This window comes from Cebus imitator, unplaced genomic scaffold, assembly GCF_001604975.1.
Source record: "Cebus imitator isolate Cc_AM_T3 unplaced genomic scaffold, Cebus_imitator-1.0 Scaffold238, whole genome shotgun sequence".
Lineage (NCBI taxonomy): Eukaryota > Metazoa > Chordata > Mammalia > Primates > Cebidae > Cebus > Cebus imitator.
Genome location: NW_016107553.1, coordinates 3,185,734 through 3,257,822, shown reverse-complemented (window position 1 = coordinate 3,257,822; position 72,089 = coordinate 3,185,734). Strand labels below are relative to the sequence as shown.

General features: G+C 41.1%; 1 non-coding gene and 1 pseudogene across 1 annotated transcript; both read left to right on the top strand.

Moving 5' to 3' along the window:
• The first annotated feature begins 9,460 nt into the window (after positions 1-9,460).
• Positions 9,461-9,601, top strand: LOC119466899. Its single transcript, XR_005195406.1, has one exon. It is a non-coding gene; the product is annotated as a U4 spliceosomal RNA (small nuclear RNA).
• A 32,307-nt stretch (positions 9,602-41,908) lies between these two features.
• On the top strand, positions 41,909-50,261 carry LOC108282326 (annotated as a pseudogene).
• Positions 50,262-72,089: the final 21,828 nt, after the last annotated feature.

The window sequence follows — 72,089 nt, the reverse complement described above, 5'->3', positions numbered from 1 at the left end:
ATCCAGTGGGGTAGCCAAATCTTAAAGTTCTGAAATGACCTCCTTTGACTTCACGTCTCGCATCCAGGTCACGCTGATGCAAGAGATGGGCTCCATGACCCTGGGCAGTTCTGCTCCTATAGCTTTGTACGATACATCCCCCTTCCTGGCTGCTTTTATGAGCTAGCACTGAGTGTCTGTAGCTTTTCCAGGCTCATGGAGTAAGCTGTCAGTGGATCTACCATTCTGGGGTCTGGAGGACAGTGGCCCTCTTCTCATAGTTCCACCAGGCAGTGCCCCAGTGGGGACTCTGTATGGGTGCTCCAACCCCATATTTCCCTTCTGCACTTCCCTAGCAAAGGGTATCCATGAGGGCTCTACCCATGTAGTGCACCGCTGCCTGGACATCCAGGTGTTTCCATTCAACCTCTGAAATCTAGGCAGAGGTTTTCAAACCTCAATTCTTATCTTTTGTACACCCACAGGACCAACTCCACATGAAAGCTGCCAAGGGTTGGGGCTTGCATTCTTTGAGGCCATGGCCCCAGCTGTACCTTGGCCCCTTTTAGCCATGGCTGGAGCCGCTGGGACACATAGCACCAAGACCCTAGACTGCACACAGCATGGGGGGGGCCTGGGCCCAACCCACAAAACCATTTTTTTTGACTAGGCCTCCAGGCCTGTGATGGAGGGGCTGCCATGAAGGTCTCTGACATGCCCTGGATACATTTTCCCCCTTGTGTTGGCAATTAGCATTTGGCTCCTTGTTACTTATGCAAATTTCTGTAGCCAGCTTGGATTTCTCCCTAGAAAATGGGATTTTCTTTTTTACTGCATCATCAGGCTACAATTTTTCCAAACTTTTATGTTCTGTCACCTCTTGAATGCTTTGCTGCTTAGAAATTTCTTCTGCCAGATAACCTAGGTTATCTCTCTTAAGTTCAAAGTTCCACAGATCTCTAGGGCCTGGGCAAAATGCCACCAGTCTCTTTGCATAGCAAGAGCAACCTTTACTCCAGTTCCCAACAAGTTCCTCATCTCTATCTGAGACCACTTTAGCCTGGACTTTATTGTCCCTCTTACTGTCAGCATTTTGGTCAAGCCATTCAAAAAGTTCCTAGGAAGTTCTAAACTTTCCCACATCTTCCTGTCTTCCTAGCTCTCCAAGTCTCTAGGAAATTCCAAACATTCCCAAATTTTTCAGTCTTCTTCTGAGCCATCTAAACTGTTCCAACCTCTGCTCATTACTCAGTTCCAAAGTTGCTTCTACATTTTTGGGTATCTTCACAGAAGCTCCCCACTTTCTGCAGCACCAATTTATTGTATTAGTCTGTTCTCACGCTGCTAATAAAGACACACCAGAGACTAGGTAATTTATAAAGAAAAAGAGATTTAATGCACTCACTGCAGCAGGCAAGAGAGCTTGTGCAGGGGAACTCCCCTTTATAAAACCATCAGCTCTCATGAGACTTATTTACCATCATGAGACAGCAAGAGAAATCTCACCCCCATGATTCATTTACCTCCCACCTGGTTCCTCCCACAACACATGGGGATTACAGGAGATACAATTCAAGATAGAGATTTGCGTGGCGACACAGCCAAACCATATCACCAAGAGAAGATTAACAAAACTTCTTCAAAGGCTTATGGATAATGGAATGAAAGCTCAGCCTCAAAGGTAATTTCAACTTTTGGCAAAGCAGCTACCTGCAACACACCTACCAGAGCCATTCTCAATACCAGGTCCAGCTCCATATAAGAGTGCAGCACACGTATGCCACCAGAAAGTTTGGGCCCAGCTATCAAATGGCTTTGAGAGAGAAAAGTCTCTGTTCCTCTGGTTTCAGGCTGGCTTCCCAGAGAGGCAGAAACTATGACTGCTGCCCAGCATTCATTCCCCTGCTTTCTTAGTAAGAGCACCCTGATTTACTTAGGATGGCAAAGTGCCCAGATAAAAGCCTTCATTTCTCAGTTCCTCAGGCAGCTGTGAAAGTGTTTGGGGGAATGTCAGAAAAGCGACCTAAAGGGAGAGTCAGTGAGGAGGTCTTACTCCAATACACAGACACTCACACATGCTATTTATTTTTCCTCTTTCACTTTTCTTCCTTCTAGGCTTCAATGTGGGTATGATGGCTGGAGCTCCAGCAGCCATCCTGTGACCCTGAGAATAAGCCATTCATTGAGGCTAATGAAGCAGAAAGAAGGAATTCTGAGTCTTTGGGACCTAAGGATCTACCCTAATAGCGCTGAATGCCTACTTCTAGACTTCCTTATGTATTTCAGCCACTGCTATTTAAAGTTTACCCGAATCATTATACAATTAGTTTTTCTTAGAATGATTGGTAATTTTTTTCTTCCATAAGAAACAATACCAACCCCTACCACTAGGGGGTGGCCTTGCCCTGTAGGCCTTAACATGACAATTACATCACTGCATGTGAGAGTCCAACATCAGGGCATTTTGTGTATTTCAGTCTCAAATAACAGTGTGCATGTGACAGCAATGGTTCCGTCAGCTAAGCTGTGCCAAACTCCATCCAGTTCCTCTAGCATGAGATTTGGATCTCACACTTTTCTTTCCTTTTCTATATCCAATTCTTCAGCTCCTGTAAGCAAGCCCCAGGATGAAAAAAAGTATGCAGAGAAGCAGCTCTGACTCTAGGAAACACTTATATTTCCAAACAGAACAATGAGCTTCTAGTCTGAACAACATCCCCTTTAATGGTAACTTGACACTTTCTTCTTTGTTTTTCCAGCAAGAAGCAATGAGGTAGCTACTTGCTTTACATTTGTGAAAAGATATCTGGCTAGTGGTTCTGATAAAGAGAGATTCTACCCTGACAGAATTATCAATATCTCTACTTCCTACAAGGTGGAAAATCACTTGCAGCATTTAAGTTACTGGTTTTCCAGTTTACACTGATCAAAATTCCAAAAATCTCTAGGCAGAGAGTTTTAGTCATTAGTAATCTGAAGTGAAGGAAATAATTTATTTAATTCTTGCACAGGCTAAAAGCAAGTTGCTGTCTCAAAATGAAAATACAGTGCTACTTCTATAAATACCCACTCACAACTAACCAACAAAGGAGTTTGTGGTGTGAGAAATGGAACTTTAGATAGTTTCAGATTGCATTGCTTCGGTATCATCTGTGCTCTCCTTGTCTACTTTTATTTACATTGTGATACTGTATAGTTAAGAGTTGGGCAGAGGGAGCAAAGGGGTTCATGGAAAGCTAGTAATTCTGCATTTTTCCTCAATTTTCTTACTGGACTGCCATATTAGATAAGAACAAAAATGTGCCTATAGAATAGTCTAACCAAAGAACTTGATAAATAATCACTTCTTTTTCCTCCATTTCCTTAAACACCATGCAGAAAGTTTTCATATGTAATAAAACCAGTGATCTCTGGGTAATCTCAATGTAAGAGAAAGAACCAAAATGAATCACTCACAAGGATAGAAACAGGCATCCCTTGAGAGTAGGGTTTAAGAAATAAAAATACAGGGCACTCTGTAATTTCAATTTTCTGCAAAATTTGGGACGTGCTTATATGAGAAATCATTGGATATTTATTCAAAATTTAAATGTAATGGTATGTCCTAGATTTTATCTGGCAACCCTACTTGGGGGTAAAGAATCTGTTCCTTCCTTGTGGGGGATGGAAAGAACAGTACATAATGAGCAGATTCTGAAATATATCAAGGGGACTGCCACCAGGAAAGTCACTGATTAAAAACAAAACACCCACAAACCACTAAACCCTGTGCACAGGTTCCTCCAAGAGCCTAGGTCTTCTTGTTTTTTATCTTTTGTATCTTTACAGAGTCTAGTTGCCCTCCTGTTCTAGGTCTATGGACAGCTCAGTGAGGGGTGCTTACCAACTCAACAGTCAATGGCCACTGAGGAAGAGGTGGCTATGCAAGCCTCAGATTTCTGGAATCGTGTGTTCTGTACTTTCAGACATGAATCTGAATGGCCTGGGATGCCAGGAGTCCTCTCCTTAGAGAGGCAAGGCAACAGCAAGGCAATCAGTTGTTACCCCCATGTCTAGCCTCCCCTATTGTTTTTCAGAGGGAATTTTGTCCTAACTATGGGATAAGAAAAGGGTTTGGTTTTAGCTAGAGTTAATCCTCTGGGAATGCTCCCTCTACCACATCTGCCAAGGATCTATTTTCCAAAGGTACTGCTTGGTCACTCAGAATCCACTGGGTGCAGACATGCAAAGATGTGCAACTTCTCCTCTGCACCCAAGGAGGTTGCAGATGGGCAGTGCTCCATTTTTCTGCCTTTTCACTATCCACATTAGGCTTTGTAGCCATGAACATGTGAAAGCATGGTACAGTAAGTCAACGTCAGAAGGGGGTTACAGGTAAGCACTCCCACCTTCATTCTAATTCTCTTCTAACATGGACCATGCCATTCAGTAAGGCTAGAGGTCTCACTAACTTCTGACTTTCTTGAGTTTCACCGGATGGGTGCCTGAAAACTTAGACTTCTCTCCTCAATGAGGTCCTGTCCTGATTCTCTCCCACTCCTGACTGGGCTTACTCTGAGGCACCTCCTCAAGCACCTTAAGTCATCTAAATTTTTGTACCCCTCTCCCCCTTTTTTTGGAGATAGGCTCTCACTCTGTTGCCCAGGCTGGAGTGGAGTGACACAATCACAGCTCATTGCAGCCTCAATCTCCCAGGCTCAAACAATGCTCCTGCCCCAGCCTCCCACATTGCCACCATGCTGAGCCAATTTTTTTTTTATGTTTTAGTAAAGCCAAGGTCTCACTACATTGCCCAGGCTGAACTCTAATTCCTTATCCTCCTACCTCAGCCTCTCAAAGTGCTGGGATTACAGGCATGAGCCACCGCACCCAGACTCCCCATTCTTACCTACATGGAGAAGTCTCATTCTTTGGATTCATCCTTCTTCCCTCTGCAAGGCCTCAAGTTTGCTTTCAGTCTGAAATAGCACTGCTGGATGATCAGAAATGCCCATTGCTACCCAAATCTTTTTGTTTTGTTTTTTAATCCATCACCACGGATAGATGTGACTCCTTTGGGCCACAATTCCATTTAATTTCAAGCTGCAGGCATAGCAGCCTTTTAATCATGAACCTGCTAAATTAGGCACATGGACTGTCTCAGGGAAAGTGTGGTCTGAATCCACATGGAGAGACACCTGTTTTCTCCCTGGCAAGACAACTAAGCTCCCGGTTCCACTTGGGGCAACCCATTAACAAATGCTCCCTAGAAAGGCCAGGAAGAATTCATTTAACTCAAACTGGTTTAATTTAGGTTCAGTGGGTCCGCTCCTGTGGGAAAGGGAAAGGGAGTGAGGACTGATTGGCAGTTCTTCTCACTTCACAGCTCAATAACAAATGTTTATGGAGGCTTTAATTCCCTTAAGAGTAGCCTCGGAGATGTTGGCGCTCTCTAAATTATGATGTTGCTTTTACAGCTGGGTTATTGTAAGATTAGTGTAAGTATGGTCACTTACACTTCATCTTACTATTTATTCCTCACCTTATTCTCTGTGGGAGCTCGTAGGGTCCCATTCTCCCACCTTCTGTTTCTCATCATTCCTTCTGTGGCTCCTCGTCTCTAAACCCTGTGTTCTTCACGTACCACCAGCTCCTCCCATGGATCTGGTTTTCTTGGACTTCCTGATCTTGGTACACTTTCCTTTCAGCCTAGAATAGTCTTCTCTTGCCCTCCTGCATCTGACCTACTTCACCTTCCAGACTCTGAGGAGATGTTACTTGTCTATTTAGACCATCCAGACCCCGAGGGCAGGGCTTCTCAAACTTTAGTATGAATAAGAATCACCTAGAGAGCTTTTTCAAATATAAATTCCCTCTCCTCATCTCTGTCCCCTTCACCAAATTCTGATTTAGTAGGACTGGGATGGGGCCCAAGAATTTGCATTTAAACGAGCTCCCAGGTAATCCCAGTAGTGTTGGTCTACAGGCCACACTTTGGGTACCTCTGCCCCAGACTGAATTAAGTCTCCCAGCTCTGTGATCCTGGGGTTCCCTGTACTATTCTACCAAACGATGTTATTGTTAATATTCCTTTAGCATCTTTCCTCCCTCATAGGCTGAAAACACAGTGAAAGCAGTCCGTGTCCACTTTATTTGCTGCTGAATCTCCATCAATTAACACAACACCTATCACACAGGATGTGCTTAATAAATCTAGGATTTCTAAGAAGGAGGTAGAAGAAAGGGGAATCTTTCCATGCTGAGAATCTTCATGTAAACATGTGGCTTTGAAGTTAGTTCTCAAAAAGGAATCCAGAATGTATTGATGGTGGCCTTTGGAAGAAGGATATAGACAACCCCAGTGGTAATTTTCAATGTCATTATTTCTGTTATCTTTACAGGGTGAGGTTGGGGGAATCGATGAGGCAATATTTTCAGTCATATCTGATAAAATAGCTTTGTAAATATCCACTCAACCAGAATGATGACTATATCCGAGAAATTAGCCAGGGGAATTCACTCCCTTTCCATTCCAGGCGTTCCTTGCAGGGAAGTCATGGCTGTAGAATAATACATGGAAAGATTGTAGGCTCTGGAGTTAGACCCAGAAGACCAGCTCTACCATATCCCAGCTCTGGGACTCTGGCTAGGTTAACTTAACTGTTCTAAGCCTCAGTTTCCACATTTGTGAATGATAATAAATGGTACCCATGGACAGGCATTAGGGTGTAATAGTTTAGAGCACAGACTGCCTATGTTTGAATCCTGACTCCTCCACTTACCAGCTGCATGACTTTGGAAAAGTTATTTAACTGTCATATGCCTCAATTTCTTCTTCTATAATCATGTCTTCAAAAATGATTGTATTAAATTGAATTGTTTTAAACTGCTATTTCGTAGGTCAAAAACAGTCAAATGTCGGTAATTTCAAATGATTCAAACTAATACCTACCTCACAGGCTTATAAAGAGAAGGAAGTGCATGAGTCAAGTTTAAGTCAACAGGCTTAAAATGATGACTGTTACATATTAAGCACCACACAGGAGTCAGCTCTTACTGCATAGCTGAGTTTGTTGAAAAATCAAATCAATACAATAATGTGATAAACACTTAGCATAGGAGGATTGTAAACATTCCATAAAAGGCTACTTGGTCTTTTTTGTACTTATTATAACCCCTTCTTAAGAATAGTTGACTTTAAAATTACTAATGTTTTCAAAAGGTTGTTTGTGCACTGCCCTCAAGTCCGCCAGCCCCTGAGCACATGCAAACTTATTACCATGAATTTCAGAAGGAGAGTGGGTGAAGCTATGAAAAGAGTAGGGACAGCTCAGGACAATAGACCTTGGAGAGACTGAAGCCCAGGACAGGGGCACTCTACTGTTAGCCTCCCCAAATATTAGGTTGAAACCTGTAAAACTCACTTACATAGTGCAAAATGGAAAAATGTTCACAATTTCATGTGATTAAACATACTAGATTCCCCTAGCCAACCTGCCTCCCCAAATATTAGGTGGAAACCTATAAAACTCACTTACATAGTGCAAAATGGAAAAATGTTCACAATTTCATGTGATTAAACATACTAGATTTCCCTAGCCAACCTGCCTCCCCAAATATTAGGTGGAAACCTATAAAACTCACTTACATAGTGCAAAATGGAAAAATGTTCACAATTTCATGTAATTAAACATACTAGATTCCCCTAGCCAACCTGGTTTTCTTTTTATATTCTTGACAGTATCAGTTAATGCCATGTCTCTTTTTTTTCTTTATATTTTAACATTTTTGGCATTGAGATATATCTTACAATCACCTGTGTCTTTAATATGGCTGAATTGCTTTCCCTTTCTCTTCTGAGCAACTAGGTTCTGGTAATCTCACTTTTTCCCCTCTTTGTCTAGTCACCTTAGGGTGGTAGCTGCTTTACCTCAGCCTTGAAGGAAATAACTTGTCCCAACAATTATTAATAACCAGTTGCCTCAAATTCCGACTTTGCTCTTCCAGCCTTCCAACATCTGTGGAAACAATTCCCTGTATTAAATCCTTTCTTTTGAGTCATCTAGCAAGGTTTCTATTTCTTGACTATGCTGACTATTGCATATATTAATTTTAAAAGAACCTCTTCAAATGGTAAATGAGTTAAGCATTCACATAGTCATGTGAATTGTATATATCAGATTTCTTTCTCTTTATCATGATATTTTACTCATCAGACATTTATTGAACATCAGTTTATGCCACAGCCTATGCACCTCTCATTGGTAAAAAGGTGAAAAAGACAATTTTTGTCCCAGAGGAGCTTAGAGTGGAGGTAGAGCTGGGACTACAGCAGAGACAGAGGTCACAGCATGATAAATGCCATGGGAGCACATGGGAGCACATGCCTAGTGTACACCAGCCCAAGGCAAATGAGCTCAGGGAGGCCTCCTTCAAGCGGTCTGTCCTGCATGCACAGCCATGGAGGAGAAGCAAAAGGGAGGAAAGATCTTTTAGGCAGAGCAACGAGCAAATGCTAAGGCTCAGACTTAGAGAGTACGGTTTCTTTTAGGGCACTGAAGTGTTTCACTATAGTTGGAGAAGAGTTGGAGAATGACAACAACTAATGCTGGAGAGATAGGTAAAGGAACAGATCATGAAGGATAGTGTACACCATGTTGAGGAGCTATGTAAGACTATGTTTTTATACTGAGCTCAGTGGAAAACCATTGAAATTATTGGATTGATCAAGTTTACAGTTAGGAAGATACTGCTCACTGAAAAAGGAGGATAACATACTCTCTAGAAGCTACCAAATGACTGACTGCCTAGGTGCAGGGGTTAAGGCAGCAGCTCCCAACCTTTCTGTCACCAGAGACTAGTTTCATGGAAGACAATTTTTACATGGACTTGGATGATTTTGGGATGATTCACGCACATTACATTTATTGTGCACTTTATTTCTATTATTACTACATTGTTATATATAATGAAATAATTAGACAACTCACCACAATGCAGAATCAGTGGAAGCCCTGAGCTTGTTTTCCTGCAACTAAATGGTCACATTTGAGGGTGATGGGAGACAGTGACAAATCATCAGGCATTGCATTCTCATAAGGTAGTATGCAACCTAGATCCTTCTACAGTAGGGTTTGCACGCCTGTGAGAAGCTAATGCTGGCTTCCATCTGAGAGTAGGTGAAGCTCAGAAGGTGTGAGCAATGAGGAGCAGCTGTAAACACAGATGAAGCTAACCCTCCACTCACCTCCTGCTGTGTGGCTCAGTTCCTAACAGGTCACAAACCAGTACTTGTCTGTGGCCTGGGGGTTGGGGACCCCTGAGTTAAGGTGTTAATGGCTTCTTCTTTCATTCCCTAAACATTTAGTGAACACTCATTATATATTAGACATTGCGACTGATCCTTATAAATAAGCTTCATACCCTCCAAGAGCATACAGTCTAATGAGGGAGAAAAACATCTTAAGTAATTATGAGAAGTATTACAGAAATACAGATGAAGAGCTTTGCACAGTGGCAGTATTGTAGCCAATGAGGTTTATCTGAGGTGTGATTATTGCTCATTGAAAACTTTTCCCAATACCCCGCCATGATGACTTGAAATATAGTTGGCATTGGCAATTTTTGACAGTCTCTACGGAGACTGAATCATAAAAAAAAAAAAAAAAAGAAAAGAAAAGAAACACAGATGAGGGAGGCACCAAGTAGGAGAATACGGAAGATTCCACAGAGGACATGACATTGCTTAGATGTTGAAGGGCATGCAAGATAAAAGGGCAGAAATACAGTATTTCAATTAAAGGGAGCACCATTTGCAGTAGCACGTGGACATTGTGTTCTTGGTGGTCTCAGGGATTAGAGAAGAGTCTGATGTAGCTGGGCCACAAGGTTTACAAACTGGTCTAAAAATAAGGTCCTAGGGCCCAATTGTAAAAGAGTTTGTGAGTCTTTTTGGCATGAGGCATCTCCTCCAGGTAAAAGGGAATCACCAAAGGTTGTCAAGAGAGATGGGGGTTGATGAGATAAGATTCACATTCATGCTTTAAAAAATTATGTCAGAAATAGAACTGAAGAATAGAGACTGGCAACATGGAGATTCATTATGAGGCTGAGGCATAGTTTGAGTGGAAGCTGACTAGAACTTGAACTAAGAGAGAGGCAATTGGGATGAAGAGGAGCAAACCAATCCTGGGTCAATATATTCCATCCTAGTAAACATTTTTTTGAAAATGTTTTTGAAAAGGAGCTTAGAAAATATGCTTTTATTCATCTTTCTCCAAACTTTGTTAGAGTCTGTTTAACTGTGTTTTTAAAATTTATGCCCCAGTGGAGCAGACTTTTCTCATCCCAAATTATTTTGGAAAGTATAGACTGCATTGCTAAGGAAAATGCTGAAAGGGAAGTGTGAGGACATGGTGCAAAATGCAAATAAATACTCTATGGTATGCAGGGAAAGAGCTTTTCAAAGAAGGAAGGGCAGAAGCCTGGGGTAGAGAAGTGGAAAAGACCTGAGTTGGAAAGGGATGTGACACCTAGGAGGATTTTTCTTTCTTCTTGTAATTGAAGGGAGAGATGGAGGAAAATTCTGCAAACAAAGGCTTAGAGGTTCCCAATGGCAAACACCTCCAGGAGCCAGCAGCCGGTAACACATAAATAAAGCAGGCTTGGTTTAAGAACATGGAAGTGATCCCAGAAATTTGGGAGGCCAACACAGGAGGATGATTTGGGCCCAGTATTTTGAGACTAGCTTGAGCAACATGGTGAAACCCTGTCTCTACAAAAAATACAAAAACTAACCAGGTGTGGTGGCACATGTCTGTGGTCCCAGATGCTTGGGAGGTGGAAATGGGAAGATCAATAGAGCCTGGGAGGTCAAGGCGGCAGTGAGCTGTGTTCACACCACTGCACTCCAGCCTGGGTGACAGAGTGAGACCCTGTCTCAAAAAACAACAAAAGATCCCCATAAAACAGGCTGGGCATGATGGCTCACACCTGTAATCCCAACACTTTGGGTGGCCGAGGCAGTCGAATCACCTGAAGTCAGGAGTTTGAGACCAGCCTGGACAACATGGCAAAAACCTATTTCTACTAAAAATACAAAAATTAGTCAGGCGTGGTGGTGGGCCCCTGTAATCACAGTTACTCAAGAGGCTGAGGTAGAAGAATCGCTTGAACCTGGGAGATGGAGAGTGCAATGAGCCAAGATAATCCTAGTGTACTCCAGCCTGGCAACAGAGTGAGACTTGGTCTCAAAAAATAAAAAAACCCACAAAACAAAACATGAAGGAGGCTGGGTGGCAGTGGCTCATAACTGTAATCCTAATACTTTGGGAGGCTGAGATGAGAGGATCACTTGAGCTCAAGAGTTTGATATCAGCCTAAACAATATAGTGAGACCACATCTCTATTTTTTAAAAACTTTAAAAAAAAAGAAATATAAGGAAGTGCATGGTTTATAAACGGGGCAGATACCCACAAGCTCCAGCCAACTGTTGTCCTGTGGAAATGCAATGTTTCCTGATCTTGTGATTTTTCAAGAGAAGCCAGAAATCTAGGTATTCATGTAAAATCATCCACTGTCCTTAAATGTGGGCAACTAATTCAAATGTTTTCTAAACAGCATGCTGGCCAAATAAAACATATGTGGCTGCATTTGGCCCTTCGGTGGCCAATTTGTAACCTCTGGTCTAGAAGGAATGGTAGGTTATTTGAATAAATCCCACTAGCCATGGTGGATATGCAGCCTACTTGTGCTAGAATGTAAACAAGTCATGGGAAGATACCATTTCCCAGAAAAGCAAATCCTATTAAATCCACTGGCTATGCTTGGAAAGACAATACAGAATGTACTGATATGTAAGTTTAGTTTTGCTTTGTCACAAAAATTTTTATGAAGCTGAGCTAGAAGGAAGGAAATGGATCTTCTCGGAAGTGGTTTCTAATGTATATCTTTAAGAAGTCAGGGTTGAGGAGAGTGGCACTTTGGAAAAGATCATGGTCTAAAGTCTCATTCAGGAACTAGCACTGGAAATTAAAGTCAATTTTTTCAACCTGTATCACAGACCGTATATAAAGAGTTCCCATGAATCAACAATAAGACAATATCCAAAGGAACATGAACAAAGAATAGGCACAATTCTCAGAAAAGGAAATATAAGTTTTTACATATAAAAATGCTTGACTTCACTTAGCATGTGAGCAATCCAATTTATAAACAATGTTTATCATGTATAATATTATAAAAAAAGTTAACAAGAACTTCATATATATACCATATAGGCAAAGGTGTTGGGAAGTTGGCACTATCATACATTGGTGGTGAAATTTTAAATTGGCATGACTATTAAGGAGTGCAAATTGGCAGGATTCATTAAAATAAAAAATATGTATATGCCTTGACCTAGATATTTCTAAATCTAACAACTATCTACCCTCATTCACACTTGTGAAAGGACATCTATATACACACAAGTGTATATAATATTCATTATAGCATCATTTATAATAGCAAATGATTTGAAATAATCTAACTGTCCAATAATATGGAAATAAAATAAATGACAATAGACCCAAACAATGGCATCCACTGAAGTAATCAAAACAAGAAGCAGCTCCACATCAACTGAAAAGAACGACTCTCCTATATATATATTAAGAGAAAGGTAAGAAGTGTAAATTATGTAACACCATTTGGTATTGCATAAACATATACTTAGATATGCACAGTGTATCTCTAGAAGGCTTAAAAGCATCTTTTAGAAAGGGATGTCTCTGGGTAGGGCTGAGTCGTGGGAGACAGATCCGGGAAAAAAAGCTTTTGCTCTATACTCTTCCATATATGTATCCACAATAAAATGTAGATAATATATTATGTATTGTATAATGCAGTAATATGTATAATGTATATAATTTATTGTTATGTCTATACTTACATTAACCCATTAAAAATTTTTTTTAGATGGAGTCTCGCTCTGTCACCCAGGCTGGAGTGCAGTGGTGTGAGTTTGGCTCACTGCAACCTCTGCCTCCTGGGTTCAAGTGATTCTCCTGCCTCAGCCTCCCGAGTAGCTGGGATTACAGGCACCTGCCACCATGCCTGGCTAATTTTTGCATTTTTAGTAGAGACGGGGTTTCAGCAGGTTGGCCATGCTGGTTGAACTCCTGACCTCAGGTGATCCACTCACCTCAGCCTCCCAAACCATTAAAATTTTTAAGAAAAAAAGTTACATTAACGTTTTAAAAAGTCACTAACTTATTATCAAGCCTCCCTGAAATCTCCTTTTACTTTTGGATTCCAAGGTCAAATTTTGCGTTCAAACTTTTACTTTTACTTTTGAATTCCAAGGTCAAGCTTTTGAGTTACTAGTAAGTCTGCCAAAACTTTAGCCATTGAACTAATTGCTGTTATTTTTCTTTTGCTACCTCACATTCAGATTCAAACCACCATTACTTTTTCTATCCAACATGTTGGTAAAAGCACACCCAAATCTACAAATGTGAAAAAAAAAAATGAGACCTAGAAGTACAATTCATCTGTAGAAAAGTTCTGAGTCAGTTCATTTTCAGGGGGTCCAGACAACTCCTGAGCTTTTCTCTGAATGATTCCTCTAAGTCAAATAAAATGATAAGGTAGGCCTTTAAATGATGACAAGCCAACCTGGGTCTGGTGGGCTGGGAGTGGAAAATTCTGTGAAGTTTTTATGTTCCCACTGTATACAAGCACAGGTTACCTTTCTCAAGCAGGCATGGAAGCATATAGAGAACCTAGAAATTCCATTAGTTTCAGAGTCTAGTGCCAATAAATTTGATAAGAAATGGGAGCAAGGTTATTTATTTGTTTTACAGCAATCTAAAGACTACACAGTAAGAAACTCTTAGAATATTTTAGATCAGTAATTGACTAAAACATTCGTGATTATTCACCAAATCCCCATATATTCCCTGAGCACCTTCTAAGTACTAAGCCACTGGGCTAGGCGCATGGTAGGACTAAAATGATGGGTAAGGAGTTTCTAATCTAATTCCATGCTTTCCAAAGACTTCTCTGAGGAGCACTAAAATCTGAGGAATACTAATAATTTTACAAAGTAAAAATATTTTCTTGGTAATTAAGAATCAGAAAATAATTAAGCTAAATTTTAATTGGCACAGGACTTTTTAGATATTTTACTATGCTCATGCATAATGTGAACCTTCTAGAGAGGGGCATGGATGCAGCCTTTCCTGAAGCATACCCCAAAGAATTCTAAAATTATTTGAACACAATTAACGTTTTGTTTGGGGCAGCTGCAGCAACTAATGTCTATGTAATGTACATTGGGAAAACATTAACCTTAAATGCCAAGACAAATGTAAATACATGTTTGAAAAGTCAAATAGAAAAACAAAACTATCATAAAGCAAACTGGAGTTAACTGCCCAAATGCTTGACATGGATGTAATAAACAGCTCGAGTTTAAAGGATAGTAGTGGTCTAGAGTTATAGAAGCTGGATAGAGCAGAAAGAACTGGGTCTATGCCTGAAAAACAGGAAAGTATCCTTCAAGGGGGAGAAGCAGCTGAAAAGTGATGTAGCTATTTGGAGGATGAAGGGACCAGCCAGCCAGAGCAGAGGGCTCATTATATGGGAAGGACAGGGAATTAAGCCTAGATAGGACCGGATTGAAACAGGCCACGGCTGTCAGGTTAGGAAGTCTGAACCTTACTTAGCATGCAAGAGGGAGCCTTTAAAAGCCTCTAAGCAAGACACTGAAATGTTCAAAGTGGTTTTCTAAGAAAATCACCCTGGTGCTAATTTGAAGAAAGGAATGGGAGTAGGAGGGTGAGTGGAGTGGAAAGAGATGAAGGGAGCTGAGTGTTGACTGTGAGATGAAGGTCTAGAATAGGGTTAGTGCACAGATTAAGAAGGGTATTTTAATGAAGAACTAACAGAAAGTGAAGACTGGATGTCAGAACTGTATAAATGGGTCATGGGGTTTGGCTTCTGGATGATAAAGTACCATTTTTATAGGGAAGATAGTTTTTGGGATATCAATTTGCATCTTGCTCTGAGTTTTCCTCCCCATCTCCATACCCCTATTTCCACAAAAGCAGGCAGGCCTATTTCTTTGTTTGAAGAGCTGTCAGCTCTACCTGTCTTTTTTAAAAAGCTGAAACTCACCAAGGGATGGTGTTGGATATTCCAGAATGATGACCAGTAATAGCTGAAAAGGAGTTTTTTCAAGGTCAGGGGAAGAGAAGGCAGCAGAGTGGATTTGAAGAGACTAGGGAGAGAGTCCTCTGAGATGCGTACACCCAGCTCAGCTCCCAGCTGCCCTCCAGGAAGATGGCTAAATTCAGAGAGCAGGGCTGCAAGGTGCCCCTGGAGAAGCCAGAAGATAGTTCCTCTCAGGGGAAGGAGTTGAAGATTCCCATGTCTCACATTTAAGTGTGTCAAGATGAGGAGCAATAGGAATGCTAACTGCTATGTGAATATAATTCACTTTGGAGAGGCATTTAGCTCTAGCTAGTAAAACTGAAGATTCCTAGAGAACATCTAGGTATATACTCACACATAGGCCCAAGGAAAAAGGTGTAAAAATATAGAAGGGCAACATTGTTTGTAAGACTGGAACATTGGAAACAGCTTGAAAATCAAAGAGTAGGATGTTTAAATACATTGTGTATATTCACGAAATGGACTGCTAAACAAATGAACTAGAGCAACATGGATACATTTCAAAAAACAGTGTTGAGTGTCAAGAAAAAGTTTTGGGAGGAAGTTACCATTTATGTAAAGATTTCCAATACACAAATCATAAGCAAGTATACTATGTATTATCTATGGGCATACAAACAAAGCAAAAGGGGAAAACCCTCATGAGATCCTCAATCATTAAAGTCAGGATAATGCTTGCATTTGGAGTAAGGGAAATAAGAAGGGAAATTGGATTAGGAAGGGATCATAGGAGCTTCAGGTATATCTAATGATTTAAATCTAAAGGAACTATAGAAAAATGTTAAGATCTGTCAAAACTTAGTAGTGGGTACATGGATGTTTGTTACAATATCCTTTTTTCATCTACGTTTTAAAAATATTTTACAAAAGTATTTTAAAATTATTTTAACAGCTCTATTTAGGTATATGAGAAGAAACCATCATGTTGATAAAGATAATAAACATATCTATCACTCCCAAAGTTTTCTTCATGTCCCTTTTGAGGAGATCTGGTATTTGGTACTTGCTCATCCCTGTAATCCCAGTACTTCAGGAGGCCAAGGAGGGCAGATCACTTGAGGTGAGGAGTTCGAGACCAGCCTGGCCAACATGATAAAACACTGTCTTTACTAAAAATATAAAAATTAGCCAGTGTGATGACATGAGCCTATAGTCCCAGCTACTTGGGAGGCTGAGACTGGAGAATCGCTTGAACCCAGGAGGTGGAAGCTGTAGTGAGCTAAGATTGCACTACTATACTCCACCCTGGGTGACAGAGTGAGACTCCATCTCAAAAGAAAAAAAAAAAAGGATGGGGCTTTTTCCTTATGAAAAATGAATTGAGCTTACTGCCAGCTTGGGAGAAAGGGATTGCAGAGTCAGATTTATATTAATTTAAAGAAAAATAAGTATTGTGATGTTTCTTGCTTCGTTGAGTTTATGACTGAACATTTATATTTGCTACAAACAGCTAGAGAAATTGGGTGGAAGAGTTTAAAAGTAACAGTGGAAACATGGAGTGGGCAATTAAACATGAGGGCTAGAGCTGCAAAAGGAGGTCAGCACCTAGAGGTTGAGGCTTTGGTGGACATCTGCCTGGTTCAAATAGTTAAGGCCACGTGAATAGATGAGATCTCCAAAAGAATGAGAGTTGACAAAGAACAGCCTTGGATGTAGGTCCCTGCCTTGGCATGTGCAATTGAGATAGGTAAGATCTAGCCGTGGTAGGCAGGTGGTGAAGTAGTATACACCAATGGTCAGGAAGCCAAAGGAAGAAAAAGTAAGGCTAATAGCATTACATACCTTAGAGAGGAAAAGCAAGCTGAGGCTGAGGAGCCATTATGTCTAGTGACTGAGAGATGGCTGATGTCCTAAAAAGTGTAATGTCAGTAAAATTGTGAAAACAGAATTCCACTTCAGATACTTAAAGAGAGAGTGGAGATGAAGACACGTCTGAGTAAATATAGATCATTTTAAGAGTTTTGCTGTGAAAAGCTGGACAAAGCAGGAATGGTGTGTGTGGGGGGGTGGGGGGACCACGAGGAATAAGTGGAAGCATTTGCTGATGGAAAAAACCTAGGATGTATGTTTAATAATGACCATCTTCCCCATCCTCAAATATTGCTATTGTAAAATATTTGCTATAATTCTAAAGCTTTATTTTTAGAGAGTTAATTCAAATTCACCCACCTGGGATAAAAAGAAATAAAATATACATTTAAAATGTGTCATAAGCAATGAATGTTGCTTTCAAACCCTTAATACAAGTGGAGAAATTACAAAAACCTTGCTACTCAGAGTGCAGTCCTGGCACCAACAGCATGAGCATCACCCGGGAGCTTGCTAGAATGAAAAGAGCACAATCTCAGATCCCATCCCACATCCATTAAACTAGAATGTACCTTCCTCAGCGATTTGTCTGCACATTCAAGTTTGAGAAGGACAGCTGTCGAAAACATTCAGGAATTGTGACATGACTGATACTTCGAGAAGCTCTCTAGGGATCAGACAGCAGAGGGGCAAAACCAGTCTGTCTGGAAGAAATCATCAGTTGATTAGTGAAACACCAATCAGGAATTCATCAGGAAGGGTTTGAAAGAGAACAGGAACCTGGTAGCTAGGGAAACTGAGTAAGAGGCTGAATCCAAGAACCAAGCATAATCTTAGAAAAGCAAGATAGGCCAGACTTCAACTTTCAGGAGCACAGTCTTTACTGGAAATTCTTTATCCCACTTGGCGATTGCAGGAAACAGTCACTTCCAGCAAGGTAAGGGGTGGTAGGAATGTGGTTGACAGGGGGTACCTCTGGGACTTTGCAGGCAGGAACCTCCCTCTGTGGCAGATGGGCACTGCAGTTATCTCAGGCCAGGTTGGCATCCATGCTAGTAGGCCTGGGGTACCAGTGCCTACCCCTCTTCCTTCTTCACTCAGCATCACTGTGCCATATGATCAAGCCTTCAAAATCTGCCTTAGCTGTATTTCTCCATCCTCTTTGCTTTTAAAGGTTGAATGTCATCAGGATTTCACTGAAACTCTCATTTAAGGGACTGACTCTTGCCCTCCCACCTCCAAGTCCTCAAGGGACCTGATAATGAAGGTCCAGGGTGGGACCTAGAAAATACATTTGTAATAAGCACCATAATGTGATTTTGCTGCAGATGTTTCCAGACTAGATTTGCAGAAGCAGCCTTCCTTCTGCTTCACTCCTTTCTGCTCAGGGTCTTACCAATTGAGAGGTGAGGTGGTAAGGATATGGAGGCTCTCAGAAACTTGCTGGATCCTTTGTAATATCTACTCCGTCTCTAACTTCTTTGCAATGTCAGTTTTCCAGACTGTGTTCTTCTTCCCCACTCCTTCATCACTCTTTCGCTCTGCCCTCACTGCCTTCCAGTGACCTTCAGACAGGTAGAGTCTACCTATCCACAAATATTCAGCCCTCACCAACTCTCACCCACTCTAAATTCCTCCAACGTGGTCTCTTTCTTGCTATCTACAGTTCCACTTTTGGAATTCTCCTCTGGATTCCAGCCAGCTTGTATTCTTCTCTTCTACGGTTTCTCCAGGTCTCCAATTACCTCTTTGAGGGCATATTAAAAAGCCTCTTTATACTCCTCCTCCTTGACCTCACAGCTGCATCTGCCACTGCCAATCACCCTCTTCTCTGAGCACCGTAGAACTGCTGGGGTAGGCATGTTCAAGGCTGCATCACACTTTGCCTTTTGATGGAATCAATGAGCCTGGCTCCTCTACTGTAGATGGATCTCAGGATTTAGCAGATATTCCTTCCCACTGCCTCAGGTGCTTCCTTTAATCCTCTGAAAATTGGAAAACCGATGAGGAAGCCTAAAAGCTGAACTGTCTTCGAAATTGATTGTATTAGGATTGCTCAAAGATCTGATCTTACAGTCAGGTCTGGCTACATGGTTTGCAAGGGCCAGTGCAAAAAGAAGTGTGGACCCTTTGTTTAACGAGTCTTAAGAAATGTCAAGATGATGGTAGCAGAACCTAAGCCAAGCACAGGGCTTTTTTTTTTTTTTTTTTTTTTTTTGGCAGAGGCTGTGTGACTGCATAGATCACATGCTCAGGAAGCTGGCCCTGCTGATGGTTGACCAGCTTGTTAGCTTGGTGATGCTCAGGACTAGATAAGTCAGTGAGAACATGGTTAAAATTCAGATAAACTCATAGCTCACATTCCCAAGGTACTGGCTAGTTTTCCCAGGGCAACGCCCTCCATGGTCACAGTCTTCACTTCTCACCTCTATAGGCTCTAACATGGGCCTCAGCATTGCCTGAAGGAAAAGGAATCTTGGGAATGACCCAGCGCAGCTACTTACCAAAAGGATGGGGGAAGAAACAGCCCAACAGGGCAGGTCAGAAGCATCATCATTGTCGTTTTAATAACTGGAGTACAGAATAGTATAAAACTTAATCCTCAATGCTGTGCTGTGACTCTTCCCCATTTCCAGCCCCTAAACCCCACAAGACCAGACTGGAGATAGAAACGGGAATAAGCAGCAACAAGCCTCCCTGCTTTCTTTGGGGCAGAGCCAAAAAGAGATAAAGAAAGTGTTGTATTAGGCAGCAGTAAACAGGCAAGGGACAAGTAGGCCTTTAATAAAACAGACCTTTATTGGGGCTAAAATGGCCCAGGGCTGACCCCACCCTAAATCCTGGCAGTGTCCAACGACAGGAATTCAGAGGAACAAAAACGCTGGCATTGCCTGCTGCATCCCATGCATACATAACAGACAGCACTGCAGAGTCTCGCAAGCAAGGAATACATAAATGCCATTATCCAGTCTTTCAGCCAAAACTTATTTTTTAGTCTGGACAACTATGCTATTCTGCTTTCCCTGCCTCAAATTTCTGTCCTGTGACTCACAGGGAGGGCTTCAGGGAAATGAAATATCCTGAAGACCTAAAATAGGTCCCTCTCCTTCTCTCTAATATCAGGATGAGTTTCCTAAGGCATTTGTTTCTTCCTTAATTAACCAGGCATGAATGATAATATTGCCTGGGTTGAAGAACTCATCTCTGTCATTGGTAAATATAAATAATGAGCCCTGTTCATAGAAAAGCGTGCCAGAATTTCATTGATTAACATCCCGTGCCACAGCCTCTCTTTGAAATTAAAAACACTTTCAATGACACTGAAGAGAAAAGACATTGCACAAAAAAATATTTCTAAGACAAGGTTGTCATTAAAGCATGCCAGAAATAGAACTGTTTTTATTTAACCATCCTCACTCCTCCCTGCCCCCTCCCTTGCTGGCTGTGATGCGGCATGCAGTTAAATCACAAGGATTACAGAAAGTAATTTCATCCATTTGAATTTTAGAAGCTTCAGAAGCAGATCTGTGGATAATGCTTAGTTAATGTGTCTCTTTGCCCCCATGGCAAGTGATAATTAAGGAAGTGATATGAGCAGATTTAAAATCCAGCTGTTTAGTAATTTACAGAATTTTTTGATATCTTAAAGGCACATCAGATTCTGCCCCCCTGCCACGATCTTAGTTCTGACCCACGTTGTTCTCCCAACACAGCCTCTTAATTGGTCTTCTTGCCTCCAGCTTTATGCCCCTATTTCATGGGGACCCCACTGCTGGGCAGAATATGAACACTGGTCATTGAAGGGCCAGAATCACTGCAGACTTGTCTGTAAGTACAGTGGGTTATTTGGTTTGGTTTGGCTCTTTAGATTTGCAAAGCCTTTAAATGAGGTTAGTGAGCTTGCTACACAGCCTCCTCAGCATTCCCTCTGCAATCTCTTATACAAGATCTTCCACCATGTGATCCCTGCCACTTATGCACCTTGATGTGTCACAGTTATTTTGCCTCGGTGGCTTCTGGTCCCTTCTGCCAGCCTTGGCTACCTGTGCTTTTGGCAAGAAGTGCTCTACAGCCCACCACAACACCTGGCCTGTCCCAGCTCTGCTTGAAATCCAGTGAAAAGAACACAATTATCTCAATAGGTGCAGGAAAGGCCTTCAATAAAATTCAACACTGCTTCATGCTAAAAACTCTCGATAAATTGCGTATTGATGTATCTCAAAAGAATAAGAACTATTTATGACAAACCCACAGTCAATATCATACTAAACAGGCAGAAGCTGGAAGCATTCCCTTTGAAAACCAGCACAAGACAAGGATGGCCTCTCTCACCACTTCTATTCAACACAGTATTGTAAGTGCTGGCCAGGGCAATCAGGCAAGAGAAAGAAATAAAGTGTATTTAAATAGAAAGAGAGGAAGTCAAATTGTCTCTGTTTGCAGATGACATGATTGTATATTTAGAAAACCCCATAGTCTCAGTCCAAAATCTCCTTAAGCTGATAAGCAACTTTAGCAAAGCTATAGGATACAAAATCAATGTGTAAAAATCATAAACATTCCTATATACCAATAATAGACAGAACCAAATCACTAGTGAAGTCCCATTCACAATTGCTACAAAGAGAACAAAATACCTAGAAATACAAGTTACAAGGGATATGAAGGACCTGTTCAAGAACTACAAACCACTGCCCAAGGAAATAAAAGCAAACACAAACAAATGGAAAAACATTCCATGCTCATGGATAGGAAGAATCAGTATCCTGAAAATGGCCATACTGCGGCCCAAAGTAATTTATAGATTCAGTGCCATCCCCATCAAGCTACCATTGGCTTTCTTCACAGAATTAGAAAAAAACTAATTTAAATTTCATTTAGAACCAAAACCAAGCTCGTATAGCTAGGACAATCCTAAGCAAAAAGAACAAATCTGGAGGCATCATCCTACCTGACTTCAAACTACACTATAAGGCTACAGTAACCAAAACCAGTATGGTATTGGTACCAAAACAGATATATAGATCAATGGAAAAGAATAGAGGCCTCGGAAATAATGCCATACATGTACAACCATCTGATCTTTGACAAACCTTACAAAAACAAGCAATGGGGAAAGGATTCTCTATTTAATAAATGCTGTTGGGAAAACTGGCTAGCCATATGCAGAAAACTAAAACTGGATCCCTTCCTTACTCCTTATACAAAAATTAACCCAAGATGGATTAAAGACTTAAACATAAAACCTAAAACCATAAAAACCCTAGAAGAAAACCTAGACAATACCACTCAGGACATAGGCATGGGCAAAAACTTCAAGACTAAAACACCAAAAGCAATGGCAACAAAAGCCAAAATTGACAAATGGGATCTAATTAAACTAAAGAGCTTCTGCAAGGCAAAAGAAACTATCATCAGAGTGAACAGGCAACCTACAGAATGGAAGAAAAATTTTGCAATCTATCCATCTGACAAAGGACTAATATCCAGAATCTACAAAGAACTTAAACAAATTTACAAGAAAAAAGCAAACAACTCCATCAAAAAGTGAGCAAAGGATATGAATAGACACTTCTTAAACGAAGACATTTGTGCAGCCAACAAACATGAAAAAAAGCTCATCATCACTGGTCGCTAGAGAAATGCAAATCAAAACCACATTGAGACACCATCTCACGCCAGTTAGAATAGCGATCATTAAAAAGTCAAGAAACAACAGATGCTGGAGAGGCTGTGGAGAAATAGGAATGCTTTTACACTGTTGGTGAGAGTGTAAAATAGTTGTGGAAGACAGTGTGGTGATTTCTTAAAGATCTAGTTCTGGAAATACCATTTGACCTAGCAATCCCATTACTGGGTATATACCCAAAGGATTTTAAATCATTCTACTATAAAGACACATGCACATGTATGTTTATTGCAGCACTATTAAAAATAGCTTGGACTTGGAACCAACCCAAATGCCCATCAATGATAGACTGGATAAAGAAAATGTGGCACATATACACCATGGAATATTATGCAGCCATAAAAGGGATGAGTTTATGTCCTTTGCAGGGACATGAATGAAGCTGGAAACCATCATTCTCAGCAAACTAACACAAGAACAGTAAACCAAATACCACATTCTCACTCATAAGTGGGAGTTGAACAATGAAAACACATGGACACAGGAAAGGAAACATCACACCTTGGGGCCTATCAGGGGGTGGGAAGTTAGAAGAGAGATAGCATTAGGAGAAATACCTAATGTAGATGACAGGTTGATGGGTGCAGCAAGCCACCATGGCACGTTTATACCTATGTAACAAACCTGCACGATTTGCACATGTATCCCAGAACTTAAAGTATAATTTTTTTAAAAAATGAAATTTAGCTCATCTTTTGAGGTCAAGTTGAATAGTTACCTTCTCCATGAAGTGTCTGTTTTGTAGTCAATCTCGTGTGTCAGAGAAAGCAAGGACTCTGACATCAGGCAGACCTGAGTTTGAATCCTACCTCTTTCATTTATCAGGTCCAAGAGCTTAGCAATTTTCTTAGTATCTTTGAAGCTCCACCTACTTACTGATTTGTAAAATGTGAATGATTTATACTGCAGGTACCCATCATTATCATTATGTGCTTTGCTTCTTTTTTTTTTTTAATTCGTTACCCAGGCTGGAGTGCAGTGAGTGATCTTGGCTGCAACCTCCGCCTCCCTGGTTCAAGCAATTCTCCTGCCTCAGCCTCCCGAGTAGCTGAGACTACAGGTACCTACCACTACACCTGGCTATTCTGCCTCAGCCTCCTGAGTAGCTGAGACTGCAGGTGCCCACCACCACATCTGGCTATTCTCCTGCCTCAGCCTCCCAAGTATCTGGGACTACAGGTGCCCACCACCACACCTGGCTAGTAGAGACAGGTTTCATCATGTTTATCAGGCCAGTCTTGAACTCCTGGTCTCAAGTAATCCACCCGCCTTAGCCTCCCAAAGTGCTGGAATTGCAGGTGCGCTTTGCTTCTTTTACAAAACATTGTATAGCACTTTCTACGTCTGTCTTTTCATAAGATATCTGTGCATCTGTCTTTCTCCTCCACTGAATCACAGCACTGAGTTGTCATCTGTTACATCATTGCATTTCCACAGTGCCCTGCATGGACCTCGAAACTTGGCAATCAGTGGACATTCATTAAGTATGTGTTTGCTCAAATTGTCTGCTTTGCTTTAATGAAACTGACAGTCATTTGTTTAGCTAATAACCCGTGGGAGAGACAGGCATAAAAACTTTGTCAATTCATACCTGTACTTCTTTTCATTCCTCATTTTTAGATTTTAATTCACATGATTTAGATTTTAACCCCCCAAATTATAATATAGTGGTATATAACATTACTTGTATGTATATATGTACATATATACATTTAATCTATATGTACTATGCATATATATATTTAAATTTTATTATAGTTATATAGTGTTTCCTATTAGCCAGGAAGAAATCTAAGTGCTTCACATATATTTCATATGTAATTCTCACAACCAACCTGGGAGATAGATACCACCCTGATCCCCACTTTACAGATGAAGAAACTGAGGCTTGGAGGGATGAAGGTTAAGCGATTTGACTAAAGTCTTGCAGCTGGCACATGGTGAGCCTGGAGCCACACCTAGGATGTCTGGCTCCAGAGAACAAGATTCTTACTACTGAGTAATGCCTCTGACATACTATCACCAGATAAATCAGAAAGCAAAAAGTAAATGGAAATGATCTAATTGATTACTGTTTCACACACAAAAAATAACCTAGTTCAACTGATGTTCTGCTTAGCTAGATCACCAAGTGCCCATATGTGAGTTTGTGTAAGAATGAAAATGACTGACAGAGGTTTTGCCCACCCAGATGCTCCTGTAGCCCCTGGCAGGTAGCGCTGGATCTCCTGAAGGCCCCTTCTCACCTCTCCTGTAGATTTAGCTGTAACTTGTCAAGAAAAGCAGGTGTAGGACCAAAGGCGCGCAGCAGCAGGGAGACACTCTAGCCAGAGATTCAAATCCCTACAGAAGCAGAAGTCGTCGGGAGCAGAGGAAAAGGATGTCTGCCACAAATTCCTAGCTCAGTCAGTGATAGCCAAGCTGTCTTGGTCCTGAAAATGACTCAAAAGTCAGGGCTGAAAATTTTTGGAGGATTCACAGAGTTGATAGCAGCGGCCTTAGACTTGAAGAGTACACAGCCATTCTATGGCTGTGAAAACCATCCATGCTCATTCTTGTGCTCCAGGAGCTGCAGTCATACCCACTGGCAGTATATTGCTACTTCTGTTCCAGACTCAAAGACCATAGGATGCCATTTCCATATAGTAATGATGGTAATGCTTCTCAAATGAATGTACAAATAACTGGTAGTCTTGTTTAAAATAGACTAGGTAGATTCTGACCTAGTAGGTTTGGAGTTGCTTGAGATTCTGCATTTTTAAAAATAGAGATGGGGTCTTGCTATGTTTCCCAGGCTGGTCATAAACTCCTGGCTTCCAGGATCTTCCTACCTCAGACTTTCAAAGTGTTGGGATTACTGGCATGAGCCTGGCCAGATTCTGCATTTCCAACAAGCTCCTGGGTGATATTGATGGTGCTGGTCCAGGGATTACACTCTGAGTTGCAAAAGCCCACGGATACTAGCCTGTAATGGGTTGGGCGCATTGTAAATCTTTAAAAAGAGTCTGTAATACAGACCATTTCCAGGAGTTATTTGCCCAAGGAACCCATTTTAGTAGAACATCTATTAAAATCTCTATTAATTAATTAAGATTAAGATTTAATTTTGAGTAACATAAAATTCAGAATTGCTGACATTTTCCTTTTACACATAAAAGAAATCTAGATAGTCTAGGGTGAGCCATGACCCCAGACAGCCTCAGGAACCCTGTCTCCTTCTGTTGCATTGTTCTACCCTTCACAGCTTGTAGCTTCCACATCCACGTCCAAGATGGCTGCTCCAGTTTCAGCCATCACAAACACATAACACCGGCACGAACAAGGAAGGACAGCAGAAGGACAAATGCACTCTCCAGTGACATTCCAAGGAGTTGCACACACTACCTATGGCTTTCATATCATTGTCCAGAACCTCATCATATGGCAAAAGTGCAAGAAAGGCTGGCCAATGTGGTCTGCATTCTGAGTACCATGTCCACATCTAAAAATCGAGGGCATTAGTACCGAGAAAGGGAGGGAAATGTTAATTCCCATTACACAGTCTCTTAAAGAACTAGTAAAAATAGGGAAAGAAGTGATGCTCTGGTCTGACCCCTTCATCTTGCATAACTGGTTGGCAAATATCCAGCATAAGCATCTGAGTCTCTTGGCTGCGATTCCACAACTTGCTCAAATACTCTGTGGTTCCTCTTCAGATGACATCCTTCCTATCCCTGGTGGCAGAGAAGAGACCCTAGGAAGTCCCTATCTTGGCTGCTTGAAAGCTGCAGCCTGTTGGGAGCACCTGATTGGTAGACTACTCTGCCTAGCTCCTATTGGGCTCAGAGAATACACTAGTGTCACAAAAGAGAGGCAAGAGCACTGGAGAATAAAACCATAGTCTATTATTTTGCCATTGGACGCATCTGTACAGGCATCAAAAAATTAAATTATTGATGTGATTTTATAGTGAACCCAGTTTTGTGACAGCATTTCTGTGAGTTTCTCAATGCTTCATCATTCCTTCACTGTCTTCGAATATCAGTGACCTGCCGTGGGAGGAAGGGAGGTTCATTCTCCAGCACTGAATCATCGTGCAAAGTCCGTTATGTCTTAGTGCTGAGATTGCTTACGAAATGAGAAAGGAATAGAATGGGATCTGGGAAAAAGCAGATTTAACATTTACTGACTGCCTCCTATGTGCCAGTCACTAGGCTTGGGGTTCATATCCTTATCTTTTCATGCTAATTACAATTTATGACACAGTCTGGTAATGACCAAGCTGGGAGTTGAACCAGGTATCTATGCCTCTAACATCCATCTCTTGTTATCAAAACGGAAAGCAGGAGCAACCTTCTGTGCAGTTCACTTTCTTTGTCCCCATGATCTAGCCTTCCCCCTACCAAAGTCTTTCACACATTGACTTTGTGTTCATCTTCTCCCAGTAATTAGTAAATTATAACCCCCGCATCTCAAATTCTTGACATTCATTTGCTGTTTCCCAGTAATTCATTCCATTTGGTATTTGCTTTGAAAAAGGATCCAAAGTGCTGGCTAATGCAGCACGCACTCCCTTGCCTGGATGCGGCCCTCCACCTCATTTATCACATTGAGCCACTGGTCTAAGTCTGACAGGCAATTCAGGCTTTCTGAATGCAATTCAGGCATTGATTTTAATCTATAAAGCTTTCGCGTCTGGGTCCTGGCTGCCATGGAAATGAAATAGCTTCTTGGATACTTTTCCACATGCTGCTGCTAACTATTCTGATATGCAGGGTTTCGAGAGACATTTCTGTATTTCTGTACAAATGTCCAATATGAACAGTCTCCTAACTTTAACCATCATTGTTAAATAGAAGGGAAATCCCAAACAAGGACAAATACATGGAGCACACCTACACTCACTGCTCTAGGCATTGAATTTATTGATAATAATATCTGACTAAAAGCAAATTTTAAAATACAGACCATGAGGTAGCAAACACATTTGGTTTTCAAACAGGAAATCTCAAAGCCCAGGAGGACGTTGGGTACCAGGAAACCAGTGGAGAAGCATGGTGTTTAGACTTTGGTGTGTAATCTGATTTTCTCACCCACGCAGGGGAAGTTGGTGGCAAGGAAATTGTAAGATGTATGCTTTGTCAGGGTGGGGACAGGAAGAGAAAACTTAGTGCTTACACTAAAAGTATGGTGGCATGAAATGAGCTATCATTTCAAGCCATGGAAAGACATGGGGAAACTTAAATGCGCATGACTAAGTGAAAGAAGCCAATCCAATAAGGGTCCATACTGCACGATTCCAACTGAACACTATTCTGGAGAAGGCAAAACTATGGAGACAATGAAAACATCAGTGGAGGCCAGGGGTTAGCAGGAGAGAGGGTCGAACAGGTGGACCAGAGAGGATTTTGAGGACAGTGAAACTCTTCTGTATGATGTTACAATGGTGAATACATGTTGTATATTTGTCCAAACCCATGGAATGGACAACACCAAGAATGAACACAAATATGGACTGTGAAGTTTGGATGATAATGATGTGCTGATGCACCAGATGCACCACTCTGGTGGGGGATGCTGGCCATGGGGGAGGTTGTGCCTCTATTGGGGAAGGGAAAGAAGTCTCTGTACCTTCCTCTCAATTTTGCTGTGAACCTAAAACTGCTCTAAAAAAAAAAGTCTTGAAAAAAAACTGGAAAAAGCAAAAGTGCAGTGGCAGGCAGTGTGCCCAGGGAATATGACACCACCTTTGTTCCAGTCGGCTCTAGAGGATGGGAAATGGGGGAGGATGACGGGAACTGTAAAGGGGATTTAGATGCTTCCACCACAGTTCTGCTTTCATTCATTTCCCCGGAAGGTTCTGGCTGGCTGCCCTCACTGCTCACGTGGCTTTCATTCCAAAACGCAATTCTCTGCTTCAGCTTTTTAAATTCAGATGACATTGGCGTTAGCAAAGAATGTGACAAAGCAGTTGATATGTTGACATACATCCCTAAAAGGATACAGCTTTAATTTAAAAAAAAAAAAAATAAAGAATGGGTCCAAAAGACAGAAACTTAAGTAAAAGTAGAAATAGAAAAGGATGACTCTGAGGCATTTTCAAGTAGCAAATGACAGTTGAATCCACTCCTGGAGCTTCATTTTGCCATGGAGGAAGGCTGTTAGACCATGACTTATCATAAAGAGAGCTGGGAGAAACATAGATTTAATTGTGTTCCTGAAACAGAACTTCATATAAAATGTTCAGTGGCACATGTAACGTAGGAGGCAGATGCCAGTCTCTGCTCTCACGAGCAGTGAAGCATAAACTCAACTACAGTTTTTCAGGAGCTTCCCCCTGTCCTTTTCCAATCATCCAGTTCTGTTTAGAAAGTTAAAATTCTTCCAACACTAAGAACTACAAGTTAAATATCGTAAGTGTACTTTTTAGGGCCTGGTTTCAGCAATGCCCAGCCAGGCCAGGAGATGAAGCTGCCATCAGCAGGCATTAGGTCAATGCACATGGACTTTTTTTTTCCAAACTACAAACTGTGGCTTTTTGTGTGATATCAAAACAACTGTATGACTAAGTCAGTTCCATCAAGAATCCCTCATGGCAGTTGCTTGGAATGTAAACAGAGACTGACCACTTTTTTACTTTTCAAATGTGAATTGGGTGGCCTTAGATGTGTTATCTAGGAGTGACCAGTGGGCAGGAAAGGTAAGCACCTTTACCTTTGGACAGTTCCAAGCAACGCAGCCAATATCCTTGGCTCTTAGGGGGCTTTGGTGCTATCATCCCTGCCACAGGTTCTCCTTAAGCTCAAGTCCTCCGTATTGCCCGTGCTCATCAGCACTTTATAAGACCGAGTTTGTAACAAGTCCCATTCAATCCCACCATCATGGATTGCTCACAAGCATCCTGGGATATATCCAGCGGTGATGAGGCATTGTTCCGGCCCTTCAGGGGCTCCAGGCAATACTGTTCTCTCAAGCCAACTGCCTTATTATCAGGAATGGCAAAAGAGCCAATATGATATTGGGGCTCATACCTATTTCCTCCTAGGAAAAAACTCTGTGCTTCAATTCCTATCCAGATTCTTGGATGTAACAGACATCAACGGAAGCTCATAGTGATTTTTCCTTCTGAGAGCAGCAAGGACTCAGGGATATGGAACTCCAGGGCTGTGTCTATTTTACACGACCCTCTTCCTTGTGTGTCTGACAGATCCAGAGGAGAATGAACCCAGGGGGAATTGATCAGGACCCCACCTCCCTATCCACAATCAATCACCCCAGGAGTAGGTAACAATGTTAGCTATTTGCCTACAACTAGCAATTACCCTTAAAAATGGTGGGAAACAGGCCGGGCGCGGTGGCTCAAGCCTGTAATCCCAGCACTTTGGGAGGCCGAGGAGGGTGGATCATGAGGTCAAGAGATCGAGACCATCCTGGTCAACATGGTGAAGCCCCGTCTCTACTAAAAATACAAAAAATTAGCTGGGCATGGTGGTGTGTGCCTGTAATCCCAGCTACTCAGGAGGCTGAGGCAGGAGAATTGCCTGAACCCAGGAGGCGGAGGTTGTGGTGAGCCGAGATCGCGCCATTGCACTCCAGCCTGGGTGCACTCCAGCCTCCGTCTCAAAAAAAAAAAAAAAAAAAATGGTGGGAAACTTAAATTGGGGCACCTGACCTGGGGAGGCCAGAGTCATTGAATTATTTCTACAGAGCTGGAACTAAAAGAAGAGAAGTATCTCCCCTCTGGAAGTAGAAGTCATAGGACATTAGACTTTAGCCCTGTGAGCAATCCTGTTCCCTGATGGGTTGAATGCTGGCCCCACTTCAAGGCAGTGATGCCCCTTCTGTTCAGAGAGAAGTAGAGATGAGAGACAGAGACAGAGCCCTGGGGACGTTTGATCACTGGGTCAGAGTTGTACCTTCCCAGCTTTGCTGGTAGTTATATGAGGCACCCCCTTATTCCTCCAATAAATTCTCTTTTTGCCTGAGCTAATTAGCATTGGGTTTCTCTAACTTGCAGGCAAAGCGACACATTGGCAAATTCCCTGACAGCTGGCCTGTCCCATAATTAGATGACCCTTCCTGTGTTTTTTGGCTCAAATCATCCGTGTGTCCCTATTTACTAAAGGCTGCCCCTGGGTCACAGCCTGGTGCATGAACCACCCAGGTGCTCAAGATTTCTTGAGGACACCACTCCCTTGTGACACTCGGCTCACCTTGGAATTCTTCTCAACTCTGGGCCACATTCTTATCTTCTCCCTGTGATTACAATTCTGGATCTTGGCTCAATATCTTTCCTTCCTTCTATTACATCCTTTCTCTGTGGTTGTTTGGAATTTCTGGCAGATGATGGTGCAAAATTGGCAGATTTTCCCCTTCTTCCATCCAGGACTGTGAACTTCCATGTCTCCAAGAATTTTAAGCAGTAGCCTTTCTTCCTTCTTCCCCTTTTCTCTTTTAGCATTAGACCTGAAGACATGGACAATTAAAGCTTATCTCCCCTTTCTAAAAATCTGAGATAGTCCTGCTTTAAGGCCTTATTTTGAAACATTTAACGTTGATTTCAATAGACATTAAAGGATCTTATTTCTAAAAACTATATATAGAGGCCCTTGACATTCTCAGATTTAATTCTCATCATCTCCCCATGTAACAGATATATTTTAGGCTACAGAGCATTTGAATTTCTTTTTGGCCAGGCTTAGTGGGTCATGCCTGTGATCCCAATATATTGAGAGGCTAAGGTGGGAGGATTCTCTGAAGCCAGTAGATGGAGACCAGCCTGGGCAACATAGCATGACCCTGTATCTACAAAAATAAAAAAAAAATCAATAGCCAGGTGTGGTGATACATACCTGTAGTCCCAGCTACTTGGGAGGCTGAGACAGGAGGATTGCTCAAGCCCAGGAGTTCTAAGTTGCAGTGAACTATGATCATGCCATCACACTCCAGACTGAGTGAGAGAGAGAGACCCTGTATTTAAAATTAAAAAAATGAAAGAAAGAATTTCTTTCTTGTGGTGGTAGATAAAAACCACTATCTTGTGTAGAAAGTGAAGAGTGCTGATATTCTCTCTTCCAGCCTTGCTTGCTACTAAAGCCTAAGCACCTAAAGAAGGCTTGGCCCATCAGATGCACACATCTGGGGCTTAGAATCAGAAGCTAATTAGGCAAAGTAAAAGGGATCATGGTTTATCCATCTGTTAGTGGCAGCAAAAGTGGCAATAACATCCAGTTTGTGGGGCAGTCATGGCCACAGTGCCCACCGTGGTGGACCAGTGGGGTCCGATGCCCACCGGCAGAGGCAGCAGTGTCTGAATGGGAGAACTGTGACACTGATCTTGGCTGTGGTCTGGCTGCCCAGGCCTACCTGTCACTGTCTAAACCTGGTTCTCCAGCCTCCGCCCAAGGATTCTGTATGTCTCCAAGGTCCTTTCAACATATCACTTTTTTATTTAAGTTGCTCATAGTAAGAAATGTTGAACAGTACACCCTCATAGGGTTCACTATAGGCCGTCATTTATTTTTTCTTTGTGGTGCAAATTTGAAATATGTAGTCTGGAAGGCTGTTATGTGGGAGCTGGTCACTTCACTAGTGAGCGATCCAGCGGATCCTAGGTTCTGTGACTCAATACAACTTTAGTTTCTCCTTGTGAAATTATAAAAGACGTGTTTCTTTTTGGGGTGTGGGTATGAAGCATAGCTGTCCAATTGAAGCTGTAGGAGAGGTACAGAGAATGGGAGACATAGTTCTTACCTAGAAAATAATTTTATAATGACTTAAGTTCTGTGTATAAGATACTGTCAAAGATGTGATGGGATCATTTCCAGTTTTATGGGGGAAACTGTATTCTGTAGTAATCGTGTGACTCTTTGCTTTATCAACTAAACCATGATGACATTGACAGTTAAAGAGGATGCTATATTAATGGCTTTATTTATTTATCTATTTATTATTCTATTAGAAACACTGAGATAACAGACATAATAATGATCACCCTAAGGGGTAGAGTGGAGATTGGAGATTCTAGATGGTCTTGGAGTCTCTTGGGTATAGAGATACCTATGGTGGTCCCTGCCCCACAGCACTCTCTCCATGTTCCTCAATCACATTCTAATTCTTTCTCTTTGGGACAAGTGCTGGAGACTGACAAGTGCCAGCCTGCCTCCCCCTTGCCCACACTTCCCTATTTGTGCAACTGGCAATCCTGTCTACATTTGCACACATTCCTACAGACATGATTTCCATAGCAACAGTAGGACTCTATAAAAAAAGCACCTGAGCGATACTTAAAGATAAATCACCCTATTTAGGAGTCCTCCACTCTGGGGAATCACAGGCTACTGCCACTTAGAATTTCTTAGCTCCTTTTCACATATAGACATATGTACATTTCTAATCCCAATTCACTATCTTTAAGTTTAATCAATTATAAACATTTTAACCTCTTTTTTAGGCCAGAAGATAAAGAGAGATGCTTGTTGGGCAACAATGGCCCAGAGGTGTTTTAATGAACTAAGAAGGCAGGAGGAAAAGAAGTCTCATGTTAGGAGTGCCTACTATGCACCAGGCACTTTTACCTAAATTATCTCCTTTTCATAGAAACCCAGGCAGAACAAGGACACCTCTGCAGTGCAGGCTGAGCTCATGCTAAATTGGCAAATTTTATGTACAACATCCCACTCCCATATCTCATCACCAAGGAAGCCAGAGAAAAAGAGGATCTGCAAGGGGAAAAGGGGTAGGAATGGGAGGGGTGGGTGGCAGGACTGCCAGTTGGGGAGGTGGAAACACGGGGCTCAGGCTGGAGGTTCTGTTTCCAAATCATTTGTCTCATCAGAGCAGTGGGGAAGGAAGTGGGAATGAATGGTATTGATTTATTTTGTTATTTGAAGAGAATCATGCCCTGAAAGTAAAGGATATTAAATAATTGAACCTTATGTCCTTGAACCTTCCTGTCAGCCTCAGTGAAGTCTCTCCTTCTTCTTCTCCTTTTTTTTTTTTTTTTTTTTCCCGAGACATAGTTTCACTCTTGTTGCCGAGGCTGGAGTACAGTGGTGCAATCTTGGCTCACTGCAACCTCCACCTCCTAGGTTCAAGCGATTTGCCTGCCTCAGCCTCCGGAGTAGCTGAGATTACACGCTAAGCTAATTTTGCATTTTTAGTAGAGACGGGGGTTTTACCATGTTGATCAGGCTGGCCTCGAACTCCCGACCTCAGCCTCCTGAGTGCTGGGATTACAAGCATGAGCCACCATCTCCTCATTTTTTAATTTAAAGGCATCTCTACACAATGCTATGATTTAAAACACACACACACACACACACACACACACACACACACACACACACACGTACGTAATTGTTAGCTCCCTACAAGAATCTTTCTATTTTCACGAGACCATTTCAGGCTATTTTATTTGGTTGGTTTTTGTGCTTAGGAGGAGATACGAAAACGGTTTGTCTCACCTGTACTTGAAAATTCAATTCATTCATTTGTCATTCATTCATTCACTTAAGAAGTATTCTCTAGTCTCCTTTTGGGCCCATTCACGGGGCTTCGGGCTGAGACATACACACAGTCATGGGCCTTACTCTCCTAAGCTTGTTATCTAATTCAAAGAAAGAAATTAACTAACTAGTTCATTATACAATTATGTAGTTACAAACTGTGATAAGGATAATGAAAAAAGTACATGACAATATTAGAAGTGTAAGGGGTGGCCCTTGTTCCCATCTTGTTCCACCATTAACATCTATCCATTTGAAAAATGCACATGAAAAATGCATGCGTCATCCAACTCATAGCATAAATGAGTTGGATCATATTGTTTTTCTCCAAATGCGTTCATGAGATCAGTGTGCTGAGGAAGTGGGGGGATTTATGGAATCAATGAAGAGTAAAGGAATAATCTAAGAACATAGGACATTGTTCGGTGGGCAAACCTGGTTAGGAGTTCCAAAAACCGTCATTGCAGCAAGAAAGCACCAGGTGCCAGAGAAGGAGGGAGAGGGATGCAGAATGAGAGGCTGAGAGCACAAGGAAATAGGTCTGTCTTATGGAGGACCTTATCCAACACTGCACACACCTAAACGAAGGGCGGATATAAGGTACAGGGACTGAAGATCTTACCCAACGCTGCATACACCTAGACAAAGGGTAAATATAAGGTATAGGGAATGAGGATCTTATCCAACACTGCACACACCTAGACGAAGGGTGAATATGAGGCACTGGGAATGAGGATCTTACCCAACGCTGCACACACCTAGACGAAGGGTAAATATAAGGTATAGGGAATGAGGATCTTATCCAACACTGCACACACCTAGACGAAGGGTGAATATAAGGTATGGGGAATGAGGATCTTACCCAATGCTGCACACAACTAGACAGAGGGTGAATATAAGATGTAGGGAATGAGGGTCTTACCCAACGCTGCACACACCTAGACGAAGGGTGAATATAAGGTATAGGGAACGAGGATCTTACCCAACACTGCACACACCTAGATGAAGGGTGAATATGAGGTACTGGGAATGAGGATCTTACCCAATGCTGCACACACCTACACAAAGGGCGAATATAAGGTATAGGGAATGACCTTTAATTCATTTGTCAGTAGTACCCAAGCTACTCAAAGCTAATTTTCCATAACTTCATGATTAATAACAGACACAAATGTTTGTCATTTTCTCTGAAACCAAGTGGCATCTTTTTATTAGAGACTTTCCAGATGACTGTGTTTGATGCTGCCAACTCTCCCAGATGGAGAGGGTTCCCTCACCTGTACCAAATCTGTACCTCTTTCCAGCTGTTTCCTGTCAAGCTTGCATTCCTGAATGAGATAACACTGGAAATGGCTGAGTTAAATGAACATTTGTTATTTCCAGTTATGACTTAATCCCTGATTATGATTTATATCTGGTTTTATCCTTAATCCCTTTCTGCTCATTTACCTTAGTGAATCAGATCAAATCATTTATAAACTCAATAAATTTATCCCATTTTCCTTTATTTTAGCCAGAGGCCTAAGCCAGAACTAACTTAAGTATGAGAAGCCAGTCCCTGGGGTTGCTTTTCCCTGGGATTCTCTTTGGCGCTGCACATTCCTCTGGATAAAAACAACTCCCAAAATGATGGCTCGGCCAATGTTGTTTTATAGTCTAGAGGCAGAAGTGAAAAGAGAGTTCCCTGGAGCTATCTGTCATCCATTTGCCCTTCCCATCAGAGTCTCTATTGCCAGGTCTTGAAGAAGGGTATGTGGACCCTCCACTAAACCCATGTAAAGCTCCTCCCTGAGTTGAGGGAAGGGAGTGTGCAAATGCCTTCCCAATTTGGGGTCAGTTGGAACAGTTTCTGCAAGGGCAATTATCTTCTCCTCCATAAAGAACCAATGTGTGTTTCCTCTAGAATTTCCCCTTCTCATAACTCAAACAAGAATCTGAGCTTTCTCCTGGAGTCTGAATCTCAATGGGATTCGGTTCTCTGCAGATTGGAACTTTGTGTGTAATTCAACTTCATTTTGATTTAAGAAGCGTCAGTGAACTTCCTCTGTGCCTGGGTTTGAGTGAGCCTGCGACTGTAGGATGATGTCTATATTTCATCTACAATGTACCTTGGCCACAGCCTTTGCAAATTGAAAGTTTATCAGTCTTTTAAGGCAACTTCTCTGCTTTCAGAAAATTTATAATCTGGCAAAAGAGATAACAGAAAGCACACATAAAACAATATATAAAGTAGCATGGTACAACGGGAAGTGTTTTAGGCTGGAAATCAAGAGCTCACATCAGAGTGGTAGTTCTGCCATCTACAGATGGTGACTCAACGTTTCTTTACTTCTCTGAACCCCAATGTTCTCATCTGTAAGGTGAAGTTGAACTAGATCATATCAGAGGGCTCCCTGTACACTTACCTAGGACCATATTCAAAATGTCTTCTCTAGTCTCCCTCTCCACCACTGCTCCCATCCAAACTACCGCTGTTTTGCTTCTCTACATCTGTAAAATCTCCTGGTCTCCCTGCTTCCAGTCTTGCCATCCTAGAATTCATTATTGCAGTCAGACTAATCTTTTGAAAACACAAATCATATCTTGCTACATGCTGCTCCCTCTCTGCCTAAAGTCCTTCAACAGCTTCCAACTGTCCTTAGAATAGACCATACGCTGCACAACTGTCCTTCCACGTCCTCCATAACCTGACCTTTCCCCCTGTGCTCTCTGACCTCACTAATTATGGGTGTGTGCAGGAGTGTGCTGTCCTCCTCACTCACCATGCTTATACCACTTCTTTGCCCAAACTATATCCTTCTACCTGCTCTTCCATCTAGAAATTTTCCTTCTGAATGAACTCATATTTTCTGGTCTTTTTGCTCCAGACACACCTAATTCTCTCTCTATTCCTTGAAGTTGAACCAGGGGACCAATGAGATAAATACACGAAATCAAGATTGGATTCTAGTCCAATCAAGAAATTAAGTTCTGGATGACATTAAGGTTTCTAATTTGGTAGACCCATGAAGGCTGGAACATAGAAGAGGAAGAGCAGGTTTGGGACCTGTGAAAGAAATTTCCGGTGGATAGTTTATTAAATCTTCACCCTTCTTTTTCTAGGACATATAGGCTTCTTTTCTCAGGATGAAGATGTTAGGCATAGTTAAAGCTAAGCTGGTTGCTATCCTCAGTGTCTGGCCTGTTTAGCCAATGCTCTTTTCTATTAGTCAATGCTCAGAGGATCCAGGTGTTAACATTTTTCAACATCACAGCTACTAGTGGCCTTTCAAGTGCCATGCCTCCCCCACTAAACCTTCCCCTGCTCAATGCTAGAAGGCCATCCCCAAGCAGAGCTTTTCAACATTTTCCTCCCCGGGACCTTTAAGGGAGAAACTCCTGGATTTAAGGATTTAGGAGCATCCAAGAAACAGGCCAAATTTATTTGAAAGCTCTTAAGTCCTTACAATTCATGAAAGTTTATATTCTACTTCTTTACAGAAAATCTATACTTGTTTCAATATAAAAATAATGCTTAAAAGTACTATCAAGCTTCACAATGTAGAGAATGGGCTTTGGAGTCAGAAAGGTCAGAGTTTGGCTTGCAGCTCTGCCAATCACTTGTTGTTGGACCTAGAGCAAGTTCTCTGACCACTCTGGGCCCCTGTGTCCCTCATGTGGTTGTTGAGCACATGGTAACTGTTCCATAGATTTAGCACCCTGAGGGACAGAGTCTGTCTTCTGTTCATCTGTGTCTCCCTCACAGAGACCAGAGGAGTGTCCTATCCACAGAAGGCCCTTGATGTGTGTTCATTCCTCTTCATCAGACATAAGTGCACCTATGGTTATCCTGTTTTTACCACTAGATGGAGAGCACGCATCCTAGAAGTTTTAATCCATTAGTAAATGAGAGAGCAAACATTTGCTTATTTTGTTTCACTGTGTCAACTTACTGAATGATGACATCATTAAAACTAGCCCTCAACAAATGTAATTATAAGATAACTTTATAACTTTCAGAACTATTTCTTTTTATTTTGAGAGAGTGTCCCACTCTGTCACTCAGGCTGGAGTGCAGTAGTGCTATTGTGGCTCACTGCCTTGACCTCCCGGGCTCAAATGATCCTCCCACGTCAGCCTCCGGAGTAGCTGGGACTACAACAGCACACCACCACTCTCAGCTATTTTTTTGTATTTTTTGTAGAGACAGACTTTCATCATATTGCCCAGGCTGGTCTTGAATTTCTGGGCTCAAGTGATCCACCCACTGTGGCCTCCCAAAGTGCTGGGACTACAGGCATGAGCCACTGTGCCCACCTTCAGAGCTATTTATTCTTTAAGTAATGAAAAGGTGAAAGCAAGGCAGAAACACTAACTTCAGGATAGTGGCTACCTCTGGGGATGGAATAAATTGGAACTGGGTAAGAGGAAGAAACTCTAAATGTATCTGGCAGCTTATTTCTTACTTAAGAATAGATATGAAGTAAAAAATGTCAGGCCAGCCATGGTGGCTTATGACTGTAATCTTTGGGAGACCGAGGCAGGTGGATCACTTGAGGCCAGGAGTTTGAGACCAGCCTGGCCAACATGGTGAAACCTCGTCTCTACTAACAATACAAAAATTAGCCAGGTCTGGTGGCCCATGCTTGTAATCCCAGCTACTTGGGAGTCTGAGGCAGGAGAATCACTGAATCCAGGAGGCAGAGGTTACAATGAGCCAAAATAACATCACTGCACTTCAGCCTGGGCGGCAGAGGGAGACCCCATCTCAAGTAAATAAATAAATAAATAAATAAAATGTTTTTAAAATGTCCAAAAATGTTAACTTTGGGTGAATTCTGAGTGGTAGGGGAGAATACTTAGATGTCTCATTACTTTCTGTATTTCTCTGTTTGAATTTTTTTGTAATTGCAAATGTTTTTTAAGTGGGAAAAAAACTCAAAGGTAAAATTTAGGCTTACTGTTTCTAGCTCTATTTATACTGCCTAACAAGATCTTTAATGTTCTCCTCAGAGATATGCAATTTGCAAAAGAAAACAACAGCAGAGCAAAAACCATACAGGCATCTCTCTACCTGGGCTCTCACGTTGCCACCCTTCTACCGAACCTTACATTTTTCCCTGAAGTTAAGTCTTTTTTTTTTTTTTTTTGAGACGGAGTTTCGCTCTTGTTACCCAGGCTGGAGTGCAATGGCGCGGTCTTGGCTCACTGCAACCTCTGCCTCCTGGGTTCAGGCAATTCTCCTGCCTCAGCCTCCTGAGTAGCTGGGATTACAGGCATGCACCACCATGCCCAGCTAACTTTTTGTATTTTTAGTAGAGATGGGGTTTCACCATGAAGTTAAGTCTTTAACAGTCATAGCTTAATGCAATTGCTAATTAGCTCTTGTCTCCAAATCATATTGTTTCCAAGTAATCTGAAAGATTAAGAGAAACTGTTTTCATACATCCTGTTCAGGGTGGTATTTCATGTAATAAACTACCCTAAAATTTAATGGCATAAAACAGCCATTTTATTGTGTTCATAGATTCTGTGGGACAAGAATTTGGACAAAATACAGTGGGGATGATTTGTCTCTGCTCTACGATATATGGGATCACAACTTGAGGGTGACTTGGCAGTGGGGAGTAACTTACTTGACTATTGGGGGCAAAACTCATTGGGAGGTATATTCACTCATGTGTCTGGGTTCTTGATATTGGCTCTTGACTGACACTTTGGCTGGGGCTGTCTATAGAGCCATCTACTCATTACAATCAAGTCACTACAGTTGGCTCAGATTCCCAGGGAGAGGGCAGAGACTCCCACCTCTCAATGGGAAGGGTGTCAAACAATTTGCATGCATATTTAAAACCCCCCACAATATCCTCTTAACTCTGTTGTTATAATGAAGTGGATTGATAAGGTTGGACCCCACTTTCTCTTTGTTCACTCAAGTAATGTATAGGGGGAATATTTAAGTCTATCCACTGAACTGTCTAGGAATGTGTCTGGTCAAGTTATAGCAGCTCAAGTTATAAGCTAATAAGAATATTTTATCAGTCCTATTACTTGTGAAAGCTGACTAGTTTTTTTTTTTTTAATGACCATTCAACATAAAGGCATACATCATAAATAATTCATAGAATAAAATTTTTACCACCAATGAAATATTCTCCAAGAGGGACTCCATTATCTATTGCTGCACAGTAAATTACTCTATAATTTATGGATTAGTGGCTTAAAACAACAAACATTGATTATCTCACAGCTTCTGTGGGTCAGGAATTTGTGAATAGCTTAACTCAGTGGCTCTGCCTCAGGGTCTCTCATGCAGTTGTAGTTAAGATATTGTCTAGGGCTATGTCATCTGATGGCTTGACTGGGGCTGGAGGAGGTGTTTCCAGCATGGTTCACTCATGGCAGTTAGCAAGAAGCTCCAGGTCCTACCATGTGGATCTCTCCATAGGACTGCTTGAGTGTTCTCATGACAACCAGCTTCTTCCAGAGTAAGAGATCCCAAAGAGAGCAAGGAGGAAGCCAGAGGAATCTTTTACGTCCTAGTCTTTGTAAGTGACATGCTGTCACCTCTGTCATATTCTCTGCATTAGAAAGTAAATTACCAAGTCCCGCTCACATTCCAGGCAAAAGACATCAAGCTCCACCTCTTGAAGGGAGGCATAGCAAAGACTCTGTGCTGATATAGTAAGACTACAACAGGGAGCTGAAGAAAGGCCTCTCTCACTCCATCCTGAAGGGATCTGTCTTAGGGCATCTGTCCTTATTGAGGCAATGAATGTGGGAAAACAAGTTGTTTTCATATGGAAAATTATACATCAGTTTCACTTTGCCATTCAGGTAGGAAATACAGCTGGACTACTCGCTCCTATCTTCATTGGATAGGAGCTATGATTCTTGCCAATAACAACCTGGGAAATGCTTTGTGTGTTTTATATTTACACACAATTGTGGTGATATCATGGAAGTATGGGTATTCCAGAGCCTATTCTAATCCCCTCATTGACAAGAGGGTTCATGTGGTTAAGTTGCCTGGACAGATGTGTTCTTTCTTGTATTCCATTTTATTATGTATCTTTCAAAACTACAAACTTGAATGGTCAGGATGATAGATGGAGCTGTATTTCAGGTCAAGAGAGATCATAAGATACAGAAAAATTGCCATCTGCAAAAAGCAAAACCCAATGAAGTGAAATGCAATCCTAAGTAACTGCTTCTTATCTTTAGTGAGGCATTGCAGAAAAGATGCAATTACTCATTCATCTGAGAAAAGGGAACCTAAGGTGCACAAAGTTCAGAAACCTAAAAGAAGATCTGCTATAATTTCTAACTTAGGAAACACCAGTCTTTAGGATGGGGTAGCTAGGTCACTGACAGGAAGGTGGGGGTCCCTCCCTTCAAAGAAAAAGGGTAGAATTGTATCTGGTTCTGGATCTAATTCAACTTGACTACTTAGCAGTAAAGATAAATTGAATCCAAGGAGAAAACTGAAAATCACATTTTCCTGGCAAGTCCTTCAATGGGCTTAGTGTGTTTAGATTTATGAGGGAGTGAATGACCTTCTCTGCCACAGTTTTTCACATTTTCGCTTTTCCAGGACTGATTTTCCATCTGGCCTAACCAGAGTCTGAAGTTGCTGAATCAAATAGAGCCAATAGGTTGGACTTAAGCTGGCTAGAGCATGCATAGATCTGGGAAGCACAAGCAGGTTCCTTTTGTAAAGGGCTATCAAGTGGATGCCTCCTCTTCCCTCCTCCCTGCCTGCCTCAGATCATGGCCCTGAAAGAGAAGACATCCTGTTTTTCCAACTCAAGAGACATCACTGCTGGGGGAGCAGTAGCAGGCTTGGGGGTGTTTTCCACTCAAGAAGTTGGCTATGGGAAGAGGCAGGATGGCAGTATTAAATGCGAAGACATTGTCAGACAGACCTGGTTCCCATCCCAGAATCCTGGGGCTGGGCAGGGTCAGAGAAGGTCAGGGTGTTCTACTCATCTCTAGCAATCCCAGAGAAAACATGGAAGAGCAGTGCAAAGTTTCCACCCACATGAGAAGAGTTCAAGAGTAGCAGAGCATGGATAAACCCAGGTATCTGGCAGAAGTGACAAAAGTACATTATGAGAAAGCTGCAAGACCAGATGAGGTAATGAACATTGCTGGAGTGCTAGTAACCAGAGGCGGGATACATCTCAGAAGAGGCACCCCTTGCCAGAATACCACGTAGGCTACCCCACACAGGTGCCATCTGAAGGAGAAGGAAGACAATAGAGGAAATCCAGAATTAACTGAATTTTATTTTGTTTTATTTATTATTCTTATTTTTTGAGATGAAGTCTTGCTCTGTCACCAGGTTTGACAAGTGCAGTGGCACGATCTTGGCTTACTGCAACCTTTGCCTCCGGGGTTTAAGTGATTCTCCTGCCTCAGCCTCCTGAGGAGCTGGGACTACAGGCATGCACCACCGTGCCCAGCTAATTTTTGTATTTTTAGTAGAGATGGGATTTCACCATGTTGGCCAGGATAGTCTTGATCTTTTGACCTCATGATCCTCCTGCCTTGGCATCCCAAAGTGCTGGGATTACAGGTGTGAGCCACTGCGCCTGATGAATTAACTGAATTTTGACATGTAAAGAATGAGAAAACACAGAGGTTTTCTGGAAATGATTAAGGTTGCATGTTACGATGTTAAGTAAATTAAGTTACATTATACAAAATAATTGTATCTATTTTGCACACTCAAGTTTGTGACTTAAGAAAATTCAAACCTGCTTATAAATGTACCATTTTCTGTTGTTCCTATGGCTTACCCTGTATTTCATGCAATACAGAGGAGGATGGCTGTTTGAAGTTGCCATGTCTCTCAGCAAGTAAGGAGATGGCTACAGCCAAGCAGCGTGAAGTGACAGCACCAGAAAGTTTTCTACACCAGAGGTCAGAAAACACTTTCTTTAAAGAGCCAGATGATGAATATTTTAGGCTTTGCCAACTATACAATCTCTGATGCAACTCTTCAACTCTACCCTTATAGCACAATACATAAATGAATGGGCCAGGCTATGTTCCCATTAAATTTTATTTATGGAAACTGAAATATGAATTTTATGTTATTTTTCTGTTTCACAAAATATTATTATTCTTTTGATTTCTTTCAGGTACATAAAAATGTAAAAAGTATTCTTAGCTCATAGCCCATGCAAACAAAGGTGGTAGAGCGGATTTGACCACCAGAAGTAGTTTACTAGCCCTTATTTTTGGCTGGTCACTGATCTCCACACCATAGAAGGAACTAATGTATTCAGGCTCACGGACCTGGGTAAAAAGGTCCAACTACTTAGGAAAGTGATCAGGAGATAAAATCCTTTTGGGAATCACAGAATCTTTTTTTTTTTTTAACACCTTTTTCTCTTCCACTGTCCTGTGGCTTCTCATGTGGTTTCAAGACAAGTGTCAAGCTTTACATTTGACTTAGAAAAACCACAACTCATACTCAAACTCCTACTGTCGTGGCAGAAGATAGCTGGACTCTAAGCCCCAGAAAGACAGGGCCTGTGTGTCTGTTTTCCTTGCTACTATATTGCTGGGGTCTAATGTAGCATCTGACAGAGTAAGGCGCTAAATACATGTTTGTTGATTGAATGACTGAGTGATTAAAGAGTCCTTTTAAAGCACTGTTTGTTTGTTCGTTTGTTTGTTTTGAAACAAAGTCTCGTTCTGTCACCCAGGCTGGAGTACAGAGGCATGATCTCAGCTCACTGAAACTTTTGCCTCCTGGGTTCAAGCAGTTCTCCTGCCTCAGCTACCAAGTAGCTGGGATTACAGGTGCCTACCATCACATCTGACTAATTTTTGTATTTTTTAGGAGAAATAGGGTTTTGCTGTGTTGGCCAGGCTGGTCTTAAACTCCTGACCTCAAGTGATCCACCCACATCGGCCTCTCAAAGTGCTGGGATTACAAGTGTGAGCCAGTGCGCCCGGCCTAAGCACTTGTAAAAACTGTTTTGTTACTCCATCTTACGTGTGTTACACAACTCCCACTTTAAAAATGTCTATAACAGTGATTTAGAATTCAGAAGACTCATCATGCATAAATAGATTTCCTTCAAAAGCTGGACAAAAATTCTATGTCAGTGTGAAACTGCAAAATCATTGTTAGCTCTGTTCAAAAGAAAACCTGTTTGTACCAAGAAGTGGAAGAAAAATAACTGCAAATCTCAGAGACTGGTCTTAGTAAGGAAGCAGCCACCTGGGCCTCTCTCCTGACATTAATCTTGTGCCTTCCCTTTGGCCTATGGAGGTGGTTTCTATCATTATGCCCACGACATGAAAAAGCTACCTGGGTAACAAAAGACTGGGAAACTTACCAGAGACCCACGACATGGGAGGAGCTGATGCTGAAAATCCTTTTGCTCTGTTCTAAGCTGGCAGCTTCTTTCCCCATTAAGCCACACAACATCTAGGCAGAACAGAGCAAACTCAGAGAAAACAACATAGCTTTTGGCTGTCTGGATTCAGCGTTTTATCTGAACAAGCATCTTAGCTCCCTTTTTAAAGTTTTCTTTTCTTTCTAAAATCTCAAGTGAATTTGCAAAGGGAGGTATGAGAATGTGGGGGATATGGGGGTGAAAACTAGTGTGTGGTACCAAGAAGAGGCAAAAGAAAAAGATCAAAGATTAGCTTTCCTAAACTGGGTGGCACCTTGGCACTGAATCCTGGGAACAGATGCTGACTGATTTGAATTAAAAAAGAGCAGAAGTAACCAAAGATAAGAAATAATTGGCTAAAAAATACAAAACCATACTTCTGACTGGGGACAATAAAATGTTCCAAGCAGATGTTAGAATAACTGACTTTTAAAAACCAAGCTTAAAGAAAATAGGGAAAGAGACTCACTGCTAAATATTTTTCCCTCAATTGTGAATTAAGACATGGTCAGAGGAGAAGAGATCCTTTCCAGAGTCTCAGCAGGATAAATTGACCTTGTGGAGGCCTTTGTGTTCTTGGAGAATGATGTCAGAACCCACCCCAGGAAGAAGAAAGAAATGTTTGCACTAAAGGTCACTTGAGAACTATAAAGAAAAATGCTATTTGTAATGACTTAGAAAGCCTTCCAGGAAGAAGAGGAGTCAACTCACTGTTTTGGAATCAGTGGGGAAAAAAACAACACAACTTTTCTGGTGAAAAACATTCCGAGGGTCATTTGGACATTCTAAGAAAGTCTTTGAAACTTTGAGAGAAAAGAATCCAAGAGTAGGATTATGGGAAAATTATGTTTTATTGCTTAACTGTTTAAAGCATGTTGTGCATTTATGTATGTGTTGATCACATAAAAATAATTGGAAAGTTTTCTGGCAGTAAGCAGAAGGCAGGGACTGACAGTCTCTCTATCCTATTTACTGTTGACCCTGAGAATCCTTAGGGTAATCAGATATGCATGTCTCACAGAGATATCCAGGGGTTTAGAAGAAAGAACACGAGCCTGTGAATCAGAAGACCTGGCGTCACATTTCAGCTCTATTGCCTTCTAAGAGGAGAATTGCTGCATGCCATTTAACCTTTCAAAGCTCCTTATCAGTTAAGTGAAGATACTGTGTGTTCCTTGTGGGAATATTGTTAAATGCAATCCCTATATAGAATAAATGTGTAGCTGGAGCTCAGAAGTAGTAGACTTGAATCTGTTGCATCAGAATTAATTTAGTAGCTATCTGCATGAGCACTCACTATGCGCAAGTCTGTTATTCATAGTCTTGGTTTTCCCAACAGCCCTATGACCAGAGACAATTGTCATCTCCTTTATACAGATAAAGACACTGAGGCTGGGGAGGTTAAGAAACTTGCTCGTGGTAAGTGGTCAAGCCAGGCAGCCTGGCTCCAAGCCCCTGCTGTTATCTGACCAAATATGAGGGGAAGATTTACTGAATTTGTATCATCTTCCTCTTTGTTTCTGTTATGACACAGGAAACAAGTTGAAGAGGTTTTCCTCTCAGAAGCATAAAAAGCTACTGACTTCATCCCAATAACAAAAGTTAAAGAGAATGACCTTAAATACAAAAGATACAGTAATAAATGATACTTTATGTTCCAGGCAGTATGCTAGGTGCTTTATTACATGGGTTCATTAATTAATTTAACAACCTTCTGAGGTAGGTGCTACCATCTCCACCATGTTATGGGCACTCAAGCAAATGTGCAGAGCCCTTGGAGCTCCAAAGACTGCTTTCAACCATTGCTCTATACAGGCTGTCCAACGCTGGGTTCTCAGAGGCAAGCCAATAGGCAATTATCAGTGCTGTCCTGGCTAGGTAACAGGGGCAGAAAGCATATGGTCAGCAATGTAGTTTCAGGGCAAGCTGTGAATTGAAGTTAAAAGAAAAGTGATATTTATTGACAGCTAATAATTTAAGTGAGTAGGAATATTTTAAGTTAATGTCCTAAGTGGGGTTCCAAGTCCTTTGACTTCACCAAAGAAAATAACAGGGGTTTGGAAGCTATTTTTAATATTTCAAAATGCCTATTAGTATGTCACTAATCATATAAAATATAGCCTTTGTGTATGGTTACAGTCTTAAAGAGGAAAACTTTTAGGGAAAAATTTATTTTTAGACTTGAGCAAATTTTCAGGTATTCTTAATTCTGGAAACAAGTGAATTTCTGTCCTGTCAGAGTTGAAATAATCCTTATGCATGTCAAATTTACCCTAATAGAGAAGATACCCATTAGCAAAGTGAATTCAACAAAACTCAAAGACTTCAGGAAAGAAGTTGCCGGCAGACATGAAAGGCAATTTTAGCCATTTACTTAGAATTGCCAGTCACCGTAGGAGCAGAAGAGGCATTTTTCTGCCAACTGGTTGAAGCTTGTGCCAGAATGATCCTGCTGTTTCTTAATTGTCCTAAAAGCTTGCAGCCAGCAATTTCCCTGCCAAGCCTGACCTCACTTTCATGTTTTTTATAATATGCAGATCACGAAGTGTCCCATTCAGAGTGGGAAAACAAGAAATCACTTCCTCATCCTTACTCTTGGAGCTCATCACATAATCTGTATGGTGTCTCTGTAAAATAATACATTAATGGGCATCTGAAAGCCTTCTGTGCCATTTTTGAGTACCACCGTCCTTGCGTACCTTTGAACTTATGATTAATTCTCATGTCAAACTTATAAGAGAGGAGACAACAGTGTTACTACCATTTATGAGTGATAAACCAACAGAATTATGACTGGTGGCTATAAAATCTATGTGTGGTATATTAAGTTGCAAGCTGCAGAATGAAATTTAGAGTATGTTCTCATTTTTTCATATGAAAGAAAAGGTATGTAACTGTGTATGTGTGTGCATGCATATGCAGTTGTGTATAGAGGTGGGATATAAAAGCTCGCAAAAGATCTTGTAATGTACAATCTAATTACTTCTTAAGGTGATAATGTTACCTCCTAATAGTCTCCTAAAATGGGAGTGAGTGAAAGGAGCTACTGAGAATGTTCACTTTTATATCTATGCACCTCTGTATTGTTGTAATGTTTTTCAATAAGCATATATTGTTTTTACAATGTCAAAAATAATTTTTAGAAAGAGAAAAGGTCTAAAGTAGTTGATAGATGTTCCCCACAAAGAACAGGCCTATCTAGCTTATTCCGTCGCATTCAGATTTTCAGAAAAATTTTAGAGAGACATTAGAAAAACCTTCCTCAACTCTGGAATTGGGATTCTGTATTGGGAGACTGCGTTGCTGCTTCTCCATTGGTTAATATGGTGGATTTCTGGGGAGATTTTTAACTTTTACATTTTCTGCTGTTTCTTGAAACATGTCTCCATTTTGAGCTTCTGATAAGCCCACATTTGTTGAATGTTTTGATTTTGTAACCTTTCCACCTCCATTGTTGTTCAGACACATTTCCATTTTGAGTTTCTGATAGGGTCAGATTATAGCTGGAAGAAAATAATTGCTTGGTGTTTAAGCCTTGGAGAAGGAACCTTCTACTTAATTCTTCTTGGAGGACCCTGCTCCCAGATGGAATGGAGACTCAGTTGGGATGACCAGAGGCTTCCATCAACCAGCTCTTTGGGTTCATAGAATCTCTTTGAGGAGCAAAATAAATATGTCAAAAAGGGGAATGCCAGGCCATACTGTGTGGCACCGTGGTCTAGGCACTTCTTGGACAGCATATCTCACCTGCTGAAGAAACTCCTGTGCAAGAAGGTTGAGAAGCAGAACCCCAAATTGCAGCAGCAGAACCTAAAGCTGCAGGGGGTCTCAAATCTGACCCTACCAGAAACTCAAAATGGAGAAGTGCCTGAAGAAACAATGGGAGGCGAAAAGGATACAAAATCAAAACATTCAATAAACGTGGGCTTATCAGAAGCTGAAAATGGAGACATGTCTCAAGAAACAGTGGAAAATGTAAAAGTTAAAAAATCTCCCCAGAAATCCACCATATTAACCAGTGGAGAAGCAGCAATGCAGTCTCCCAATTCAGAATCAAAAAAGAAAAAGAAGAAAAAGGGAAAAATAGTGAATGACGCTGGGCCTGACACAAATAAAGCAAAACCTGAAAACAAAGGAGAATCTGAAGAAGAAAGTGCCAAGACTCCTAGAGAAACAGAAAATAACGTGGAGAAGGCAGATAATGATGAAGATGACAGTGAGGTGCCCAGCCTGTCCCTGGGACTGACCAGAGTTTTGAGGATACTTCATTTGCTTCCCTATGTACTCTTGTCATTTAAAACACTCTAAAGTCAATAAGAAAAATGGGCTTTACAAACATGACTGAAATTCAGCATAAAAGTATCAGACCACTTCTGGAAGACAGGGATCTTCTAGCAGCTACAAAAATAGGCAGTGGTAAAACTCTGGCTTTTCTCACCCCTGCAGTTGAACTCATTCTTAAGGTTCATGCCCAGGAATGGAACAGGATTCCTTATTCTCTCACCTACTAGAGAACTAGCCATGCAAACTTTTGGTGTTCTCAAGGACCTAATGACTCACCGTGTGCACACCTATGGTTGATAATGGGTGGTAGTAACAGATCTGCTGAAGCACAGAAATTTGCTAATGGGATCAATATCATTGTACCACACCAGGCCGTTTGCTGGACCATATGCAGAAAACTCCAGGGTTTATGTATAAAAACCTGCAGTGTCTGGTTATTGATGAAGCTGATTATATCTTGGATGTTGGGTTTGAAAAGGAATTAAAGTAAGTTATTAAACTTTTGCCAACATGCAGACAGACTATGCTCTTTTCTGACACTCAAACTCGAGAAGTTGAATACCTGGCAAGGATTTCTCTGAAAAAGGAGCCATTATATGTTGGCGTTGATAATGATAAGGCTAATGCAACAGTGGATGATCTTGAGTGGGGTTATGTTGTTTGTTCCTCCGAAAAGAGTTTCCTTCTGCCTTTACATTCCTTAAGAAGAACCGAAAGGAGAAGCTTATGGTCTTATTTTCATCTTGTATGTCTGTGAAGCATCACTACGGATTGCTGAACTGCCTTGGTTTCCCTGTCTTGCCATTCATGGAAAGCAAAAGCAAAATAAGCGTATAACCACATTCTTCCAGTTCTGCAACACAGATTCAGGAACACTATTTGTATGGATGTGGCAGCAAGAGGACTGGACATTCCTGAAGTCGACTGGATCATCCAGTATGATCCTCCAGATAACCCTAAGGAATATATTCATCACAGACCTAAATGAGAGAGGGCATACCTTGCTCATTTTGCACCAAGAAGAATTGGGTTTCCTTTGCTACTTGCAACAATCCAAGGTTCCATTAAGTAAACCTGACTTTTCCTGGTTTAAAATTTCTGACATTCAGTCTCAGCTTGAGAAACTGATTGAAAAGAACGACTTTCTTCATAAGTCAGCCCAGGAAACATATTAAGTCATCCATACGAGCCTATGGTTCCATTTTCTTCATGTTAGTAACTCAAATTTGCCTCATGTTGCTCTGTGATTTGCTTTCAAGGTACCTCCCTCTGTTGATCTGAACATCAACAGCAATGAAGGCAAGCAGAAAAAGTGAGAAGGTGGTAGTGGATTTGGCTACCAGAAAACCAGGAAAGTTGAGAAGTCCAAACTCTTTAAACACGTTAGCAAAAAATCATCCAACAGCAGCCAGTTCTCTCACTGAAGACATGTCTTTCTTTCATCTTGAATAGCTTTGTCCTAAAATGAATTTGTTTTCCCTTGATCTAACAGGGTTTTTGTAGCCTTTAGAATTTGGACTGATCTAACGAGTATAAATTGACTTGGTTTGCAAGCACTGAGCACTATTACTTTTATCAAGTCTCTTTTTTATTTTTGAGATATAAAATATGCTTTAATTTTCTTGGTTGTCTAAGGACAGAGCAAGGATTATTTGGCCTTTGTTGCGATGATATAATATTTTAATTTTAAATATCCCTCCCTCATACACACAAATCCATGTTATTGTTTTAATATCATTCTTTTTGTACTTTTCCTTCTTGGTCTGTGAAGATTTTTGTGGCGTGGATTATTTCGCTCACTGCTGTAAAAGGTGACATAGTGTAATGAGAAGGTGGTGGTAATGCAGAAAAGAGTCTCAGGTTATTTTTTTGTTTTTTGTTATTTCTAGGACCTTGAAAATATCTCATGACTCCTCCTGAAAATGCTGCAGTATAAAAGAGCAAAGAGTTTTGGAAAATACCTAAGAAGCACCTTAGGATTAGGGTGGCATTGCTTTTATAGATTCTTGATTTTAAAGCAATGAGCCTTTCTCAGGTGTTTCGTTTTTTACAGCAAAAACTATGGGTTGTAATTTGAACAAATGTCACTAGCAGTCATAACATTTGATGGGTGGGGGGTAGGAAGAGGGTAGAACTGAGATGTCTGAGCCTTATTTACATCAGCAGAGGTGTAATATACTGCATTTCTTCATTCAGTAACATGTAGACTTTAAAAACACGTATGCAAAGAATGGTGATGCTCCTCGTTTAGATTTGTTTAATTCAAGGTGGTTTGGATTTTGGTAAGCCTTTTCATGCTGTACAGAACTTAGAAGACAAGGGCAACTGCCTTGGTCTTAGAGCCAAGCCATAAGACAGTGCCCAGCACACATTCACGTTAGCTTCTTTCTGAGAAAAATTACCTCTTCCAGGCCCTGAAACAAAAAATAAGTTTATTGTGAAGACTGAAAATGAACAAAGTTAGAAAAATTCAGCAAAGTCAGTGATTTAGTTAGCCAGGTTTTTTGTTGTAGGAGCACTTGATTTCTAGTGTGTTTTGTATAGTACATAACTACAAAATAGTACATTTTACATTTAGTACACTTACATTCAATAGGATCCCATTAAATGTAAGTACACTAACATCTAATGTAGAGGAAACTATTTGGTAAAGAACATTCCAGTAGGAAAAGAACAATCTTCCATTGGCTGTCATCACCCTTTTCAGACCTGTCCTGGGTTTCCAACTTTGACTGCTGGGGTCCTGGCTTGCATTCTTCTTGGATTCCTAATTCCTGGTGTTTAATAACTCTCTCCAAGATCATGTTTTCCTTTTTGTTTGTTTGTTTCAGAAATAACGTTTTATAAAAGACAAAAACAAAGGGAAGAATATTTAATTACTGAGCAGAAGTAAAATACTATTGATATTTTGTACATAATCTAATTTTTTATGTGCATGTTCATGCTTTTTAATTTTTTTATTAAAAATGAAGTCATCTATCTACTACTTGTAACCAGCCTGTTTAATAACATGTTATTTTCCTGTGTCATTAAATAATTACCTCAAAAAAAGGTGAATGCAGTCTTCATTATTTATTTAGATTTTTGTACAAGTATTTGATAGGGTTCCATAATAAAGGCAATTTGGGGATGAATAGTCTATATATGTAGCAAAGTCCTTCCATCCAGCCAGGAATGTGACCAAGGAACTTTGGTGTAGTAAAAAGAGCAAAAATTTGAACTTTGACAGACTTTTATTCACATCCTAATTGCTATTTAAGAGATGTCTGGCCTCAGACAACCTACTTGGCATCTCTGAAACTCTGTTCCCTCTATATAAATTAGGATAATAGAGAGATGAAGGGTTATATGTAAAGGGCATCGCACAATACCTGGCTCATGGAAGGTGGTCAAAAATTCCTAGGCTAATAAAAAAAAGTGTAAATGTTTTTTAATCTATATTGACATTTGTAGTGAACAAATAAGAAAACACAACTGTGGAAGAACTGAGGAAGAGCCAATAGTGTCATCTCTGCATGTGAAACACCCAATGTGCAAAAACTTGAAAGTGATCTATTTGTAGATTTATTTGTAATTGGATTGTGTTTGCAATTGGAGGTATCTAGCTCTGCCATCTTCTCAGACATTCTGCATCAAACAGAGATGACAAAACCTATTAAATTTCTTAGAAGTGTTTCTCTGATGACTTGACTTGGTCATGGAGAGTGAAAAACAACCAAAGGAAAATGTCTTGGTACTTACTGAATAAGAGGCACACACTGGTGACTGAGGAGTTCCAATGTGGCAAATCCAAAGAAGGCACCTGAGAAGAACTAAGCCAAGCTGTATAGGTAGGAAGATAGGTTTTAAGTTCTCCAACATACCCCTGCAAAGACACCTGGATGTCTTTCATTCACCTCATATTTATTTGTGAGCAAGACACCATATTGGGCCCTATAGGAGATTTAAAGACTCACACTCTAAAAACTCACAGTCTTGTAAAATTACAGAAGACAATGACTCACTAGGTCATCTAAGATTCAAATGCACTGATTATAATCATCATTAAATAGCTTCCCTGGAAAGTGTTCTCTGCAATGCTTCTACCATTAACTGTTATCAAATGCCATACTTTCATGTGGAAGAGCCCCAAGTCTTGTGATAAACTGTCAAAAAGATACAAAAGAGGACCATGAAGACCTGAGACCATGGTTGGTACTGCAGCTCTTGCTTTATAATTTTTTTGGCTCCCGGTCTTCAGTTCGACCACCAGCAGCACTACTCTCGGGTCACTGATTAAGAGAAGTGACTTTACAAGAGTATGAGGAGTACTGGGACATTTTTAAAGAATGCCTGTCTTAGGACGAGGGTAGTTTTTAGATTCTAGGCCCTTCCTTTTTCTGTCAGGCTCCCTAAATCTGAATTTTTCTTCTCAAGTCCACTTGCTTCTGTATCTCTCCAAATACTGAAGACTTTCCCTCGGCTCTCCTTGTCCTGAGGCAGTAAGACTCTCTGATCTGCCCTTCAGAATTCCCACTCCCCAGATCCAACGAAAATGGGGATCTAGGGTACTATGGGGAGCCACTATTTGGATGCTGATACTCCCTTGTCAGCACACCCCAAAGTTCTCCCATAGACTAACTTCTTGCAGGTATCATCTTCCATACCTTGTTGATTTTCGTAATTCTCTTTTCTCGCATAATGGCTGCTAGCACCCAAAGCCTGCACTCCATCTCAAAGCTTTTGCCCAGCCAGTTTGAAACTCCAGTACAAATTGTACTTTATTCATTAGGCTGTTAATTGGTGGCTTGTGTTCTCATGCTGCCTCCATGTCTACGAGTGAGTCATTTCACTTCTCCGAGCTCCGGGTGACTGGATGAGGAATACTCCATCCTTCACAAAGGAGTGTTCATTGGGCACTCACATGCAAACACACACATATACATGTATTTTTTTTTTTTTTTTTTTTTTTTTTTTTTTGAGACGGAGTTTCGCTCTTGTTACCCAGGCTGGAGTGCAATGGCGCGATCTCGGCTCACCGCAACCTCCGCCTCCTGGGTTCAGGCAATTCTCCTGCCTCAGCCTCCTCAGTAGCTGGGATTACAGGCACGCGCCACCATGCCCAGCTAATTTTTTTGTATTTTTAGTAGAGACGGGGTTTCACCATGTTGACGAGGATGGTCTCGATCTCTTGACCTCGTGATCCACCCGCCTCGGCCTTCCAAAGTGCTGGGATTACAGGCGTGAGCCACCGCGCCCGGCCTCATACATGTATTTTCAGAATGAGTTATGAGGGTAGTTTGCATTTCCAGCTTCACTGTTTATCAGCATGTATAGTCTTGGGCAAATTAGTTCTCTGAGTCTCAGTTTCTTAATCTGTGAAGTGGAGAACATAATCTTTTTCTATGTTATATGAATAGGGAATGATATTATATGGGAGAAGCACATAGAATTGAGCCCAGGCTCAGAGAAAAGATGACTCACAAATATCACTGGTGAATAAATGTCTAAAAGTATTTTAGCATCACTAATAACCAAAGAGGAAGAAGGAGCAGGAATGTAGGGCAGGCAAAATCAATAAAATTGTAAACAACCAAAATGGCTCACAATAGACAATTGGTTATATCTGGATATAGTGAAATATCTTGGAAATTTCAGGTTACAAAACACAGGGAAAGATTTAATAAATGGTAGTGGCCATCATTGCTTTTCTCTCATTCATAGGCTTTTGTAAATGCCCCATGCTCTCCTAAGGCCCCTGACCACCCCACCCCCACCACCCTTATTTCCTTCCTTCTGTTCTATCTTCTTAACAAAATGATTATTCAGTTTTTCTCTATTTTTCTCCATTTTCACTGAAAGTAGTAGAGGGCTGCAAAGAGAATGGATTTGTGTCCTTTAAATGTGCCACCTCCCACTAACAAAGGAATTATAGCGTTGCACCCATACTTCTTCAGCCTTGGTAGCCAGTAAAAACAATATGATTAAACTGTACAGCTGACCCTGAAGTTCACTGAGACTAGTCTAACCATTTAAATTATAACTTTATGAACAACTTTTTATTGCTGTCACATCATATTCTTGTGAGGAAAAGCCAACAGCAATATTAGACAGCTTCCTCAAAATATTTTCTCAAACATTTTTTTCTGTGCAAATTATAGGAAAAAATTGTGTATAATTTTAATATCTCTTTTATTTTTTCTTAAAATTTATTTTGATTTGGCCTTCCTGTTTCATGTTTATTCTAGAAAATTGGAAATTACAGAAAAATATCTGGAAGAATTAAAATTATTCATAGTTTTACTTCCAAAAATAAATATTGTTGATATTTGGAGAGTATTCTTTTTAAATGCTTTTATTTTGAAAGCTAAGAACATGTTTGCATATATAGTTTGTGACCTGATTTCTTGATATTTTACTATGCCAATGAACTTTTTTAATAAACAGAAATTTCCAAGATACTCCATAGTATCCAGATTTAATCAATTGCCTGTTGGGGGCCGTTTTGGTTGTTCGCAATTTTACTGATTTTGCCTGTCCTACATTCCTTTTCCTTCTCCTTCTTTGATTATTAGTGACACTAAAATACTTTTCTATGTTTATTCACCATTAACGTGTGAATCATCAGTTCTGAACATTTTAAATATCTCTTTTATTTTTATAATGATGGTGGTGGCCACAATCACTGTCTTCATTATGGCAATTGGGACCAGGAATTGTCAAGGCCAGGTTAGCTCAGGGACCCAGGTGAAGAAGAGAATTGCAGGCGAGAAAAGATTTGATCTCATTCCCAGCACTGACCTTCCCAAAATGGCATTCCCTGGGACCAGGTGGTGTTGAAAAGGGTTGTTTTTGATGCCACAGAAATCTGTTGGAAAGTGGATTTCCAAGCACATCCAGTCCTGATGTACATTCTGCAGTTGAATGAGAAGCTACAAAGTCATGGGCCTTCTGAAGAAAGCTTTAAGTTCAGCTAGAGGAATGAAATCTGAGGAAGAATAGTGAAATAAAACACAAAACATATTTTAAAAGTTATAAACAGAAATTGTTCATCAAGGGAGGAATTAATTTTCTTCTAAATTATTCCCTTTTTGCCTGGATTGTTACCTTGAGGATCAGGTCAACTCTACATGGAAGCCTTCAGAGGACAGAGAATAGAAAAATAAACACTCATGCTCCAAATTTGGGGTTCTACACCAAATTTGGAGCATGAGTGTTTTAGGACCTTTTCATGGCCACCTTCCTGCCAAGCTCACTCATAACCAGGTTGCACAAGTCAGGAAAGGCAATCCTAACTTGGAGGACAAGTGGGGATGTTGGTTCTTTCTCCAAGGATTAAAACCAGCTATTTTACCTGTCACTCCAAAAAGTTTCCAGGATGTCGTCTGGCATATGTCCTAGCCTTGATGTTTCATGACTTCCACAAATTTTGGGCCCCAAAAAAGTTCACTTAGTTTCATCTATAAGGACATACACTCTTGAAGTTAGAAATGAAATCTTCAGCTTCTTTAGAATTCCCACTGCACAGAAGCTGCTCTAAGCTGTCAGACTACGAGTCACTCAGAAGGCATACTGCTTTGCTAGTTGCAAGTGCCCTGGAAGGCTGACAGTCCCCTACAGGGCTGGATGTCATTGACTAAAGGGGAGGAAGTGGGCTGGAGCAAAGTCAAGGGCTAAGAACTTGAACTGAACATGAATTAGCTCATGCCATTGCCCACTCTATGCCTTCCTCTCACCCCATATCACTTTGAGTAGAAGCCAGTGTTCTCACGATGACCTGCAATGTCCCCCATGATCTGGGCTACAATCCTCCCTGCCTAGCTCTGTCTCCTCCCTTTCCTTCTGCTGTCCACTCCACAACGACAGAGAGTGGAACAAAGCTGTTCCCCCTGCCTATAAGAATGTGGCGTCAGCTTGAAAGCTAAGGCTAATCCTGATAGCCTAACAGCTGGATGCTATCAGATAACTGCATTTCTAGAAGCTGAGCAGTATGTTCTTTCTTGATGGGAAATCCAAGTGGTTTATTTCCATAGCTGCCACTCTCTGCAAAGTTATTTTTCCCAAGAGACTTTCCTCATCACCACCCGCTAACCTACCAACCACGTGTGGGTTGGATGTCCCAACTATGTGCTCTCACAGCACCGCCCCCCACCCCCCCGACACCCATTACTGCACATTCGCACTGAATGCAATTGCTCATTTACTTATCTTTTCTCCCACTAGGATGAGAACAGGGGCTGTGCAGTCATATTCAATATTGTGTCCCCAACCCTAACCAGGGCCTGGCACATACAAGACATTCAGCAGATGGCTGTTGAATGAAAATATATAAATGAATGAACGATTACCGGCTGCCTCCACTCCCTTAACCTGCCACAGAATTAATAAACTAATCTTGAGTTTAGTGGGTATATAAAAATAAAAGTATCGTTGAGGACTGTCAGGCCAGCATCTCTGTACTGGTTGCTACATTCTGCTTGTTGATTTATGCTACTAATTACTGTCACTTTTATTTTGGATTTGGACACAAAACAAGAGTGTTACTTAAGGGAAGTCTTCCAAATTTCTAAGTGTAGGGAACACTGCTAAGGATGTGGAGCTTCAAAGGGCTCACAAGAAATTCATCACACACATGTGGGCACATGCACATGGCGCGCACACACACATACACACACACCCCTTTGTAACATGTAGTAGACCACATCTAGAATAATATAAAATTTCTATCTCAAATGATCAGCTCCAGACCCCCTAACTCCATGGCTGAGCCAAAGATGATATGGTATCCCTGTAAAGATCAGGGGGAAAACAGTAGAAAAGAGCCCAGAGTTCCCTTCTACTCCAGGGTGTGTTTCTAAACCTTGACGGTGCAACAGAATCACCCGGTGGGCTTTTAAAAATGCCAACACTCAGACCACACCTGAGACCAATTACATCAGAATTTTTAGGGAAGCCAGGGGATACATTTTTTTCAAGTACCCCAGGTGCTTCCAGTGTGCAGCCAAGGCTGAGAACCACTGCTCTAGACTCCTCCTCTCATTGAGCCCTACTATGTGCCAGGCATTATATGCGGCACTGCCTTTTCCTTTAATTTATTGATGTAAAATGTTATCTCATCCATTTTATATGACCTAGCCCACACCCTGGAAGGGAAGCAATTTTATAATCCCTCATTATTTATACTGTATAGTCGGGGCACTAAGAAAATAAGAAAAAAAAATGTTTTTTTTTGCACTCATTTGCTTAAGCTATCCCCTTAATACCTAAGAAGAACCCTTTAGTGTAATTCTTTATAAGGACGGTGGTAATAAGACTAATTGGGAACTGAAGCTATTCTGTAGATGAACTCTATAAAGTTTAATTTATACACTCAATTTACCTGCAATGGGATAAAATTGTTAATGTTTGGAGGTTTACAGCATTCTCCCTCCACCTTTGCCCACTAAGGTCCTTATTTCTCCTTCACTTTCTATGCATAAAAGGGAAAAAAAACTGAACTATTGTGAGCAATTAGCATAGAACCCACCCTCAATTTTCAGTGCTTCTTGGAGCTGGGAATGTGACTCATCTAGAGCCTATGTAGACTTACATACAGCCCAGAGAAGAGAGGAGATCAAGGGGCCAAAGTGCAGAGACACGGCAGAAGAAAGAGAAGCCCCAAGGAATGTAGGGGTGCTAAAGATAGAAGAGGTTGAGAGGTTTTAATGAATTTTTAAGGGCTTAGTGTTTGGATTCATTTACATGTTTTTGAGAGTGCAAAGTGTAAAGACTAAACCTGCTGTATAGACCATGCTACTGAACTCTAACCACCCCCTGGGCAGGATGGCAGGGTCACGCCTCTATGTGAGTTGAATGGATGCGCTGGGTGGGCAGGTCCACCACTGGAGCATTCAAAATGTGACTAGTATAACAGAGGTACAGCATTTTCACTTTTTGTTGATTTTAGCTAATTTAAATAGGCAAATGTGGTTACTGGCTGCCCGAACGAAACAGTGCAGGCCTACAGCACTCAATCACAAGACACCTATCTATTTGTTTACACAGGTACAGACACCTACCTACATAAATGGTTTTGTATTGGCACATAATTATATACCCTCATATCTCAAGAATGTGCATATGGAAGCAACTAGACACAATTGCACAAAGACACCTAGTCTTGTGGAAAGATAAAAACAGTAAAAATTAAAATTGGAAATATTGCATGGGTCACTGTAGGGAGATTTGACACAGGAAGAATTGGAGCAAGAAGTACATGGGTGTGTTGGACAACATGATGAATTTAGGGTGATGCTTTGATAACAAAAAGAAGAAGAAAAGAAATCCAGTGAGACCACCAGTGGTTTCGGGATACAAGCTTTGTTTCCCTTGATTTTTAAATCTTTCAGCAAAAGACCTTTACAAATGACATACATCCTTCAAAGGCAGACTTGACTGTCAAAGATGGCCCTGATAACTGGGAAGAACTCCAAAGGGCATAGATAGAAAAGGAAAGAAAGTACTTCTTAAAAAGGATGACTAAACTCTCTAAATGGTATTCATTCACCAAAAATGTTTCAGATGCTCTTGTTTGCAGGAGAAGTATTTATTTCAGTTATTAACACCGTATGAGATAGATGAATGATTGTCAGAATTATTAGTTTACCTAAAAGATATACCAATTCATGGACTATAATATTAACGTTTTCCTTATTGAACGGGTAACTAAATTCTACCCATATGAACTAAACAATAATTCCTCCAACCAGAAAGTGGTATAGTTGTTACCAGCTAGAAATACTATGATTTCCTTTCCAGTGCTCATCTTATCCATCTCAGTCTCTTGATGTATCCCCTTTACTAATGTTGGCCTTGCAGTTATTTCAGTATGTTGTGCTCCTGCCTGCCTCTTAGTCTTTGCACATGCTGTCCCCTGCACTGGAAACACTCTTCCCAAACTGTTGCTGGGTTAACTTGTGTACATCCTCCAGGTCTCATCTTATCATCCTTAGGAATGTCATCTCCAACCCACCCTACCTGTCCCAGATTAGATCAGTCCTTCTTGTTTTATGTTTTCATAGTACACTGTTCTTCTCTTTCATAGCCCTTTTTTACAGTTATAGTTACTGAGTTATTTGTGTCTTTATTATTTAATTTTATTTTACTCTCTGGATTGTAAGCCCCATGAATACTTTGATTCTGATATTGTAATCTGCCTTATTCATCACAGTACTATATCCCCAGGATGTAATACAATACCCAGCAAATAGTAGATGCTCAATAAATACTAATTAAATGTTCAATAAACGAATAAATGTTTTACTTTAGCTTTATTTATCTAATTCCTCCTTTGCTTCCATTTTTTTTTTTTTTTGGTATCATAAGCTATACTATTATATACTCCTATACAACAGTAAACAACTAAAAAAACTCCTAAGCCCTATACACGGTTGATTAATATTTCTCGTTCTGTTTCCCTTATGGTCTGATAGACCATCTGGTGGTATATCATTTAAGTCACAGCGACTATAAACATGTTAAGGCCCAGCATGAACCTGGTCTGACATCCAACCAGTCTTCTGTCTGTCACAGAAATGTCTCCATCCATTTTAGAAATGTGCTTACTACAGAAATACGATGCTCAGCTTGCTGTATTTATGAGACACTGAACTTTCAGGATGCCTTCAATCAATAGAAAATAACATTATATTCTTACCTGAAGGCAATAGTAACATGACTGGCTGTGAATTTGGGAGTGAGGGAAATAAGAGGGCTCCCAGATGATTATTTTAATACAGAGATGTGCTAGCTAACCTTAAAGAGCATGGCTTACAGAACAATAGACTTGATTGTAATGAGAATGACAGAAAAATGTAAAATATATGTCGGTCCAAAGGGGATTGATCAGTGACGCAGACATAGAAAGGAAGAGGTGAACACCAGCAGAGATCACAGGCAACAGAACTTGAGGGACTGGGCTCACATTAGCAACACTTTTTTCTCGTTCACGAGTGAATTGATCAGCGACCTGTGTCTATGGATGTTTAACATCCATTTTGTCTAACCCCTGCTTTGACTCTATGCTCACCAAGGTATACCATGATTATAATTAGTTCCTCACATGTGTCTGTCTGCTGGAAGAGAGTATGTTCATCTTGCCAATGTGCACTTCCCTGTTGGCGTCACAGTTTTGTTTCTGATTGGGAAGACATGCACTGGTACATCAGTCTTGGAAACTTGGTCAACCTGAGTTCTACCCTGAGTGGTTCACCTTGCTAGGCAAACAGCAAGAGTCAGGTGCCAAAGCACATGCAGCTGAGGCCAACTGGAAGCCTGGAGCCTCCCCCACAGAAGGCTGCCCTGGCAAGCTTCCAAGGGAGTCGCTTGCCCTTCAAACACTCCAGAAAAAATTCCAATCTTTCTCTACGCTACTTCTTTTTCAAATTTAAAATGGAAATTGGGGGAAAGTGAAATGTCTGTTAGGACTAGCCACAGACTCTTAGAGATCTTTTCGAAGATTTCAGTGATGAGACTTGAAACCCTAGTTACATGCCATGACATAAACTAATGGCTCAGGAAAGATGACGAAGATTGGGAAGTGGCCAGGAAGAAGAAGGGCAGAAGGAAGGAAAGAGGAACTGATACCCTTATCTCAGAAACTGAGGTGACAATAGACACTGTCTCAAAGACATGAAAATAAACAGGGAGAATATAAATAAGGTACAAATGAAATCAAAGCAACTAAAAATAGTCATAGTGATTACACTGGGAAGATGAAGAAAGTGGAGGTGCAAGTGTGTCACATTCAGCTCTATCATAGCAGGCCGTCAATGGATAATGCTGGAAGTTGATAAACCAAGAAATGTAAGCAGAAGTGTGTCATGTAGAGATCTCAGGGCGAGTAGCAGAAGACATAGCTTAAAAATTCCAAATGCTTATCTTTAAAAGTGTGACTTAGAAGGTTTGGGGTAAAAGTTTATTGTAAGTCATTTATTATTATTATCTCTTTTATTATTTGATTTTTGATCATCTGTCTTTTGATTTATTCGTTTATTTGACAAATATTTATTAAGTGCCAACTATGGGCAAGGCAGAGGATAGGTTCTAAAAATGTAACACTAAACATAAGCTGGGTGTGGTGGTGAATGCCTGTAGTCCCAGCTACTCGGAAGGCTGAGGTGGGGGGATCACTTGAGCCCAGGAGGTCCAGGCTGCAGTGAGCTGAAATTGTACCACTGCACACTGCACTCCAGCCTGGGTGACAGAGCAAGATGTTGCCTCAAAAAAAGAAAAAAAGAAAGACTGAACATCTAAACATAATAAAAATCCTGCCCTCAAAAATGTAATAGAGGAAACAAAATAAATAAACAAGTAAAATATGATATGTCAGATGGTGCTAGATGTAATCAAGAAAAATAATACTCTTTTATATCAGCTGAGATTTAAACACAGACTTGAAAGAGGTAAGGGAGGAAGGCTTGTGGATTCCTGAGGGAAGAGTGCTCCAGGCAGAGACAACAGATAGTGCAAAGGCCCTGAGGTGGGAGCACCCAGTGAGTTTGAGGAACAGCAAGAAACCAATGTGGCTGGAAGACACTGAGCGAGGAGTCACACTGAGAGAGATGGTGGTGGCAGGGTCAAGGGGAGGCCACTTAGCATAAGCCTTAGTAGTTACAGCCAGAGTTGGTCTTTAGTCTGAGTAAGGTGGAAAGCCAATTAAAGCGCAAAGGCATCTAAGTTTTGAATTTGTTTTAAAATTCTGGCTTTTTTGAGGACAGGCTTTTCTGAAGTGGTCTGAAGATGGAGCAGAGGAATCAATAAGGATGAAGACTCACTGATAAGAATTTTTTAGATTGTAAAGAAGTGAAGTTAAAAAACACTCTCCTAATTTATTACTAAATAAAAAGACATGTTTTCTTGTTTTAACATGTAAATATCTGTGTGCTAAGTATTTTTTATGAAATAATAGGAGAACTTCTTATAGTTGCCCTTGGAAGTTCCTTTAACAGGGTTGTTTTCAATGATAGTCCATCTACCAACGATTACAACTAAGGATGGGTTTGAACAGTTGAGCAATTCCTTGGATATCCTGGCCTCCTCGCTTCACTTTCAGTCACAGCTATTTGTGTCCCCGTTGTTCCCATATCAGCAGTTCCCAAAACTAGCTGATCATTAGAATCACATGCAAGAGATTTTCATGAAAATAGACTCCTGGACCTCACCCCGCAGAAGATTCTGAATATTTTGGTTTGAGTTGGGGATCCAGGCAGTGATGTGCGAAGGGCAGAGATAATGGGAGCAGTACATGCAGGTGCAGGCAATAAGTGGGTGCATTCTCTGAGAATTTAAAGGACAATCATAGAAACAACTGAAAGTCAGTCTGCCTTTTAATACCACTATGTGCTAGCAGTTCTAAATGATATCATTGATGAAATACCTCCCCACTCCCCTGCAGAAAATAGTGTTTTATTTTTTTTCTTCGAGTCAGGGACTCACTTTGTCACCCAGGCTGGAGTGCAGTGGTGCAGTCATGGCTCACTGCAGCCTCCATCTCCTGGACTCAGGTGATTCTCCCAACTCAGACTCCTGAGTAGTATAACTGGGATTACAGGCACGCACCATCACACCTGGCTAATTTTTCTATTTTTTTCGTAGAGACGAGGTCTCTCTATGTTATTCAGGCTGGTTGCATTCTCCTGGGCTCAAAAGATCCTCCTGCCTCAGCCTCCCAAATTGCTGGGATGATAGATTTGAGCCACCATACCCAGCTCTAAAAATCTTTTTTCTTTTCTACATTCTAAGCTGCTACTGAGTTTGAGTTTGAGTAATATGTATGCAAGTTTTAAATTGTACATTGTTATTACTTATTCTTTTGTAAACATCATATTCAACATGGAAGTTAATTTGGGGAAATCGCAGTATTATATATGTATAATATATATAGTCAGCCACGTGGTCTCACCTACACATGTTCATTTGAACAGATTTTTAATGGTTGGGAGTTTGAGTTTGCTTTGGGCTTAATTTGTGTCCTCAACATCTGTGGTACATTTTCTTGCATTAAAACAGTAGGTTCTAAATAAATAATAACACGTGGCAATAGTCTCAGTGTCATTATAGACTAAGAAACAGACTTGAGTTACTTCAATTCTATCGTTCTGTGTAATCATCAGGAGGTTTTATTTGTGTTTCAAATTGAAAATAACAAAATAAAGCATAAATTTTGAGGTATGCTACAGCTTAGAAAGAATGAATTTTATTTCATATGTGAACTATTTTATCCAATAATATTTCTACATAGAAAGTTGTTCTTTCATTTTTATTTTAATTATTTATAAACTAAAAATGAGTTAAAGAATCAAATATAACATTATTTATGTTGTTTTTTATATATACATGATGTATAACACATGCACACATTGCATATAACATTTATATGTCTTTATAATACATTTAATGGTTACTGACAATTGCATAATTACTATTAAATAATTTTGTCACCTGGAGGAAAAAGGTGTTTATCTGCTCCAAGTGTCAAATGTGCTAAGTACTAGGGGTCTTTATCTTTTTAAAAGTTCTGCAGGTAATTCTCACATGCAGCCAGATGTGGGAATCACAATCCATAGCATGATTATTACTTTCTCTAACTCCATTTTTGCCATTTTCCTTCTCTACACCTACTCTTCCCCTGTTTTTACCACATTAGTTCCACTAAGGACCCTGCTACAGGTGAAGAGGTGCTAATCGAAACCCTGCTGCTTCTAGGCAATGGTGTGCTGGTAAATACTTAACAATGGGCTCTCTGGGAGATTTACAGGTTGACTTATTTTCATAGTGTAAATAGTCCCAACGTGTTGATTTCCAACCACCAATGAGATGTCAATCTGTTTGGGAAGTTCCTGAAAATTTAACAGTTTGCTCTCCCGTGCTGGTGCAAGTCCCCACTGTTTTGGGGATTCCCAAGACTTTCTGCTAGGAGGATAATGGAGTTTCCTATGAAAGAATTTTGCTCATTTTTTTTTTTTCAAACTAAAGTTCAGTTTTCCGGATTATTTCTTGAATTTGTGAGTTCATCTTTAAAAATCAGACCACTCTTATGTACATTCTCCCTACAAGCATCAGGAATAACAACCTCCATGTTCCTTTCTTTATCCACATTCTAGAACACTCTCAGCCCTAGATCCAGGAGTGCTTTCAAATGAGAAGCTGACTTTCTAGCAATCTATGTGTAAACACCCACCTACAAAGTCCTCTTTCTCCCCTTAAATTTGCTGGAGGAATGTACCTGAGAGAATTTATGCTGCTTCCTCTGTCCCCAGCCAACCTGTTCCTCCATATAATTCCACTGTCTTTCTTCATTCTTTCTTCTCAGAAGGAGCTGCTAAGGGATGAGACAACTTCCTATGCTGACTTTGATATCTCACCTACTAGTTAGGAGCATGAGCCATAGCCAAAGAGACCTGGGTTCAAGTCCCAGCTGTTATCACTTACAGGATGTGAGACCATCTATGCTCTCTGAGCCTCTGGAATAGTTGCTCCTTGATAGGGTTGTTGTGGGGTTTAAATAATATAATATGAGCAAAGTGCATTGTCTGTGCCTGAAACATAGTTAGCCTCAGCATATGCTATTATTATTCTAATTCCCCTGATAAGTATTAATGGTATTAGTCCCCTAGACTTTTCAGTTACCATGGAAATGAATAGCCGAGGTGCTGATGTTCACCTAGATACATACTCCACTGGACCCAAAACAATTGAAGGATCTTTTAATGCTTCTTAGTCCTTGCTCTTATAATTGTTTGCAAAGCATTGTTTAGAAATCATCCCAATATATAATTTCTCTGTATTACTTTGTATACACAAAGTCATAATATGAAATTCCTCCTTCGTATTCAACTGTTCACTTACTGTGCTTTGTGGAAACATGGGATCCATGCCTTATTCATCAGTGAGCTCCTTCACGGCACTTAGCAGAGTACCTGGTATGAAGCGGATATTCATCAAATATTTGATTGACTATGTTTTTTATAGAAAAGGTTTGCACTCTACTTTGTTTGCTTGCTCTCTTGCTGCAAATCTGTAATATTTTCCTACTCTCAATTGCCAGGGACTAAGAATTGTGGGCAAAGCAAAGCAGCTCCTGCCCCCATCAACAGGAATGTATGCTATATCAATACTAAGCACATACATATAGGGACATATTCAGTTAATAAAAGTGATTAATGGCAACAATTCCTAGACAATGCCCTACAATAAAGAATATAGTTTTATTAAAATAAGAATGTTTTCAGGATCCTCAGACCCATTGCATTTCTCTATGCCTTTGTTAGCAACTAAACAGCCCTCAAAGGACACTCTGGGAGTTGACCTAGGCTGTATGTGTGACTAATTGTTCAACACCTGCCTGCCTCCAGAAAGAGCTTCCCATACTGTTCATATGCTGGAGTCAGGAAGCAGGAAGCCTAAAGAAATCCCAGACCCTTTGTACCAGCTGCATGGCTATGACTAGACATGAGTGACAGCACATGCTGAATGATACATAGTAGGTGAAAGACAGGGGGAGGGACATAGATGGAGCCAGGTGTCTGACTGAACCATGGGGTGGATACAGTTGACTGAATTGGAAAATTCTGGGGGGGGGGGGAAACAGACTTTAGAGGAAGAACATTGTCCAGTTTTGGAAACATCAATTTTGAGATGCTTATAAGTAAGCAAAGTGCAATTGTCAGGGAGGAAATTGGATATTGGACTTAAGAGACCAGAATTACAAAGAGAAGTCTAAGCTAAATACATAAATTGATGGATCATCAATACAGAGATGCCATTTGAAAACAGAAGTGGATAAATTCATTTGGGAAAAGAAATGAGAAATTCCCATTTAGGAAAGGCAGAGAAAATAGTGAAAGCCTGCAAAGAAACAGATGTGGACTGGACAGAGAAGAAAAGGGCCAAAAGAAAGTAGAGTCACGGATGCCAGAGGAGGAGCATTGGAAGAGGAAGATGTCCGGGTTGGCTTCCTCAGGAAGTGGACTCTGAGACAAGTTTGGTGTCCCAGGATCCTTACTCAGGGATGTCTTTGGGTTCAAGACATCATGAAAAGGAAGGGAAGAAGACAGGCGTGGGTAGAAAGAGAGGTTGAGCTGTGATGCAGAACTAAAGGCACCCTGGCCCACCTACAGGTTTTTTGGTGCTAGAATGGCTGTCCAAAGATTAGCTGGAGTGACCAGGCCTTTATCATCCTACATATTGGATGTAGGCCACCTAAAAGGAAGCATGATCCTGGCTGAGGGGCTGTCTGCGGCTGAGGTCATCCCCAAACAGGCTCACCACTGAAGGCTTTGCCTTCCATATCCCTAGCTGCTGGGGCAATAGCCCCTCACCTAAGGGGGATCTGGGTAGTGAGTCACAGCATCCAGCCAGACAGCAAATATCAGCAGTAGTGAGGTTCAGGCACATTGAGAGTGTGAAGACATACGTTGCTCTTGACAATCCAGTTTGGCGTCATTATGGATAAGAACTCGGTTTTCAGAGGGTTTCAGAAGTCCTGGAAGTAGGGGAATGCAGGAGGATGTGACAATCTTTGCATTTGAAGGGGAGCTCAAAAATGGGGTAGAGACTAGAGAATGGAATATGAGATAAGTGTTTTTGTGTTGTCCTTTTAATATGGAAGATCTTCTCCCTCTCTGTGACCAAACTGCCTTCCCACACTTGGATTCCATGAGACACTCCCACATCCTTAAAATAATTACCCTTTCTAGGCTTAGGCTATGTGAAGGTGGTTTCTTATTACTTGCAACCAAAATGTCTCTATCAGGATATGATCAGAGAAGCAGTCTACTATAAGTGCTGTAGGATAAGGGATTTATTATAGGATTTAGATCTTACACAATAGTGGGATGTGTGAAGTCTATGTAAGGCTGTTGCCTCTGCTTCTGACGTTGGACCTAAGCCACTACAGATCAGCCAGCCTGGCAGGAAGGAAAGCTGCACAGGAAATGGGGGAGAGTAAGGACAAACTAGAACCCATGCAGACAAATGGAACTCATGAGGACAAACTAGAATACACAAGGACAAACCACCTCCAACCTTGATGGCATGAGTGACCTGTGGGAGAAGCCAGTGCCCTTACCCATGGTGCTGCACACATGCCTGGCCCAGGCTTCAGAGAAACTGAAGGAGAAAATCCAGTGGGGGATGGAGGAGCTGAGAGCCTGGATACTGTCCGTGCCCACAAGTGAGCCAGCAGATCAGCGACAATGTGTGCGAGCTGCCACCAAGCCTGGTGTGGAAATGGCTGCTTTGCTTCTGTCTTTCAAATCTCATCCAAATTTCTCTCTTGGCCAACCCCAATCCCAAATCATATAAAGATGTAATTTTGCTTCTCTAAATGTACACAATAAAAAGCCACCACAGAGTCCCTAAAATAACACTAGGGCTATAATTGCCTTGCAGAATTATTGTAAAGGACAAGAGATAATGCAAGTAAATCTGACACACAGACATACACATAGCTGGCCCTCAGTAATGAGAGGTGAATGATAATGCTGTCGATGCAAATAATAGAATAATTTGTCAAAATGTTAACTATGATTTCTTTTCCATATATTTCCCCTTATATTTTAAGATTGCCCTAATTGTCCCCCAATAGATCTTATTAGTACTAGAATCCCTTCCACTACAGTATTTCTTTTGAGGCAGGTGTGGCCTTGTGAATTAGTTCAGCCAATGGTTCAGGAATAAAAGTGACACAACAGCTTCTAGATCATCTCATTAAAGACAAGTTTGCCCTTTCCACAGGCTGTGCCACAGACATGAGGCTGCCCCAGCTTTGGCCATGTAGATGGGGACATGGTAGAACTAGAAGGTGGAAGGAGCCCTGCGTCCCTGCAGGACCACATGGAGCAGAGACGCCTCAGCCACACTGACTGGCTCAGTGATTGGCTGCTTTTCAAGTCATCTTACTTTTGTGTATCTTGGCATCCCCTAACTAAAATTCATGCTATTTTCTTGCATCTAAAGTCTTCTTCTGAAGGCCAAAAGCACAAATTGCTTGAAGTGTCTCCTAGACTTCAATACCTAAACTTATTGAAAATATGTTCCTGGGAAAGGAAAAGAGAATAAGAAATGGATTTGGGACAAGAGGAAAGAGAAGGGGTTATTTCGGAACCTATGAACAGTGGGGATCCTCTCTCCACTCTCTGGCAGAGTCCCAGGAATAATATGTCATAGGGGGAACTATTGCATTGTGCCCCAGGGAAGCTCCAAGTCTCATCATACAATACCATGGCTGGGGTCGGGGGGGCAGAGATGCCAAACGCAAGGGGAGAATTTGGACTGGAACAAAGAAGGGCTTAGCAATAACCAGCCAACCAATAAACAAAGGGGGCGTGTCAATGCCCTACCATTGGAAAATCCAAGAACATTTAATCCAATAGCTATCAGTATGGAGCCTCAATAGTAAGTATGATGGCTTTCTCATTAGCCTGGAAGGATGGAAACTCTGAGATACAATTTACTTTTAAATAAACACAGAAGTATGGTATTTCTGGCACTCCAAAGTTTGTGGGCATAGATTCAATCAAATATATCATCATTGTTGTTTTACCAAGAGTCGCATCAGGTTTTGTAACTGTACAGGGTAATCCCTGCCTTGGCTCAGGGACTATGTAAGGCTGAGCTGTGAAGTGAAGGTATTTGTGTCTCCAATGAGGACAGGGAAGGAAAGGCAGGAGGCAACTTCATGCTATCAAACAACTTTGGCTCTAGATCTGGGTCCCTCTGATGTCTATCAGGTTATCTTTCTCTCTACCAGAGTTCTGAGCTTGACAAAATCAAATAGGGGTAGCTTGGGGACAGGGATTACTCGGTGTCCTTCATCTAAAGCTCCAAGTTCCTTAGGAACAGTGAATTCTTGGGCATAAGCATCACCAGGGGATGGGAATCTATAGGACATTCCTTAGAATTGCAGTTGAGCTATCGCCAAGAAAGACTCTAGGTCTCCTACAATATAACCAGTCCTTTACCCACATGAGCCAACCAGGATCCAGAAAGAATAGACTTGCCCACATTTACAAAGCTAATTGGAGGCATAGAGAAGACAGAGACCAATGGTCTGGATTCTCAGACTAGTTTCTAGTTTGTTCCACACAAGACGAACCTGGAGAAAATTTTGTCCACTGCTTTCATCAGGGGCAACTTAAAGGGGGATGAAATGTCCATATTCCCCTTCCATAGTCCTCCCCAAGGTGCCATAAATTCTCAGTATTTATTTCAACACTTGAAGCCTTAACCCCATAAGCTCTTAAATGGACATATGCAAAGGCAGAATTCCACGTGAATGCAGAAGGGCATGTGGAATACGAAAAGTGCTGACGGGTGGGCTTCCAGAGGACTCCTGGGGAAGTTGTCTTCCAGCTGTGTTCCAGCATCTCTCTTTCAATCTCTTCCTCCCTCCCTCTGTCCCCCTCCATTCCTCTTTCCTTCCCCCTTTACTCCTCCCTTCTGTCCTTTCCCTCCCTTTCTCCCCTCTTTCTCTCTGAATGACAGACATGCACATCTTTCCCAGCTAGGGGAGGGGTACAAGAGGAGCTAGGGCTAATAAAGACAGGAATTTTTCTAGTGGCCAGTGCTACGTGGAAACCTCTGAGATACTTTGTAAACTACAAAGGCTAACAAACTGTGAATACCCTCACCAAAAAGGCCTGAGATTTTATGGCCCCAAGGCAGATGTAACAAACAGCTGGAGAAGACAAACAAAGCTACTTCTTGGCAGCCGGATGCACTGGTCTAGAGAAGTGAGGTAGCCAACCCAACTGTCTTCTCTCAAGCTCTTCCTTCCTCTCTTCCTTATACCATCTCCCCTTCCTCTCTCATACTTTTCCTCCCTTCCTTTCCTCACCCATTAACTAATCCAAAAACATGTATTTGAGTTTATTCCATGAGCCAGGAACCCTGATTAGATTCTATGGTTACGAAAACAAAGCTTAGTTTTTGCCCCAGAGGACATTGCACCATTTTTATAGATTATTCATTTATTTATTCAACATACATTTATGAGTTGCTGGATTAGGACAAATACAGCCCCCTGGATTGAAACTTACACTGTTACATGCCCTGCACAATTAGTAACTCCCTTCTTCTGAGCATCTTCTAAAGACTAATTACAGAATCATCTTTCCCTTTTCCCATCCCTTTCTCAATTCCTCAAAGCTTGTGTCCACTAATCTTTCTTCCCAAAAAGGGAAATAGTTTGTGCCTGAAATTCTAAACTCCCTGATTTCAGGCAAGGCCTGGGAGAGTATAAATAAGCATATGAATATTTAGCAGAAATGACTGCTATGCAAAGCTTGAAGCACTGTTGTCATAATGCAGAGCCCGCTTTAATCGCAGCCACAGGGAAAGCATTTGTCGCTGTCTTATCACACAGGAATGATTTTCCCATTGGCAACGGCAGCCTGCCAGCTGGCTGTGGAGCCAGCGCCTTCCTGGTCTTTCAGGTCACAATCTCAGTTGGTATGCTCCACCACTGCCAGGCACTGACATTTCTATTTTTGCAGGACATGCTGGGTCAGGAAACAAAACTGCAAAATCACAGACTATTTCTTATTTACATTGAATGTTAATCTCATTTTGGCTCAGAAGCCTATGAATTTCCAATGCTTATAGTTCAGTACACCAGAGATGGCGACAAGATTTGCTGACTGAAGTCAGCTGATGGTTTTTGGATCTTATCATTCCCTTTAAATTCCCAAGGTGGTTCATAGAGTGCATTTCTATAAATCTGTAGTAATTTGCCACTTATAAATAAAGCAGCAATTCAGCTGGGGCATCACCTTTATCCAAGCCCAGCTCAGAATGAACACAAAAGAGTGATGGCTTATATGGGAAAACAAAGTTCTTTAGGAGAAGGATTTGGGACAGTCACTAGTTGCTACCAAGGCAGCTAGAATTTGTAGGAAAGAATATTGGGGAGGAGAGACCAGCAAGCAGAGAGCACACCGAATATCTCAAGAGAGTCCCTCTCGATTATTCAGTTGAATAATGATCAGTGCAAGCATATGAAGAAAGCATGTGAGGCTGGGGAAGGAACCACCTGAAAGGATTAGAGGTAATAGTGTCTAGCAATTACATACAGCTCAGAATATTACCTGTTCCAGCTAGCCAGACTTTAAAAACCTCATGATTCGTGAGCACTGGATAAAGTACACAAAAGAAATTTACTTTAGTAATGGGGAAAAGTTAGACCTCCACTGTGCATTGCTCCAGTCCTGCTTAACAAGTCTTAAAAGAAAGAC